The sequence below is a fragment of the Lithobates pipiens genome, unplaced genomic scaffold, assembly GCF_037356315.1.
Source record: "Lithobates pipiens isolate NorthernLeopardFrog02 unplaced genomic scaffold, aLitPip1_a1.2 Scaffold_27, whole genome shotgun sequence".
In the NCBI taxonomy this organism is placed as follows: domain Eukaryota; kingdom Metazoa; phylum Chordata; class Amphibia; order Anura; family Ranidae; genus Lithobates; species Lithobates pipiens.
Genome location: NW_027507788.1, coordinates 143,991,604 through 144,063,692, shown reverse-complemented (window position 1 = coordinate 144,063,692; position 72,089 = coordinate 143,991,604). Strand labels below are relative to the sequence as shown.

The 72,089-nt window shown below is 43.1% G+C and overlaps 1 protein-coding gene across 1 annotated transcript; it reads right to left on the bottom strand.

Moving 5' to 3' along the window:
* Nucleotides 1–34,594: 34,594 nt before the first annotated feature.
* On the bottom strand, nucleotides 34,595–68,711 carry SCNN1D (sodium channel epithelial 1 subunit delta). Its single transcript, XM_077457603.1, has 13 exons — nucleotides 68,559–68,711; nucleotides 65,503–65,822; nucleotides 58,686–58,941; nucleotides 57,431–57,618; nucleotides 54,100–54,206; nucleotides 51,234–51,397; nucleotides 50,553–50,651; nucleotides 49,449–49,566; nucleotides 48,473–48,551; nucleotides 48,077–48,134; nucleotides 44,498–44,553; nucleotides 42,879–42,954; nucleotides 34,595–41,098 (listed from the first exon to the last, which is right to left on the bottom strand). Exons 2-13 carry the CDS (start codon nucleotides 65,805–65,807, stop codon nucleotides 40,799–40,801), a joined length of 1,806 nt encoding a protein of 601 aa, XP_077313729.1. The 5' UTR covers nucleotides 65,808–65,822; nucleotides 68,559–68,711; the 3' UTR covers nucleotides 34,595–40,798.
* Nucleotides 68,712–72,089: the final 3,378 nt, after the last annotated feature.

The window sequence follows — 72,089 nt, the reverse complement described above, 5'->3', positions numbered from 1 at the left end:
GACGTGCACCACTGCTGACCGCTGCCCTATACTGCAGCAGTCCTTCAGCGGTATAGGGACTGACGTACAGTCTGCTAAACACTAATACACAACCTGCTTGGTCCACAAAAGTTCTTATAAGGACTGGTAACTTGGTATAGGGTGCTACGGTACATAGGCTTGAGTGCGGTACAGTCTGCTGTTCTGTAAGGACCGCTATCGGTCCACAATAGATAGGGTTGACGTGCACCACTGCTGACCGCTGCCCTATACTGCAGCAGTCCTTCAGCGGTATAGGGACTGACGTACAGTCTGCTAAACACTAATACACAACCTGCTTGGTCCACAAAAGTTCTTATAAGGACTGGTAACTTGGTATAGGGTGCTACGGTACATAGGCTTGAGTGCGGTACAGTCTGCTGTTCTGTAAGGACCGCTATCGGTCCACAATAGATAGGGTTGACGTGCACCACTGCTGACCGCTGCCCTATACTGCAGCAGTCCTTCAGCGGTATAGGGACTGACGTACAGTCTGCTAAACACTAATACACAACCTGCTTGGTCCACAAAAGTTCTTATAAGGACTGGTAACTTGGTATAGGGTGCTACGGTACATAGGCTTGAGTGCGGTACAGTCTGCTGTTCTGTAAGGACCGCTATCGGTCCACAATAGATAGGGTTGACGTGCACCACTGCTGACCGCTCACCTATACTGCAGCAGTCCTTCAGCGGTATAGGGACTGACGTACAGTCTGCTAATCACTAACACACAACCTGCTTGTTCCACAAAAGTTCTTATAAGGACTGGTAACTTGGTATAGGGTGCTACGGTACATAGGCTTGAGTGCGGTACAGTCTGCTGTTCTGTAAGGACCGCTATCGGTCCACAATAGATAGGGTTGACGTGCACCACTGCTGACCGCTGCCCTATACTGCAGCAGTCCTTCAGCGGTATAGGGACTGACGTACAGTCTGCTAATCACTAACACACAACCTGCTTGTTCCACAAAAGTTCTTATAAGGACTGGTAACTTGGTATAGGGTGCTACGGTACATAGGCTTGAGTGCGGTACAGTCTGCTGTTCTGTAAGGACCGCTATCGGTCCACAATAGATAGGGTTGACGTGCACCACTGCTGACCGCTGCCCTATACTGCAGCAGTCCTTCAGCGGTATAGGGACTGACGTACAGTCTGCTAAACACTAATACACAACCTGCTTGGTCCACAAAAGTTCTTATAAGGACTGGTAACTTGGTATAGGGTGCTACGGTACATAGGCTTGAGTGCGGTACAGTCTGCTGTTCTGTAAGGACCGCTATCGGTCCACAATAGATAGGGTTGACGTGCACCACTGCTGACCGCTGCCCTATACTGCAGCAGTCCTTCAGCGGTATAGGGACTGACGTACAGTCTGCTAAACACTAATACACAACCTGCTTGGTCCACAAAAGTTCTTATAAGGACTGGTAACTTGGTATAGGGTGCTACGGTACATAGGCTTGAGTGCGGTACAGTCTGCTGTTCTGTAAGGACCGCTATCGGTCCACAATAGATAGGGTTGACGTGCACCACTGCTGACCGCTCACCTATACTGCAGCAGTCCTTCAGCGGTATAGGGACTGACGTACAGTCTGCTAATCACTAACACACAACCTGCTTGTTCCACAAAAGTTCTTATAAGGACTGGTAACTTGGTATAGGGTGCTACGGTACATAGGCTTGAGTGCGGTACAGTCTGCTGTTCTGTAAGGACCGCTATCGGTCCACAATAGATAGGGTTGACGTGCACCACTGCTGACCGCTGCCCTATACTGCAGCAGTCCTTCAGCGGTATAGGGACTGACGTACAGTCTGCTAAACACTAACACACAACCTGCTTGGTCCACAAAAGTTCTTATAAGGACTGGTAACTTGGTATAGGGTGCTACGGTACATAGGCTTGAGTGCGGTACAGTCTGCTGTTCTGTAAGGACCGCTATCGGTCCACAATAGATAGGGTTGACGTGCACCACTGCTGACCGCTGCCCTATACTGCAGCAGTCCTTCAGCGGTATAGGGACTGACGTACAGTCTGCTAAACACTAATACACAACCTGCTTGGTCCACAAAAGTTCTTATAAGGACTGGTAACTTGGTATAGGGTGCTACGGTACATAGGCTTGAGTGCGGTACAGTCTGCTGTTCTGTAAGGACCGCTATCGGTCCACAATAGATAGGGTTGACGTGCACCACTGCTGACCGCTCACCTATACTGCAGCAGTCCTTCAGCGGTATAGGGACTGACGTACAGTCTGCTAATCACTAACACACAACCTGCTTGTTCCACAAAAGTTCTTATAAGGACTGGTAACTTGGTATAGGGTGCTACGGTACATAGGCTTGAGTGCGGTACAGTCTGCTGTTCTGTAAGGACCGCTATCGGTCCACAATAGATAGGGTTGACGTGCACCACTGCTGACCGCTGCCCTATACTGCAGCAGTCCTTCAGCGGTATAGGGACTGACGTACAGTCTGCTAAACACTAATACACAACCTGCTTGGTCCACAAAAGTTCTTATAAGGACTGGTAACTTGGTATAGGGTGCTACGGTACATAGGCTTGAGTGCGGTACAGTCTGCTGTTCTGTAAGGACCGCTATCGGTCCACAATAGATAGGGTTGACGTGCACCACTGCTGACCGCTGCCCTATACTGCAGCAGTCCTTCAGCGGTATAGGGACTGACGTACAGTCTGCTAAACACTAATACACAACCTGCTTGGTCCACAAAAGTTCTTATAAGGACTGGTAACTTGGTATAGGGTGCTACGGTACATAGGCTTGAGTGCGGTACAGTCTGCTGTTCTGTAAGGACCGCTATAGGTCCACAATAGATAGGGTTGACGTGCACCACTGCTGACCGCTCACCTATACTGCAGCAGTCCTTCAGCGGTATAGGGACTAAGAGTTTTGTCACAGGGTCATTTAAAAAATGACATGCAGAGGAAGAGGCAGGCCCTTCCGCAGGGGTGGTAGGGGTAGGGCAGGAGCAACAGGCTTGAGCCAAAGTGGGAAGTTGCAGAAGGTGCGTTCAATTACTTTAAAGGATGCACCAGACTTGGTTGAGTGGCTCGCTCAGCCTTACTCTTCTGCACCCTCCTCATCCTCTCGATCTGCACCCTCTTCTTCACTCTCTGCTATGTGCACCCCCAAAGACACTACCACCAACAACACGACCACCACCACCACCACCACATACCTTCCGCTTGAGTCACTGGAATTATTTTCCGATCCATATCAAGAGGACATTTCTGATGCGCAGCCACTCTTGGTATTGGATCAGGAAGAGGAGGTAGCAACAAGCGCTACTCAGCAGTCTGACGCCAGTACCCAGATCAGCCCAAGGAGGAGGTTGGTCCCCGGTGTTGCTGCCTACTCTACTTATAGCGGTGGGGAAGGTGACGTTGATGATGACGTGTCTAGTGATGTCACGTGGGTGCCCACAAGAGAGGAAGAGGAGGGGAGTTCAGAGGGAGATATGGACCAGCAGATAGGGAGGAGAAGCAGCAATGACTTACATTGCACAGCAGGGACAAAGCAGACTGCAAATGTATCAGGAGCGAGTCATCGACCATGTACGGTCACATCTGGCGCTCCCAGGACACCGGCACATGGCTCCGCAGTGTGGGCTTTTTTTAACGTGTCCGCTGCTGACAATAGCGTTGCCATCTGCAATCTTTGCAGTCAACGCGTTAGTCGCGGTAAGCCCAATACTCACCTAGGGACGACCGCCTTAAGAAGGCACATGAGCAGCCATCACCGAGCCCAGTGGGAGCAACGGAACACACAAAGCCACACTGCAGGCTCTCACCGTCCAGCCTCGTCTTCTACTTCTCCTTCTCCTCTCTCCTCACAATTGTCCTCCACTCCACCTTCCATCACGCCAAGCTCACATTTTTCTGCAAAAAGGCAGGCTTCCGTGGGCCTAATGTTTGAGCGTAAAAAAATGATGACGCCGGATAACCCTCTTGCCCAACGGTTGGCGGCTGGCTTGTCAGAACTCATAGCCCGCCAACTACTGCCATATAAACTGGTGGACTCGGAGGCCTTTCGCAAATTTGTGGCCATTGGAACACCACAATGGAAGGTCCCAGGAAGGAAGTATTTCTCAGAGAAGGGCATCCCAGAGCTATATGGCCATGTTCAGCGGCAAGTGAATGTATCTCTGGCACACAGTGTCGGTGCCAAGATACATCTGACCACAGACACGTGGTCTAGCAAACACGGGCAGGGAAGGTATATCAGTTTTACTGCCCACTGGGTGAACCTTCTGACGGCCGTCAAGCATGTAACCCGTGGCACCCGTGTAGATTTGGTTTTACCGCCACGGATTGCATGCAGGCCTGACTCTTCTTCTCCTCCTCCTACTCCATCCTCCTCCCTCTCCTCCTCAGCTGCCTCCTCCTTTTCCGCTGCTAGCGTCTCTTCCACTGCACCGCCCAAGCTCCCCAGAACCTATTCCACATGCCAGGTGAGACGTTGCCATGCCGTGCTGCGTCTGTTGTGCCTGGAAGCAAAGAGCCACACTGGCCCGGCACTCCTTTCAGCTTTGCGTTCACAGGCAGATGAGTGGCTAACACCGCTCAATTTGACAGTTGGTAAAGTGGTGTGTGACAACGGTGCCAATCTGCTTAGCGCATTGAAACAGGGCAAAATCACGCACGTGCCGTGCATGGCACACGTCTTAAACTTGGTCGTGCAGCGATTCCTTGTCAAATACCCTGGGGTCCAGGACATCTTGCGGCAGGCAAGGAAAATCTCGGCCCATTTCAGAAGATCTTACACGGCCATGGCTCGCCTTGCTGACATTCAGCGGCGACACCATCTGCCGGTCAGACGTCTTATTTGCGATTGCCCGACGCGATGGAACTCAACCTTCTATATGCTTGATAGGCTGCTCCAGCAGAAACGTGCAGTTAACGTCTACCTGTATGAACTCTGCGAAAGAAACGGTTCTGGGGAGCTGGGTTTTTTTTCACCGCGCCAGTGGCTGCTCATGCGCGACACATGCAGACTTCTGCGGCCATTTGAGGAGATCACCAAACTGGTCAGTCGCAGCCATGGCGCCATCAGTGACATGGTACCTTATGCCTTCTTTCTGGAGCGTGCATTGCGTCGTGTCATTGATCAGGCTGTGGAGGAGCAGGAGCGGGAAGATGAGGAAGTCGCAATGCTGGATGAATTCCCAGGGGGGGCTACTCTATCTGAGACAAGTCAACAACAGGAGTCTGATGAGGAGTCAGAGGAGGATGGTGCCGGGGCGGATGAGCAGGAGCAAGAAGAGCATGCTTTAAACCTTTCTGGGATCCCTGTTGTGCGAGGATGGGGAGAGGAGAATGAAGAGGACGACATTATCCTGGATGATGAGCAGGAGCCAGGCCACCACACCGCTTCCACTTTAGTGCAAATGGGGGCCTTCATGCTCCAGTGTTTTAATAGGGACCCCCGTATAAAAAGCATGAGGGTCAAGGACCAGTACTGGGTGGCAACGTACTTAGACCCCCGGTACAAACACAAAATGGCGGAAATGTTACCGCCGTCGCAGAGGGCTGTCAGAATGCAGCACTTCCAGGCCTTGCTTCGAGAAATGCTGCATTCTGCTTTTGCGTGCGCTGGCAGAGGAGCAATTCCCACTCCCAGAGAAGGATTTGCGGGTACCAATCCAACAGCGCCTGCAAGAAGAGGCCGGTTTGAAGATGTGTTGGTGACTTCGGATATGAGGTCATTCTTTCAGCCGACCCATCGACAGGTGTCATCCGGATCCAGCATCAGGGAACGCCTAGACCGTCAGGTGTCCGACTACATTGGGTTAACGGCCGATGTGGACGCTCTGAGGAGTGATGAACCCCTAGACTACTGGGTGGGCAGGCTTGACCTCTGGCCAGAGCTTGCCCAATTTGCAATCGAACTGTTGGCTTGCCCCTCATCCAGTGTCCTGTCCGAAAGGACGTTCAGCGCAGCAGGGGGGATTGTGACCGATAAGCGTACTCGCCTAGCTCACCACAGTGTTAACTACCTCACATTTCTAAAAATGAATGAGGCATGGATCTCGGAGGAATTCAACACATGTGATCAGTAGACCATGTATATGTCTATAAACAATTTTTGGAATCAAGCACACAGACCTTCTTAATTCATTTGGCTCACTTCCCTGACCCAAAAAAGCACACCGTACTATATGCCCCTACCCTCCTCTTTGAAGAGGTTGAGCGGTGTCATATTTCTACTGGGGCTGCTTATTATGAGGGGTTCCCACCATCCCTGTGCTGTGCTGACTTCCTCCTGGGTGTTCTTATTATGAGGGGCTCCCACCATCCCTGTGCTGTGCTGACTTCCTCCTGGGGGTTCTTATTATGAGGGGATCACACCATCCCTGTGCTGTGCTGACTTCCTCCTGGGGCTGCTTACGGTGCTGCTGTCAGCGCTGTATGTCACGGAGCTGCTGTCAGCGCTGTATGTCACGGAGCTGCTGTCAGCGCTGTATGTCACGGAGCTGCTGTCAGCGCTGTATGTCACGGAGCTGCTGTCAGCGCTGTATGTCACGGAGCTGCTGTCAGCGCTGTATGTCACGGAGCTGCTGTCAGCGCTGTATGTCACGGAGCTGCTGTCAGCGCTGTATGTCACGGAGCTGCTGTCAGCGCTGTATGTCACGGAGCTGCTGTCAGCGCTGTATGTCACGGAGCTGCTGTCAGCGCTGTATGTCACGGAGCTGCTGTCAGCGCTGTATGTCACGGTGCTGCTGTCAGCGCTGTATGTCACGGAGCTGCTGTCAGCGCTGTATGTCACGGAGCTGCTGTCAGCGCTGTATGTCACGGAGCTGCTGTCAGCGCTGTATGTCACGGAGCTGCTGTCAGCGCTGTATGTCACGGAGCTGCTGTCAGCGCTGTATGTCACGGTGCTGCTGTCAGCGCTGTATGTCACGGAGCTGCTGTCAGCGCTGTATGTCACGGAGCTGCTGTCAGCGCTGTATGTCACGGAGCTGCTGTCAGCGCTGTATGTCACGGAGCTGCTGTCAGCGCTGTATGTCACGGAGCTGCTGTCAGCGCTGTATGTCACGGTGCTGATGTCAGTGCTCTGTATTACGGTGCTGCTGTCAGTGCTCTGTATCTCCTGCACCCTCTTGTTTGCCTACCCTGGTCCCTGACCTTCCCTCTCCTCCATTGCCTTCATTAGCTCCATAGTCCTGAATTGTCAGAACAATTTCCCAAATAAAAAAAAAATGCTTGTAGTTATCGATCCCAAATTCACCTCATACATGTATTATGCTATTGTCCAGGTGGTGGGACTACGTGCTACCCCCTAATAATTACCCCGTGGCCGCAAATTCGACCTAAAGGTTTGCGAAATTCGCCTCCCATTGAAGTCAATGGAGCCCGCGGCGAACGGTCGTTTTCGCGAACGTTTGTGTCCGTTCGCGTTTCGCGTTCGCGAAACGTCCCGTCGGAAGTTCGTCCATCACTAGTGATAACAGTGATAATTACTGTTATAAGCAAGCACTTTTTTTTATGAATGGCATTCATTTATCCAGTGTGTACTTTTGTGAAGTTGTGATTGGCCACAGCTATCACATGGTACAGATGGGCTGTGGTTGGTCCTGTCTGTACCATGTGATCACAATCAACACAATAGTACACAATGAATGGCTATCAATGGAAGCCATTCATTGTAAAAAACTGCCTTGTAATCTGCTGTGATCGGTCACAAGTATCACATGGTACACTGATGTGTCATCTGCTGTGTCCGGTGGACACAGCGGGTGACAGATCGTTCTGCGGCGAGCCGCAATCCTGTGAGAAAGTCATATGACGTATGCCCAGGATTGCAGTGCTCCCACTCAGCCGTCATTCTATTATAGGCCAGGTGGAAATCGGTTAGAAGAGATCTAAAACCCAATCTATAGCTTTCTTTAAACTAATACTTGGTGATCCTGCCATTAAGGTCTTTGTTCAGGCACTACATCTTTTAGGATGACAATTTTCTGTCTCTTATTGAAGCTCCTACATTGTCACCCGGTTACATGCGCCCCTGTTTGAGGTTCTAAACAGCACTGCTGACACACACTGTGCAGGCATGAGAAAATGTTGTCACTTTCAGAAATCATGTGGAGTGAAATGATGACCAGCTAAAGCTTGAGCAAGAGCACATAGACAGGTTATGGCTAAAAGAGACTGGAGGAGATCAGCAGTACTGAGATAAAAAAAAGATGAAAAAAAGCGCCTTAAAAAACGCCTCCTCTGCCTACCCAATGTGAAAACCAGAGTGCTTTCACACTGGGGCACTGCGCTGGCCCGACGTTAAAAAGAGTCCTGCAAGCAGCATCTTTAGGAAGGTGAAGGAGCGGTGTATACACTGCTCCTCCACCTCCCCTGCCCATTGAAATGAATGGGCACCGCTGCCAAAGCGCCTGCAATGCAATTCGGCAGCGGCGCTACACGGGTGCATTTAACTCTTTCCTCGGCCGCTAGCGGGGGTTAATAGCGCCACTAAAACGATGATAAATCGCTGCCAAAAGTAGCGTTTCTTTACCGCTAACACTGCCCGCGGCTAAGTGTGAAAGGGCTCCAACTCTTTTCAAAATGTTTTCTCTCTTACAGTGTTTATACAGTGTTTTGCAAAAGTATTCACCCCCTTGGCTTTTTTACAGCCTTTAGTTCAATGTTTTTTTAATCTTAATTATATGTGATAGATCAGAACACAATAGTCTAAGTTAATGAAGTAAAATTAGAAAAATAAATACATAACTATTTTTCAGAAATAAAAAAAAACTGATAATTGGCATGTGCGTATGTATTCACCCCCTTTGTTATGAAGCCCATAAAAAGCTCTGGTGCAACCAATTACCTTCAGAAGTCACACAATTAGTGAAATGATGTCCACCTGTGAGCAATTTAAGTGTCACTTGATCTGTCATTACATATACACACCTTTTTGAAAGGCCCCAGAGGCTGCAACACATAAGCAAGAGGCACCACTAACCAAACACTGCTATGAAGACCAAGGAACTGTCCAAACAAGTAAGGGACAATGTTGTTGAGAAGTACAAGTCAGGGTTAGGTTATAAAAAAATATCCAAATCTTTGATGATCCCTAGGAGCACCATCAAATCTATCATAACCACAACAAAACTCACGGACCGGGCAAGGAGGGAATTAAGGAGAGAGGCAGCACAGAGACCTAGGGTAACCCTGGAGGAGCTGCAGAATTCCACAGCAGAGACTGGAGTATCTGTAAATAGGATGACAATACGCCGTATGCTCCATAGAGTTGAGCTTTATGGCAGAGTGGCCAGAAGAAAGCCATTTTTTTCCTCAAAAAACAAAAGGGCATCAAAGAAACCGTTATGTCTGGTGCAAACCCAATACATCACATCACCCAAAGAACACTATCCCCACAGTGAAACATGGCGGTGGCAGCATCATGCTGGGGGGATCTTTTTCAGCAGTCGGGACTGGGAAACTGGTCAGGGTTGAGGGAAAGATGGATGGTGTTAAATACAGGGATATATAAAATAAAGAGTCCTGCGCAAATCGTGCCACTTTAAAAAACAAAAATATGTATATATATATATATATATAAATATATAAAAAAAATGTGAAACAGTCAATGTATAAATGGGAATAAAAAAAATATAAATCCCCAAAATCCCACACCAATGAGTGAGGATAAACTGTGAAAAAAAGAGAAGAGACGGGACCAAATGTTCCAAAGTTCACAAATCCAGGCTCTCAGAACTCTCACCTTAAGATGAAATGTGTAAGCAAATCAAAACATAGCCCCAGAAACTTCTCCTTTGCTTCTCTGTATACGGCCACTAAGGAATTGCAGGTAAAGAATGTAATATACACTTCCGCCACTAGATGGCCAATCCCAGCTCTTAGGTATTGCACTTCAGATAAAGCTTCTATTCCGTAGTATATGGCTCGGAAAAAAACACAAAGGAGAGGGGGAAGGGGAGAGAGAGAGGGGACTCCAATCGTGTAGTGGTTCAAAATAAGCAGATAAATTTTTTTTAAAAAATAATCAAGACTCTCACATTTCAAACATTAAAAAATACAGAGAGAGGAAGATGGAGATCTGGCGTCTTCCGCCAGTCTTACGCTACTTCCTGTTTGTCATACGGCCACTCCCTACGCATTACGTCATACCACGTGACCACGTGGGGAATCCCCATGAAGAAGTCACGTGGTATGACGTAACGCGTAGGGAGTGGCCGTAGGACAAACCAGAAGTAGCGTAAGACTGGCGGAAGACGCCAGATCTCCATCTTCCTCTCTCTGTATTTTTTAATGTTTGAAATGTGAGAGTCTTGATTATTTTTTAATAAATTTATCTGCTTATTTTGAACCACTACACGATTGGAGTCCCCTCTCTCTCTCCCCTTCCCCCTCTCCTTTGTGTTTTTTTCCGAGCCATATACTACGGAATAGAAGCTTTATCTGAAGTGCAATACCTAAGAGCTGGGATTGGCCATCTAGTGGCGGAAGTGTATATTACATTCTTTACCTGCAATTCCTTAGTGGCCGTATACAGAGAAGCAAAGGAGAAGTTTCTGGGGCTATGTTTTGATTTGCTTACACATTTCATCTTAAGGTGAGAGTTCTGAGAGCCTGGATTTGTGAACTTTGGAACATTTGGTCCCGTCTCTTCTCTTTTTTTCACAGTTTATCCTCACTCATTGGTGTGGGATTTTGGGGATTTATATTTTTTTTATTCCCATTTATACATTGACTGTTTCACATTTTTTTTATATATTTATATATATATATATATATACATATTTTTGTTTTTTAAAGTGGCACGATTTGCGCAGGACTCTTTATTTTATTTATTCGATGTGATAGTTTGTGTTCACTATTCTGTCCCGCTGCATTTTTCTGCATTACCAAGTAGCACTTGCACTTTTGTATCACTTTATTGTTTACTTTATATTTTCTTTTTTTTGGTATATTTTCCATTTTTGGGCTATACACGTATTTAGATATATTTTCACTTTTAGCACTTAGTGGCGCGAGGGCCCATTTTTATATTTTGTAAATACAGGGATATTCTTGAGCAAAACCTGTACCATTCTGTGTGTGATTTGAGGCTAGGACGGAGGTTCACCTTCCAGCAGGACAATGACCCCAAACACACTGCTAAAGCAACACTTGAGTGGTTTAAGGAGAAACCTGTAAATGTGTTGGAATGGCCTAGCCAAAGCCCAGACCTCAATCCAATAGAAAATCTGTGGTCAGACTTAAAGATTGTTCTTCACAACCACAAACTATCCAACTTGAAGGAGCTGGAGCAGTTTAGTAAGGAACAATGGGCAAAAATCCCAGTGGTAAGATGTGGCAAGCTCATAGCGACTTATTCAAAGCGACTTGGAGCTGTGATATCCTCAAAGGTGGCTCTACAAAATATTGACTTAAGGGGGGTGAATAGTTATGCACATTGACTTTTTATGTTATTTTTTCCTATTTGTTGCTTGCTTCACAATAAAATAAAATAAATCTTCAAAGTGTTGGGCATGTTCTGTAAATTAAATGATGCAAATCCTCAAACAATCCATGTTAATTCCAGATTGTGAGGCAACGAAACCCAAAAAATTCCAAGGGGGGTGAATACTTTTGCAAGGCACTGTAAAGTATACACAGAAATTCTCATGAATGCGCTGATGGGAGGACTACTTTATGAGTATTTGTGGTTGTCTTACAACTGCACATGTGCATTTGAAGGTGTTCTACACTTGCACAACTCAGTGTGCATATAGAAACACCACTAGTGAAAGGAGCCACCACAGCAAAGCAAGTACCAGTCGGAAAAATAAAAATCTGCTCCTGTGTCCACAAGTGACTAAAAGCAACATTCATTTAAGAAAAAGATGTATTATATGCGCTGAGCTTATACTGCACCCCGCTTCCAGTGACTAATCTGCAAATCTCTATATTTATTAACCTATAACAAAAATATGGCAGAATAAGCTATTTAAAATATGAAATTTACGTCAGAAATTATATATTGATGAATATTATAATAATACTTTATACCTAAGCATTCCTTATATGTACACAATCATTTTTCCTTTAAATAATTCTTTGCCATCCAGATCTTGCAGATATTTTCGTTTTAATTGTCCATGTCAGTTTTGTCTGGTCATATCTGGTACCTGGTCACATCTAATACATACAATATTCCAGTTACAGTCCTAACTTGTATCTGTTCATCTGGAGAAGGATCATTAAGTGCAGACTTGTTTTCTGATTAGTTCTGCTTAGTACAGGGAGTACAGGGAACATATGTATTCTTGATATAACTGAATGATATACGGGCTCTCATCACTTAATGAGCAGGTGCTATTCCACCGACCAGGTCATTAAATGAATTGGTCGTTAAAGGAGGAGCCACAAGTAATCAATATTTTAAGCATTCTTAACTACTGTACTGTTTTGTGAAAAAAAGGTCTAAAACACAAAACTCCAGCTCAATAACGTTGTTTTAATTTGCATAAGTAGAGAAAACAAATTACCATGTACAATACCATGATGTACAGCGTGTCGTTCGGATGGGGAGAGCTGGTCATAAATCCGAGCGGTCGTTAACCACTACAGATCCGCGCTATTGCCAAATGACGGCATCAGCGCGGACCTACATTTCCGGGACTACGTCTATTGACGTCGTCCCGGATACGAGCGGCCTGCGCGCCCCCTGAGGGGCGCGCGCGGCGCGCTCTGTGATCGGCGAGTCCGTGAGACTCGCCTGATCACCGATCCGTGCAAGGGGTCGATCCCGACCCCTTATCACGTGATCAGCTGTCAGCCAATGACAGCTGATCATGTGATAGAACGGAGCCGGTAATCGGCTATTATTCCTCCTCGCGCTGACAGCGCGAGGAGAGAAAAAAAAAGCCGATCACCGGCGGCCGTGATCGGGACATCAGTCCCGATCACGGCCAGCAATACAGCTGACCACCTGCCCCCTGCCAGTGCCCACCTGCCCACCGCCGTGCCATCCTGAATAAAAGTAAGTGCCCCCCATCAGTGCCCCCCATCAGTGCCCATAGTGCCCACAGTGCCACCTACAGTGCCACCCACAATGCCACCCACAGTGCCATCCGGCAGTGCCACCAACAGTGCCACCCACAGTGCCCACAATCTGCCTCAAAGGTGCTGCGACCCAGTGCCGCCCATCAGTGCCCAGCAGTGCCGCCCATCAGTGCCCAGCAGTGCCGCCCATCAGTGCCCAGCAGTGCCGCCCAGCAGTGCCACCTATCAGAGCCACCTATCAGTGCCACCTATCAGTGCCCATCAGTCCCATCTATCAGTGGTACCTATCAGTGCCCATCCGTGCCACCCATCCGTGCCACTTATCCGTGCCACCCATCCATGCCATCTTATCTGTGCCCATCTTTGCCCATCAGTGCCGCCTTATCTGTGCCCATCGGTGCCGCCTTATCTGTGCCTATTAGTGCCGCCTTAACTATGCCTATCAGTGCCCACCAGTGCAGCCCATCAGTGCCCACCAATGCAGCCCATCAGTGCCCACCAATGCAGCCCATCAGTGCCCACCAATGCAGCCATCAGTGCCGCCTAATCAGCGCACTTCAATGAAGGAGAAAAATGACCCGTTTGCAAAATTTTATAACAAACTATTAAAACATGATTTTTTTTTTTTTTTTTTTGCATCTTTTTTTGTTTGTTTAGCAAAAAATAAAACTCCGAGCTGTAACTAAATACCACCAAAAGAAAGCTCTATTTGTGGGAAAAAAATGATAAAAATTTCATTTGGGTACAGTGTTGTATGCCCGCGCAATTGTCATTCAAAGTGCATCAGCGCTGAAAGCTGAAAATTGGTCTGGGACTGAGGGGGGTTTAAGTGCCCAGTAAGCAAGTGGTTAAACAGGTAAGTTGTTAAATGAGGAGTATCTGTACTGTATTTTCAAATGGGACGCTTGTTACTAATAATAAGGAGATAGAAAAGAGAGATACATTTTGCATCAGGCCAAATAAGAGTTTTCCGTAGCTATTTCCTGACACATCATAGCCTGGATCTTCTATATTGCCAGCGATAACCATTTGTTGGCCATAGACTAAGAAGCATCTGGTCAACACAAGAATTGAGGTAGACTTTGCTGTGTAGCTTTCCCAGATTGAAGCACTCAGGTATGCTTGACTGGTAACACCTTGTAGGGCCACGTACACAAATGTGAGACAGATTGTTAAGGCCAGACTCCGCCCGTGACTGGGATACATCAGAATTACAACTACTCTTTCCAGCAGGTTCATCTATACCTCAGGATCCTGCAATGACCTTCCAGAAAGTTCATATATATAAGAGGGTCAGTAACCCAGGCCATATCTATGGCTCCACAGTTCCACATTAGAAGGGAAACACCTTAATTTGAGAGGTCTAATGTGAGACCAAAAGCTTTACTCCTTTACAGTGTCACCCTCCGTACAGTCAGTCCAACTACTACTTTCCAACTGAGCCCTTTAGCATCCCATTACAGGCAAAGATTATCCATTCAGGTTTAGGTTGTATTTTAACAGCTTTACTTCAAAACAAATTGCCAGTAAACAATCCTGTTATCATAAGCAGGCATTTCCAAAATGGCTTACAGAGGTCCTTCAGTTCCAAAGGGGAGTTTTCCCCCCTGCAGCCCCCAATCCAACTCAATATTAAATTGACATCTTTTCCTGTTTTTTTTTGTTCCAGCACCCCTCTGCCATTCTCATCTAGGTGTTAAAGACATGCTTGTTCAGTTTCCTTTATTATAGATATCACATATTCCAGGAGGGCAGTGTCTTTCTGACCCATAAAACACATTGACAGTTTTTTCGGATAACCTATTAAATTAATTTGGATTTTTCCTATTCCTGACAAGGTTCTCCTGTTTCCTCCAAAAGAAGAAGCCACTGTGATGGCACAAGTGTCCTGTACTTGGCTTCCCTCACCCCTGGAGGACTCACATTCTGCTCTCTAAAATAGAATGACCTTATGGACCTCTCTCCAAGACTACATCCTTGCTGACTTCTCTGCTCTCCCATGAATGACTTTTGATGCAGAACATGATATTTATATATCACATCTACACCTAAATGGCTGCCAAATTTTGTGAGAATACTGTACCTTTTATAGGCGTAATCAGATGCTCCACTATCGGCTTTAGGTGAGGACTAAATTAACAGCGGTGTCAGGACTACTTCTGACTTTGGATCCACTTCTACTTCTACTGGGTATTCGAGACAGCCTTACCACCTATTAACACATTAAACTATTCCCCTTCTATGCTTGATGACAAACATTCCTTAAGTGAAAATGTAATGGACTTGAAATTATACTGTTGAAATTAGAAATTAAAATCTTTGGTCTGCAACCGCTTTACCACCACGGTGCCTCGTCCTCACCCTGTACAGGTTGAGAACCATGAGGAGTATAAAGTATAGTCCATTGTTGACTCCTGTAGGTTCCATGGGCGCATACAATACCTGGTGCATTGGAAAGGGTACGGTCCGGATGAACGCTCTTGGGTCTTATATTTGGACGTACATGCCCCTGTCCTCCTCTGTGATTTCCATAGACGTTTCTCCCCAAGCATGGTGGTCCTCCGAGGGGTCGTTGAGGAGGGGGTACTGTCAGGGCTGGGCTCAGCTCTGGATGATGGGATTGGCACTGGAGAGGGTGCAGGGGGTGTCGATTTTCAGCACTGCAGAAAAATTTCACACAACAATAAACGCCTTTCTATATCAACCCTCCGTATAATTGTTCTTTTACAAAGGTGGCAGTGATAATGTCCCACTGACCGGCACAGAAGCCGGCATTTGTCTGTAATAGAAATAACATTAATAAACTGCAAATAAAATCTAAGCAATTTATACAACTTTCTCAGTGTGCACATATGTAGACTAAGGGTCCTTTCACACGGAGCGGATCAGTGCTGATCCGCCCCGTGGATATCCGCTTGCTCAGCGGGGATCGCCGGAGTGATCTCCACTGAGCAGGAAGATGACAGGTCCGTCTCTGCACACTACACAGGGATGGACCTGTCACAGCACCGCTCTCCCCTATAGGAGATCGGGTGACAACGGACCGCAGTGTCCGTCGTCACCCGATCCGATCCGATGACGGATGGAAAAATAGCTTTTTCCTCCGTCACACTTTTTCGGATCGAGTATATTCCAGTACATATCCCATAGTTTGTAGGTGAACATAGCCTTTAACCGTTTTATGCTGATGCCGCATACACAGGATCGGAATTCTCGTCGGAAAAAGCTCTGATGATTTTCCTGACGGAATTCCGACGGAATTCCGCTCAAGCTGTCTTGCCTACACACGGTCACACCAAATTCCGATCGTTTAGAACGCGGTGACATACAACACGTACGACGAGACTAGAAAAAGGAAGTTCAATAGCCAGTAGCCAATAGCTTCCGTCTCATAGTTGAATCTGAGCATGCGTGATTTTTGGCGTGTCGGAATTGCATGCACACGATCAGAATTTCCGATAGACAGTTTTTCCATCGGGAAAATTGAGAACATGATATCAATTTTTGGCTAGCGGAAATTCAGACAGCTAAATTCCGATGGAGCATACACATGGTCGCATTTTCCGATGAAAAGCTCTCATCTGTCTTTTTCTGGCCGGAATTCCGATTGCGTGTACGTGGCATAAGCCTATTTCTGACATTTGTTGCTTGCAAGATCAAATCTGTGTTTTTGGCTAGAAAATTACTTATAATCCCCAAATATTATATATATATATTTTTAGAAGAGAATCGAGAGAATAAAATGGCGATCATTGCAATATTTTATGTCACACTGTATTTGTGCAGGTGTCTTTCAAATTTTTGGGGAAAAAAAACACTTTCATGAATTAAAAAAAAAACTAAACAGTAAAGTTAGCCCAAATTTTTCATATAATCTTCAAGATGATGTTACGTCGAGTAAATAGATATCCAACATGTCATGCTTTGAAATTGCGCACACTCGTGGAATGGCAACAAACTACAGTAGCTAAATATCTCCATAGGCGGCTCTTTAATAAAATAAAAAAATGGTTACCAGGTTAGAGTTAAAAAGGAGGTCTAGTGCTAGAATTATTGCCTTTGCTCTGACAATCGAGGCGATACCTCCCATGTGTGACTTGAACAACGTTTACATATGCAGGCAAGACTTACATGTGCGTTTTTTTCGCTGCGGGAGCTCGCAGGGACGGGGGCGCTTTAAAAAAATTTATTATTTATTTTTATTTTTTACATTGGTAGTTTAAAAAAAAAAGATTTTGATCACTATTATTGCTGTCACAAGGAATGTAAAAAGGTGTTGACAGGTACTCTTTATGGAGGGATGGGGGGTCTAAAAGACACCAAATTCCTATTTGCACTTCAAAGTATTCAGATCGCCAAAAACTGCAATTCTGAATACTGTCATTTTTTTTGTAAACAGCGCCATTGGCAGCCGAGTAAACCGGAAGTGACATCATGCTTCCTTCCAGTCTTACTCTAGCCGGCGGAAGTGCAGGATTGTGTCTTGGGTCTCCCGGTGGGAAGGGAGGCCCGGGAATAGCGGCGGAAGGTGGCAGGAGGGGCAGATGTCCCCTCTTGCTTCTCCAGGATAACAGCCGAGCAGCTTTTAGATTTAGATTGGTTGTTATCCCTGAAGAGCCGACTGCCCGCTGTAAAAAACAGTACTGGTATGATACATGCAGCAGGATGCATCATTCCGGTATAACCCCTTAAAGCCGAGGGGCTTAGTGGGTAGAGTTAAAGAGGAAGTAAAGTCTTCCTCTTTAAAGTGGTTGTAAACCCTTTACAACCACTTTTTACTACTGGCAAGCCTATAATTAGGCTTACCTGTAGCTACACTGTAGCTACACTGGATATCTCCTGCAATCAGGGGCGGATCCAGAGTCTAGTCTCGGGAGGGGCACTGCCAGAAAATACGTTTTTTTTTTGCGGGCAATTTATCGGGGACATGGCTGGTGCTAGCGTTTCAATCATGACGGCACCATGGTTAATATGGTGTCAGGATGTTGGAAGCGCATTATTTTTATTATTACATTGTTATATAGAATGTTATATAAAATGAAATGGTTCAACTCACCATAATGCAGAATCAGTGAGAGCCCAGAGTGTGTCACCTGTCACCAGTTGCAGATCGTCACTTGCCATGCCACACGTTGCGGACTGTCACTTGCCACGCCACCTGCCACCAGATGCGGATTGTCACTTGCCACGTCACCTGCCACACGTTGCAGATTGTCACTTGCCACCAGATACGGATTTCCATGTCACCTGCCACACATTGCGGACTGTCACTTGCCACGTTACCTGTCACACGTTGCAGATTGTCACTTGGCACGTCACCTGCCACACGTTGCAGATTGTCACTTGCCACACCATCTGCCACCAGATACAGATTTCCACGTCACCTGCCACATGTTGCGGACTGTCACTTGCCACGTCACCTGCCACATGTTGCAGATTGTCACTTGCCATGTCACCTGCCACACTTTGCAGATTGTCACTTGCCACGTCATCTGCCACCAGATACGGATTGCCACTTGCCATGTCACCTGCCACACATTGCAGACTGCCACATCATCTGCCACATGTTGCAGATTGTCACTTTCCACGTCATCTGCCACCAGATACGGATTTCCACATCACCTGCCACACATTGCGGACTGTCACTTGCCACGTTACCTGCCACATGTTGCAGATTGCCACGTCACCTGCTACACGTTGCGGATTGTCACTTGCCACGTCACCTGCCACCAGATACAGATTGCCACTTGCCATGTCACCTGTCATTTGTTGCCAATTGTCACTTGCCACGTCACTTCCCTGCTGTCGGGGCGGAGGGAGTGATTGTGATGAGTATGGACAAGATGGAGGGATGAGGTGATGCAGGTAGGAGGGGCCAGCACACTCAACAAACTCAGGGGCGGACGCATAAAGGGAAGATTGCTGGCGCTCTGCCTCTGTCACACAGTGCCCCTATAGTGTCATATTTTGCTCCCCATCACAGAATGCTCCGGAAGTGATGTTGCAGCCAGAAATTTAGCACTGCGCATGCACGATGCGTTCCAAACACTTGCGCCATGCGTTTCAAATGATTTGCAACAATGCAGACCAGTGAAACAGTCAGATAATGTCAGAGAAGTGAGGGGAGGTAATCCCCTCCCTGAGCCACAGTTACCTGCTCTCTCTTCGCCGCTCTGTCTAAAGTTAATGTCACGATTACCTCCCCTCACTTCCGTGACATTATCTGACGGTTTCACTGACCTACATTGTCGGAAACCCTCTGAAACGCATGTGCAAGCATTTGGAACGCATCGCGCATGCGCAGTGCTAAATTTCTGGCCGCAACGTCACTTCGGGAGCATTCTATGATGGGGAGCAAAATATGACACTACACCGCTCCTCCAGGCAGCTCCTGTCACGTGACGTCGGCTCTGAGTCTGAGACTCCGAGTCTGACGTGAGTCACGTGACTGTCTCAATGACATCACTCGTTGCTAGACGCCAGGCGGGCAGGCGCTAGCAACGAGTGCAGGGTTGCCAAGCCAACGGCTCAGCTCCACCCACCTCCTAGCTCCTCCTGGTCCAGTCCCGCTGTGTAATACACCAGAGTCTCTCTCTCTCTCTGCGCCGCTGATCGCTGATGAGACAGAGAGAGAGACTTGGGCATAGCAGCGCTGCAGCCTGCAAGTCAGTCGGTGACAGTGTGATATTTTCGGGGGGGGCAATTGTCCTGTTGCCCCCCCCCTGGATCCGCCCCTGCCTGCAATTTAGGCGATATCCCTGTATTTGCATGTGCCGAAGTCATCAGCAACATGTGCACTTAAGTAAACTACTGCCGCGTACACACGGTCGAACTGTTTGACGTACTTAGTCCGTTGAAACACATTTCAGCAGACAATCCGCTCGTGTGTGGGCTTCAGCTGACTTTTTCAGCGTGCAGTCCGGAGTACTAAGAATTTCGGATTTTCCAAAAATCTGTCCGTCGTACTTTGGTTTCAGCGGACAATACGGTCGTCAGTATGCTAGTTCGATGGACTAAGAATGGCGCATGCCCAGAAAGGATTTACACGGCGGAAGGGTGCTTTGCTGTGTCTTGGACTTCCTATTTCTAGTCCCGTCGTACGTGCTGTACACGTCATCGCGCAAGCTTTCGACGGACTGTTTGTGTATCCGTGTGTGGTCAAGTCCGTTCAGTGGAAACTACGACGGATTGTCCGTCGGATTGTATGACGGACTAAGTACGCCATACAATCCGCTCGTGTGTACCCGGCATAAAGCAACAGCATGTACATGCCGTTGCTTCAGTTACACTGTGCTGTTACTGGCGGCTCCCGCGTGCATGCATCGCGGCTCCGGTCAGTCACAGCACCCGGAAGTAACCCCCTGGGAGAGATGTCGGCCACCGGAGCGGTGAACAAGAACCACTACGGGGGCTTCGATCTCAGGTAAGTAAGTGATAATGAGCTAGTATGCTATGCATTTGTTTTTTAGTTTACAACCACTTTAATTGTACCTACAGGTAAGCCTATGATGCGGCTTACCTGTTGGTACTGTAAATATCTCCTAAACCTGCACCATTTAGGAGATATTTACAATATACGCTGCTGCCAATGCCATCAGTGCATGCGCACTGAAGAAACAGCCCACTCATGCCATTTCTAAAGGGTCTGTGCAGTGACCGGTGGCTCCCGCACACATGCGCAGGAGAGACGCCATAACGGCTCCAGCCAATCATAGCGCCGGAACCAGCAAACTCGGAAGTAACTCCGGGAAAGATGTCGGCCCTGTCTGCAGTGTGCGGGAGGCACTGCAGGACTTTGTTCTGAGGTAAGTATTTCATAATGAGCTAGTATGCAATGCATACTAGCCCATTATGCCTTTGTCTTGCAGGGTTTTTTTTTTGGAGGTTTACAACCTCTTTAAGTTTTGCTAACTTTATCACCCAGTCCATATAGTTCTCATAGTAACCATTCTTTATATTATTCAGTTTATTATTTTAACAGTGTGTGAACTAGTCTAGGTCTAAAGATGTCCTTGTAATAAAAGCTTTCATGAGATTTATTGCAGCTTGGGCTCCGTAAACGATTTTCTTTATCTTTATCAAACTCTGGTTTTTACCCATTTTATGAGCTGCAAGGAAACAATGACAAAATGTTTAGACAAAGATGGAGACGTGAGTAAACACAAAAGTAAAGAGTAGATACCGAAATAGCAAGTACATATGTTTATGATATACCACTCCAAACATGTTCAAGGTGGAACTGGATATAGATAAGGCAAAAGTTCATAAGTGCATTGACTCTGATGATTAAATAATATAAAAGCTCCCTCCTTATATAACCGCCATCGCTATCTTCAGGTAATTAGGCAAACAACACTTACATATGTTATCTCTCCTTTGTTGTCATAGTTTCCATTCTCAGTGGATATGATCACCCTGTGCTCCACTCATTTTCAAATATATCATCATCTGAGTCTGACTTCTACTTCCTGGTTTCCATGGATGGCCCACCAATGATGTTGTTCAGGATCTCGCATATGCACCATACTAGACCTGCCGTGGCTTCTTATTACTAAATAAAAAGCATCATGGGATTCAGCGCATACACCATACCAGATCTGGAGCAATCTGTTATTCTTCAGTAAAAAGCTTAGCCAGATTAAGAACATGGGCCATACAAGAACTGAAGAGGCTTTTTAACTCAAATGGCACATGCTCCAGATTTGGTGCAGCTTTCTATAAATAATAATAATAATAATAGATTAATAAAAACCAAGCCCCACCAAATCTTGAATGGCACATGTGCCGGATTTGGTGCAGCTCTCTAATGAAAAAAGCCAAGCCAAATCTTAGACAGAATCTACCGCAGCTTTCTATTGAAGAGTAAGGAAGAGCTCCGGCGTGTTCGCATACTCCATGTGCAGAGCCCGCCAGGAAGTCGGCACAGCTGCAGAGATCGGGCAATATCTCACTGCCTGTGATTAGCGCAGCACTGTGCCGACTTCCTGGCGGGCTCTGCACGTGGGGTAGGTGAACACACCTGAGCTCATCCCTATTGAAGAGTAACAAGCTGCAATGGATCTTGTTGTAATTGAACTTGTTGCACATGTGTGGGATCAAGTGAGGTTTCCCTGAGGTAATGGTGATGTGGCCTTCTCATAGGGCATCTGTGAGGCCAGGGCTACATCACTAGTGTGTCAGAGAAATCTTCAAGTAGTAACAAACATTATATAAGTAATAAAAATATTTAATTTATATTAAGGACTATAAGGTGATTTAATGTCAGCATGCAGAGATGCATGTTCCTGTTTTTTTTTTGCTTTTGGGGAGACTTCACTGTCTGCTTTTGGAGGGGTAAGGTTTGCTTTAACCACTTGCTTACTGGGCACTTAAACCCTCCTCCTGCCCAGACCAATGTTCAGCTTTCAGCACTGATGCAATTTGAATGACAATTGCGCGGCCATATAACACTGTACCCAAATGAAATTTTTATAATTTTTTTTCCCACAAATAGAGCTTTCTTTTGGTGGTATTTAATTACAGCTGGGAGTTTTATTTTTTTCTAAACAAACAAAAAAAAATGCAAAATAAAGAAAAATAAAAAATCATGTTTCATTGTTTGTTATAAAATTTTGTAAAACAGGTCATTTTTCTCCTTTATTGAAATGCGCTAAACAGAAGGCACTGGTGGGCACTGATAGGCTGCACTGGTGGGCACTGATAGGCTGCACTGGTGGGCACTGATAGGCACAGTTAAGGCGGCACTAATAGGCACAGATAAGGTGGCACCGATAGGCACAGATAAGGCAGTACTGATGGGCACAGATAAGGCGGCACTGATGGGCAAAGATGGGCACAGATAAGATGGCACTGATGGGTGGCACGGATGGGTGGCACTAAGGGGCACTGATAGATGGGACTGATGGACACTGATAGGTGGCTCTGATAGGTGGCTCTGATAGGTGGCACTGCTGGGCACTGGTAGATGACACTGATGGGCATGGATATGTGGCACTGAGGTGCAGCACTGTTGTTGAGGCAGATTGTGGGCACTGATAGGTGGCACTGTGGGTACTGATGGGTGGCACTGTGGGCACTGATGGGTGGCACTGTGGGCACTGATGGGTGGCACTGATGGGGGGCACTTTTTTATTATTTAGGTGGCACTGGCAGGGGGCAGGTGGACACTGATAAGCTGGCCGTGATCGGGACTGATCACTGCGCGGCCCCCCCACCCCAAAGCACCTTGTCCCCATGTTGATGAGGACAAGGGTCTCTTCCCGACAACCCTGGCCATTGGTTGTCGGGGTCTGCGGGCGGGGGGCTTATCGGAATCCGGGAGCCCCCTTTAATAAGGGGGCCCCCGGATACCGGCCCCCCACCCTATGTGAATGAGTATGGGGTACAATGTACCCCTACCCATTCACCTGTGGAAAAAAGTAAAAATAAAACACAACACACAAGGGTTAAAATAGTTTATTGCACAGCTCCGGGGGTCTCCTGTCTTCGGGGGTCTTCTCGCCGGACTCCTCCGCTATCTTCTGCTAGCTCTTTTGCTAGCGGAGGAGCCCGGCTTTCTTCTTCGCCGCCGCCCTCTTCTTCCGACTTCCCCAAGGCACCCCCCCATGTTGAGGGCACGCGGCCTGGTACGGCTCAGGAAGGGGGGGGCGCTCGCTCGTCCCCCCTTTCCTGGCCGGCCGGACAAGGGTCTGATGGGAACCTGGGGGGACCCCCACGCCGATCTTTTCGGCGTTGGAGTTCCCCTTTAAGTCCATACCAGGTGACGGGGCCAGCGACGCCTCCTTCGCTGGCCACGTCTACCTGGAGACGCGCTCAAAATGAGCGGACTTTTCTCTGCGCGGGAAAAGTCCGCTCATTTCGAAAGTACGGCGGACTGGCATACCAACGGCCGGATTGTCCGCCGAAATGCGAGTCCGGCGGGAAGATTGGAGTGCAAAAATAATTTCTAAGTCCGCCGTACTTTCGGGTAAAAAAAGTCCACTGGAGGCTACACACAGGGGGATTGTCCGGCGGACTTGAGTTTGCCAGACTTTTCCACCCGATTGTTTGATCGTGTGTACGCGGCATAATTCAGAAAAGGAGATCTTGATTTTGGACATCGGAATTTGTACAGACGATCAGAATTTCCGATCGGAACTTTTTCTGACCAGAAAATTGAGAACCTGCTCTCAGTCTTTTGTGGGCGGGAATTCGGCCAGCAAAAGTCCGATGGAGCATACACACAATCACATTTTCCAACCAAAAGCTCTCATCGGTCTTTTGCTGGCCGAATTTCCGATCGTGTGTACGAGGCATTAGAGTCAGGTTTATGATTTACCAATTATAGCAAGCAGGTGCAAATGCTCATCATTTTCATATGTAGGTTGAAACATAGTCATTAACTAAAATAGAAACAGCTGTGTAGGAGGCTATAAAATGGGTGAGCGACAGCCAAACTGCTTCATAGATGAAGTTGTGGAGGGCAGTTTCATGTCACAGGTCATATACCAAGGTATGGCAACAAGACACAAGGAATACTGCATCAGCAGCGTTTCTCCCAGGCAAAGATTTCAAAGCAGACTTGGGTTTCAAGATGTGCTGTTCAAGCTGTTTTAAAGAAGCACAAAGAAACATGCAACATTGAGGACCTTAGACACAGTGGTTGGCCAAGAAAATGTAATCAGCAGATAAAAGATACATCATGCTTACTTCCTTTACTTCCCTTTGACATAGGAAGATGTCCAGCATTGCCATCAGCAAAGATCAGGCATAAACCAGTGGTACCCAGGTACACCCAACTACTGTCTGGAGAAGTCAGGCCAGAAATAGTCTTCATGGAAGAAATGCCATACCTCCGTAGTGGAAACAAGGCTAAGCGACTCAACTATGCATGAAAGCATTGGAACTGGGGTGCAGAAAAATGGCAGCAGGTTCTCTGGACTGATTTGAAATATTTGCAGGCAACATCAAAGTGTGTTGGTGTTCCTTGCAAGTTTGAGGCTGCATTTCTGCAAGTGGAGTTGAAGATTTGGTTAGGATTAATGGTGTCCTCAATGCTGATGTAGCGCACTCCCTCAGTAGCTGCATTTGGAATGGGATCCAATCACCCTGCACAGCCATACACACCAAATTTTAACTAAGGTGTTAACTAGCTGTGTACGTGTCATAGTGGACGCTTGCAGATGAGTCCATAAAAGGGGGAGGGGCCTAGGCTCAGTGTGGGAGTTAGGAGTTGGAGTTTGAGGAGTAAACATCTCTGTTTCTTCTCTGTGATTATTCGTATTGTCTATAGTGTGATTCACAGATTTACTAGATTTCTGCGAACTGTTGATTTTCTAATCTGATGTTGACTCGATGTGATCTCCTGGTGTAATACTGGGTCTGCCGTGTGCAATGACTTATATTGGCATGGGGCGGGGCCACCCGATGACGTAGTTAGAGGACATGCCCCTTGTGATGTCATCACCCCATAATGCCCCAGGTGATGACATCACAAGGTGCGTGTCCTCTAACTACATCTTTGGGTGGCCCTGCCCAATGCCAATATAAGTTATTACACACGGCATACCTTGCATTACACTGAGAGACTGCGTCGAGTCAACATTGGAAGAAGAACAGAGGGAGAAGACCCAGCAGAAGAGCAGAAGATAGCGGGGAGAGAGGAGAAGGACCTGAGAGGGGAGAAGACCCAGCAAAAGAGGAGAAGACCCATCAAAAGAGAAGAAGATAGCAGAGAAGGACCAGAGAAGACCCAGCAAAAGAGCAGAAGATAGCGGAGAAGGACCAGAGAGTGGAGAAGACCCAGCAAAGAGCAGAAGATAGTGGAGAAAGAGGAGAAGAGCCGGAGCTGCTTTAATAAAATACTTTAAAAACCCGTGTAGTGTGTTTATTTATGACACTTTTTTTATTTAGGTAAATGGATAGGGGTACGATGTACCCCATACTCCTTCACCTAAGGTGGGGGGCCATGATCTGGGGGGCCCCTTCTTAAAGGGAGCTTTCAGATCACGATGAGTCCAGGCCCGCAGACCCCGACAACCACCGGGCAAGGGTTGTTGGGAAGAGGCCCTTGTCCTCATCAACATGGGGACAAGGTGCTTTGGGGTGGAGGGGGGCAGGGGCCCCTCTCTGCCCCAAAGCACCCACCCTATGTATAGGGCATGTAGCCTGGTATGGTCTGCTCATCCCCCCCTTTCCTGACTTGCCTTAGGCATGCTCAGATAAGGGTCTTGTATGGCTCTTGGGGGGAACCTCACGCAAAATATTGACGGGGTGCCCCTTTAAGATTATCAGCACACAAGTCGCACCCCAAGTTGGATCATCTTGATCCGACATCTGGTGAGACTTCTATTCAAATCAATGGGCTCCAATAGGGAACCATTGATTTTTGAATAGAGACAGAGAAACGCGGCTCAAAGTTAGCGTGGCTAAGAGGGTATTGACGCCAATGCAAAACGCAAAAAAATAGTGTTTTAACGTCGCTTTTTCCTGGCGTCGGTACTAGCTTGTAGCTCGTTTTTTTTTTAAATGTCTGTGGGCATGTAGCCTAATAATGACAGTTCTAGTTTCCCTAGATTTTGGGACCTATGTCAACTGGGACTTTTATACACTTTAGGGACATCTTGTATTCTCATCATAGGTGTGTACAGCCTATTGTATTATCATGTGCAGCCCAAAGCTTTTATATATATATATATATATATATATATATATATATATATATATATATATATATATATATACTTACACACTCTTATAATGATAATTGTTGAGTATTTTTTTCATTTTTCTTATTTTTTATGCAACCCAATTTGCAGCTTATGATTATAGAATAAATGTGGTCACTAAATAGGAAATTCTGAACACAAATCAGAGATTGCTTTCAGCCCAGACAGCTCAGCAGGAAAAATAGATGAACTGGGGCTTTTTTTTTTGGTTGTTTTTCAGTTGATCTATATTTTACAAATACCTTTTGAATTTGAATTGAGAAGATGTAGCCTGGCTGAAGAATTTTGTCTGATCACTTTAGAGAAAGTCCATCAGTATAATCTCTGTTGTAGGATGGGCTTCTCTTTAGAATTGAATCCACCCAGAATTAATTTTGGTCTTTTTATGAAATGTAAATGTAAATTCTTTGTGGATTTAACTGGGCTTCTGACAATGAAAGGGGACCCATTAAATGGGAGGAATTACACATTCTAGTACATATATTTGGAATGTGTTGGGTTTTTAAAACAATATAAATTACTTTCTTCTTTACTTGTCCTATTGTTATATTCTCTGTACCTTTTCTCACCAATATTTTCTTCTCCAGGTGTCTCAGACAAAGAATTGTGACTACAATCAAGCCATGAACATCTTCCAGAAGATGAAGGCTGAAGATAAAATCCACAGCCATTTCTTCTTCAATAGGGGAAAATTGGATGCTATCCATGATGAACTCTGCAACAAGTTTATTGAAGTCACCGGAATGTACAAAGAATATGCTGACAAGTACGTTTCTGTTAAATCCATTGGGACACACTGTTTCTGGGAAATGGTATTCACGCACATTGTTTTTGTTTTCCATTCTTTAACATCTAGGTCTGACAAGTTCTTATATGAGATTGTCAGTCCCATTTAGCTTTAGCAATATGAACATGTGGAAACCCAGCAAATAGTTTACCCATTTTACATAATTAAAAGGGGTCCATATGTTAGTTTATTCTAACTTTTATCAAAATAAAAAAAATGCTTTATTATGTCTTCTAAAACCAATCCTAACCTCCATATTTCTTTACAGGTGGCTTCGGGAAAACAACTGGGACTGGGCACAGATTTTGGTATGATTTCAACTTCCTGAATTCAGGCCAAATTCCACCACAATGTTTTTACCAACAGGAGGGACGGACCATCTTCCCATTAAACAAAAACATGATGGTCTTTGATTTTGCCAGCATGACCAATATGCGCCCTCAGTGGGCAGAAAAGTAAGTCTGGGTTACTATTTCTATTCTGTTTTTTTTATGTGATTAAAGTTGTCCATACACTAGGAGATTGTCATCAGGAGCTGGCTGAAATACTCTCCATGTGTGGCACTGTCTCCACCTTCTTACCCAGCATTCTTTGATTGAAAATGACAGAGACAGGTGGCACTAATACGTGGCACTGATACATGGCACTGATGAAATGTGACACTGACAGATGGTACTGGGGACAGATGACACTGATAGGTGGCACTGGGGACATATGGCACTGATGGGTGGCACTGGGGACAGATGGCACTGATAGGTGGCACTGGGGACAGGTGGGCATGTGTGTGTGTGTGTTTCACTGTGTATGTGTGTGTGTGTTTCACTGTGTGAGTGCTAACTTACTTCTCACTGACGCTGCAGCTGCAGCACGGAAGCTCTCCCTTCCGAGGGAGAGCCGGCGATGAGAGATGATCTCATATGTTTACATATGAGATCACCTCTCATTGGACACGCCGATCAAGTGCTAAATGGCCGCCGTGATTGGCCATTTAGCATGATCTGTGATCTGTGTAGCCGTCTTTTGGCTATAGCGCGGGTGTGAAGTGGTTAAACTCCTAAGTAAACAGGTCTGTGTACTTGGGAACTATAGTATAGCCATACCAATAATTTGGTATGGCTCGCATCATTGGTAACAGTGGGAATGTGCACATGGTTGTGTTCGAAACCATGTGTTTGCCCCATGGTTTTACAAACCACTGTCTGCACACGTCACTACTGCATTTCTATTGGAATATATGCATGTGTGTCATTGATTCTTTTGAATAAATACAAGTGTCTGATTGGCTGATTATGAAGTCAGCAGCCTCTTTTGTTATCGATGTGTTTAGTAAAAATAAAAGCCCCTTGGCTACCTAGGCAGGATTGATACTGAGCTCAAGGTGATACCAGCATCTGTTTGTGTTACTCGGAGAGATAAATGGGCGCACTTTCCTGGCATTATATAAGAGGGCTTTTTGTGCTTTTAAGCGCAGAGAAATTATATGCTTATAGGGAGAAACTTAAATTTTCCCTGACACGACCTCTGATGCTAGTTTATTCCAAGCATCAATTACCCTTTTAGTAAAATAATACTTTCTAAGAACTTTCCTCTTTGAACTTTCCTCCATTTAGTTGGAAATCATGTCCTGTGTTCTTGATTTTAGTTTCATATTGAAAAAACAGCTTTCCTGAACCCTATTCACCCCCTTGATGTATTTAAATGTTTCAGTCATGTCTCCCCTTTCCCTTCTTTCCTTCAGACTGTACATATTAAGTTCCTGAAGTTGCTCTTGATATGTTTTATCTCCCAAACCTTTTATCATTTTTGTTGCACATCTTTGGACTCTATTTTATCAATACCTTTGTGTAAGTGATCCCTCTAATGATGCATCCTAGAATTCCACCTGTCTTTCCCACTGCCTGGCCACAGTTTGCTCCTTTTGCAATCATCTGAAATAAGTACCCCCAAACCTTTTTCTTCTATAGTATGGGCCAACACTGTACCCCCAATGTTGTATTCTCTCAAGGGATTTTTTTTTCCCTAGGTGCATTATTTTACCTTTAGAAACATTGAACTGCAGTTTCCACTCTGTTTTGCCACGGTTGAAAAGGTGGTCACACCAAATATCGATTTGATTTTCAATTTCCCTTCTGTTCATTTACTTTCCATTTTGTTAATTGATAAAAATAAACTAACACTTCTATTTTTGAAAGCATTCTTTTAATTTACAGCATTTTTTTTACACCTGCCAAAAAAAAAAAAAATATATATATATATATATATATATATATATATATATATATATATACATACAGTGCGAAAGTATTCGGCCCCCTTGAACTTTTCAACCTTTTGCCACATTTCAGGCTTCAAACATAAAGAACCCTGAGAAGAATCCAATCGAGAATCTGTGGAAAGAGCTGAAAACTGCTGTTCACAAACGCTCTCCATCCAACCTCACTGAGCTCGAGCTGTTTTGCAAGGAAGAATGGGCAAGAATTTCAGTCTCTCGATGTGCAAAACTGATAGAGACGTACCCCAAGCGACTTGCAGCTGTAATAGCAGCAAAAGGTGGCAAGAGGGCCGAATAATTTTGCACGCACCACTTTTCAGTTTTTTATTTTCTAAAAAAGTTTCAATAATCCAATAGATTTCGTTCCACTTCACAATTGTGTCCCACTTGTTGGTGATTCTTCACAAAAAATTAAAATTTTATATCTTTATGTTTGAAGCCTGAAATGTGGCAAAAGGTTGAAAAGTTCAAGGGGGCTGAATACTTTCGCAAGGCACTGTATATATATATATATATATATATATATATATATATATATATATATATATATATATATATATATAGATATAGATATAGATATATATATATATATATATATATATATATATATATATATATATATATATAGATATAGATATAGATATATATATAGATATATATATATATATATATAAAACACTGAGCAAAATTATAAACGCAACACTTTTGTGTTTGCCCCTATTTATCATGAGCTGAACTTAAAGATCTACAATTTTTTATATGTACACAAAAGATCTATTTCTCTCAAAAATTGTTCACAAATCTGTCTAAATCTGTATTAGTGTGCACTTCTCCTTTGCTGAGATAATACATCCACCTCACAGGTGTAGCATATCCAGATGCTGATTAGACAGCATGATTATTGCACAGGTGTACCTTAGGCTGGCCACAATAAAAGGCCACTCTAAAATGTGCAGCTTTATCACACAGCACGATGCCACAGATATCGCAAGTTTTGAGGGAGCGTGCAATTGGCAAGCTGACTGCAACAATGTCTACCAGAGCTGTTGCCCTTGAATTGAATGTTCATTTCTCTACCATAAGCCGTCTCCAAAGGCGTTTTAGAGAATTTGGCAGTACATTCAACCGGCTTCACAATCGCAGCCCACGTGTAACCACACCAGCTCAGGACCTCCATATCCAGCATCTTCACTTTCAAGATCGTCTCAGACCAGCCACCCGGACAGCTTCTGCAACAATCTGTTTGCATAACCAAAGAATTTCTGCACAAACTGTCAGAAATCGTCTCAGGCAACGTGTGCACGCTTGCCGTCCTCATCGGAGACTCGACCTAACTGCAGTTTGATGTTGTAACTGACTTGAGTGAGCAAATGCTCACATTCAATGGTGTCTGGCACTTTGGAAAGGTGTTCTCTTTTTTTTTCTTTTTTTTTCTTACTATTTATTTAGTGGTATGCGACATACAATGCGTTAACTTCACAGTATATGCGATACAAACAGTTTAGGATATCTATTTAGGATATCTAGAAACAGTAACTAATAGTATCTGTATTAGAAGTAATTACTCCAAAGGTAATTACACTGAAGCAAATTTGTAGATGTGCAGGGTTCCCAGATACCTAGGAAGCAGAAGGCTAGGGCTTCGCGTTGACAAGTAATATAATCCCTTGTAGTTCGATATGGATTATCTCTGGTCAACCTTGGAGAGTTCCGGTATAAATATGTAGGGGAAGAATAATGCGGAGTGTCCAACTGGGGTCAAATCATAACAATTTTTGAATTAGAAAGGAGCAAATGAATATAGGGGGAAGATGAGGAAATAAAAAGAAAAAAAAGAGAGGAAAAAAGGGAGAGAGAAAGTGAGAAAAAGAAATGAAGGAGAAGGGAGAGAAAGTAGCTGATCTAGTGGGAGAGGTAGATGAGGGAGGAAGGGGGTATTTGAGTAAGGGGGGGGCGAGATCCCACCCAGGGGACAGGGGCCACCCGCTGCTCATTAAGCCATCTAAAGGCCAAGGCTTGTAGCAAGAACTTCGGGCAATCCCTAGTGCTGGACTATGATTTGCAGAGGTATTCCTTTGAGAAGCAATAGAGGGTCCAGTGAAACCACCTGGTCTTATGCTCTACAGATGTATCCCGGATTGTGGCAGTCAGGTCTTCCATCCATTCAATATCATTAACCCTTGTGAACCATTGGGCAACTTTGGGGGGAGATTGCTGCCTCCATTGGCTTGGAATACATGCTCTAGCAGCGTTAAGGAGGTGTTTAAGTAGAGATTTGTTTTAGTGCTTTCTGGACATGGGAGTGAGGTTTAGGAGTACCGCAGCAGGGTCATTGGTTAGAGAAATGTCTGTGAATTTGTGAATGAGTCGGGGGACTGGTTGCCAGAAGGTTTGAAGTCTGGGGCATTCCCAGAAAATGTGAAGAATGGTGCCAGGGTGTTGCTCGCAATGCCAACAGGGGTCTGGTTGATTGAGAAATATTTTGGTCAATACGTATGGAGTTCGGTACCAGCTTGTGGTCAGTTTGTAGGAAATGTCCTGGTATTTGCTACATAGTGATGACTTATGTGCAAAGAAGAGTATATGCTCTTTTTGTTACGCAGTGGAGAGGTGTTTTCTTCACAGATGATTCCCGGTTTTTCACTGTAGAGGGCAGATGGCAGACAGAGTGTATGGCGTTGTGTAGGTGAGCGGTTTTCTGATGTAAACGTTGTGGATCGAGTGGCCCATGGTGGTGGTGGGGTTATGGTATGGGCAGGTGTATGCTATGGACAACGAACACAGGTGCATTTTATTGATGGCATTTTGAATGCACAGAGATACCATGACGAGATCCTAAGGCCCATTGTTGTGCCATTCATTCATGGCCATCACCTCATTTTGCAGCATGATAATGCATGGCCCCATGATACAAGGATCTGTACACAATTCCTGAAAGAATAAAACATCCCAGTTCTTGCATGGCCAGCATACTCACTGGACATTTCACCCATTGAGCATGTTTGGGATGCTCTGGATTGGCATATACGACAGTGTGTTCCAGTTCCTGCCAATATCCAGCAACTTCGCACAGCCATTGAAGAGGAATGGACCAACATTCCACAGGCCACAATCAACAACCTGATCAACTCTATGCAAAGTAGATGTGCTGCACTGTGTGAGGCAAATTATGGTCAAACCAGATACGGACTGGTTTTCGGATCCCTCGGATACCCTCCAATACAGTAGAAGTGGGTTTTTATTGGGGCCAGCCTAAGGCACACCTGTGCAATAATCATGCTGCTTAGCAGCATCTTGATATGCAACACCTGTGAGGTGGATGGATTATCTCAGCAAATTATACACATGTAACGCCCTCTTGTGTACATAGTTTTGTAGTATAGATAGAGGCTTGTTAGACTACTAGGCTACTAGCACACTGATCTTCTCAATGATTAGCTATGCAGGGGGGGTGTCATAGCATAAGTTTAACCATTAGATTACAGGCAGGCTGTGCTTCCATATAGCATGCAAATAAGAAAACTGACCTTGCTAGGATGGATGTGCTTCCATGCTCTGGCATGGTCATTTTTAAATAGGAAAGTAGGGGGATTGGCAAGATCGCCAGGTATTTCACACAAAGGAAGCAATACAAAGAGAACAGGATACTTTTTCATACAAGTACATGATAATACAGACACATATTAGGAATAAAAATTATTGAGGTAACATACTGTACACTTTAATGTAGACACCTCCCTCCTTGCCTTATGCTTGCCTCTCATGCATTCCTCTGCACCACTTTTCAGCTAGAGGTCGACCGATATGGGTTTTTCTCTGGCCGATGCCAATGCCAATGCCAATATTTAGAAATCAGGGCGGCCGATGACTGATATATGATGCCGATTTTTTTGGCCAATTTTTTCATTTTTTGGTAGGTGGCACTGGCAGGTGGCACTGATTGGCACTGATTGGTACTGGTAGGTGGCACTGATTGCCACTGGTTGACACTGACAGATGGTACTGATGGACACTGGCAGGTGCCACTGGTTGGCACTGGTCTGTCTCCAATGATTGATCTGCTTAAGAAAGGGGTGGGGCCACATACACGTAGCGGCCTGCCCAGATCCCATCCCATAGGCTTGTGTTTGATAGCTGCTGGGTCCCGCCCACCCCCGTCTCCAACGCTGAATTTTGACAGCTCGCCTCTCTCTCTGCATTCAGTTACATATGTCAGTTTCACACACTCAAGTGTTGCTCTGCCAATGGAGTGTGGGGAAGGGAGGAGGAACACTTCTGGGTGGACAGGGTATGGTGCTGACCATGTGTTAATTGGCTGAATTTGCATAATAATCGACCAAAGCCGATTTCTTAAAAAAGGCCAAATATCGGCCGATATATCAGTCAACCTTTATTTTCAGCCATAGGGAGTAAAAAGTAAGCCCTGTAAAATCTAAAGCCAGCCATAGACAGAGCGATTTTCCCATGGTTGCAGAAAAGAAAATCTCTCAATTCCCACATCAACACAGTCAGTTACCTGGGTTTTCAGTAGGTGATTAGAGTAGATGAGGAAGAGCCACTGTTGGATGGACCTCATTTGTAGGAAATGGGTTTAGTTTCTTGAAACCATTTCAAAATTATTCCCAGTAAATTTATACTATTTTATTTTGCTTTGTTTGGACATTTCTATTTCTATTAAGTGAATATTGTATTCTATTTTGGCGTTTAGTGAGTGCAGATGTCATATGGAAAGGAGTCCAGGGAGAGGGCCAAGTGTGAAAAATCATAACACTGAGAATAGACGGTGTGAAGTCATTTTTATATTTTTATTTTTTTAAACAACAGTAAAAAAAGAGGTAAGATTTCAAACCACTTATTAATATAACCCTTAGTGACATAATCTACCAAAGTTTCTGTAAATATTGCAATTCTTTACATGGTATATACAAAGAAAAATATTACACTAACAATCAATGTGATTATATTCTAAATAGAGCCATATAATGCCAGGTTTTGTGCAATTCTGTCATTTTATTTTTATGCACTGATGAACATCTGTTACATGTCATAAAAAGCATAAGTGAATATGTTTCCCTTAGCAACCAATCAGATTTCAGATGTAATTTGTCCGGGATCTAAGTTAGATAATGACTTTGAACTACATTAGATTCAGGTCTAGTTTGGAAAATTACTAAACACTAAATTGGCTGCTATGAGCAACACAGACACATGCCCTGCCTCCATTTTTGGGGTCAGTCCACCCCCATCTGATATTTCTTTTATATTTCTGCCAGCAAAAGTGGGCTTTAATGGCAGTGATTCTGTGAGGGAATATTGTCACTTCAAGATATAAAAGGAAGCTGGAAGATGATTTAACCCATCGCTGTCTTTCCCTATGCAAAATATCTGTTTTATATGGACTGACCCTTTAAATGAATTTCATTATGTTCACATTACTGCGTGGAATAGGCCAATTGTATGATTTCTGATACAAAAACTTTATAAAAAGTAGTAGCTTCAAAAATTAGAAGCAAATAGTACATATACAACTGTAAAAGTACGTTCTTGATGCAAGTACTAAATGAATACATACAAACATACATACAAGGATAGTATAATGTCTGCTTTTTCTATGTGAAAATCTAGGACAATTAGCCTGAGAAAGCCTATAAGGAAAAACCTGGGTCAGGTTTGTATTTACAATGTTGGTGTTAATGTCTTCCAATGGAAGTACAATAAATTTATTTTAGTTACCCAGTCCTACTTTATTGGGTTCTATCCTCTGTTTTTAATGTTCCTTTAGTCAGGCACCTTTCTCAGTGAACAGGGGGAAGCCTATTGGTATGAAGAGTTGATGCAAACATTTTTTTTCTTTTTTTTAAACTAGTAATGGAAATGAAGAGAGAAAGATGTTTTTGAAGTCAAGCCTGGGTAACAACCATACAGACATACAAACAATAAAAGAGAGCGTGAAGCCATCCTAGGACAGGAAGCGTGTCATTCAGAGGAAGAGCAGGTGCTAATAAAAGAAAAAAAGCATGAAAAGAGAAAACAAATGCAACCACCATGTCGAAGATCTGGTACATTGTAATATATTAAATTTTTGTTTTTGTTTGCGTTTGAATGGAAATAAAAGCTTTCTGTGCTTGCTAGTCTGACAAAGACAATGGAACTTTGCCCTGAATGTATTTTTCTTGGGGCCACTTTACTGTTGATGATGCAGTGTTATACATTGTAACTATGTGCTACTTTATATCTTTAAAAAGGTTTTAATTAAAGTAATACCAAAGGCATTGTGTTTTTATTTTTTTAGCATGGTGCCTTATATATGCAATGTAGTTGGACAATGAAGGAGAATAAACAAACCAATGAGACCGTTCCTGTATTCCTCTATTTTGTATTCACATTATAAGGTTAAACTGATGGCAAAGATCCTGTTCCCTTAAAGCATGTAATACAGCACAGTACTTGTGCTGTGTAATTTGGCCTATTCTATCACCTAAAAAACCTGGCTGCTCCTGCCTGGCTATGCCCTCCCCCTTTTAAACTGACCACAGTTTATTGTGGCTGCTGAGCCCTTTACACCATGGTCAGGTTATGTGCCTCCATCATCCGCAGACCTTCTCTATCCTGCTCTGCCCCCCCCCCCCCCTTCACCTGCCTGTCTGCTCGTGTCAGTTCTGCCCTCCTCCCCTCCTGCTACTATTATAACTACCATAAAATCCTCCCATCCCCTTTGTAAGGCCGCATACACACGGGCGGACTGTCTGACGGACTTGGTCCGCTGAAACGTGTTTCAGCAGACAATCCGCTCGTGTGTGGGCTTCAGCTGACTTTTTCAGCGGACAGTCTGGCAGACTAAGTCTTTCGGAATTTCCGTAATATTGTCCGTCCAAACTTGGTTTCAGCGGACAGTCCGCTCGTGAGTAGGCTAGTTCGACGGACTAAGTATGGCGCATGCTCAGAAAGGATTTACACGGCCGAAGGTTGCATTGCAGTGTATTGGACGTCGTATTTCTAGTTCCGTCGTACGTGCCGTACACGTCATCGCGCGAGCTTTCAGCGGACTGTCTGTTCGTCGTGTGTGGTCAAGTCCGTTCATTCAAAAGTAGGACGGACTGTCTGTCGGATTGTCTGACGGACTTAGTTGGACGGATAGTCCGCCCGTGTGTACGCGGCCTAACATAACGATAAATGTCCCTGTGCCTGGGTTATATAAAAAATATGCCAATCTTTACCTATATCAGAGAGTCTCCCAACGCTCACGCGAATCCTCAGCTTTCTTTCCTCTCTCCTCCCCTCCACCCTGGCTGACGTCAGTGGCAGTGCTCAGCCTCGCCTGCTGGAGCTGTCAGCCTGCAGAGGAGAGAGCCAAGGAGTCACATGCACGCTGGGAGACACTCTGATATAGGTACAGATCGGCATATTTTTGTGACAGAACACAGACCCAGGGACACATCATTATGTTACAGAGGGGATGGGAGTTTTTTTTATATTGGCTAAACAACAACTTTAAAGTTACATTTTTTTATCATATTATCATTTATTTAAAAATAAATAGTTCTATGTGTGTGCAGTGCAATGTGTGGGGCACCTGACTAATAGGTGTCTATTAGGTCCATGAATCTTTAACAAGCATGTGCTTAGAGTGCAGAGCACTGCACCCGAACCCTCCCACTTTTGATTTTAGAGAATCAAAAGTTGCCATTGCGTCAATTCCAGCTTTTTGTCCTGGCCAATTAGTAAACTGAAGACTTGGAACACAGAGGCCCCCAGGTATTAGGGAGATAAAGACCTGGAGGGGTTTGTTTGCGATTCCCCCCCCCCCCCAAAAAAAAATGTCATCACCAGCCACCACTGGGGTTTACCCTCCCTCTCCTAGTGTGAGTGCCGCTGTACAAAAGGTAAAAGTTCAATTTAATTACTTTATGCATATATAACTGGATTATACTTTTATTTATATCTCACTGGAGCTCAGGTTTAAAATGTATCATGTGTCAAAGCTAAGTAACACCAAAAAGCACACGATTGACTCTGTAATTTACGAAGCTAAATATACTGTATAAGTATAAATATTAAACAGTAAAAAAAGTAAAAATTTTAATAATTTTCCCTCCTATAATGCCCATTATATCTTTACAGATAACATACATGGTCCTCTATATGGGTCAGTTCCATATTTACATAAACTGATTTCTTCAGTGCATTTATCAGATAAGATACAATTACATTTCTGAGGCCAATAAAATCAATGTCCACATGGTTGATGGGTTTCTTAAAAGCATGTGTTCATTATTATCCTGGAAAACATTCTAGAACAAAGAGCCAGTTAACATTTAACTCAGTAAAAATACACCCAAAAATGTGGCTGAGCTTGTGCAGATATATCTAGTAACTAGCTAGTTCTGGTTTCTGATGGGAAAGGGATTGCTAAAGGAGTGGTAATGGTTACGATTACTTTATAGTATTGAAAAAATGCCAAGGACATAATAAGACAAAGAGTACCTTCCGATAAAGATATTGTGATAGCCCTATGTATGTAGAAGGTTGACTGTACCAAGGGAACAACACATTGCTGATCTTTGTACACAGTGACAGCACAAAATTTCCTTATGCCACAGCAAGCTCCTCGGTTTTTTTTTCTTTCCACCCACTGGGTAGAACAAAACAAAAAAACTCACTATGTGTACCAGGCTTTAGTGCATTTAACTTTTCTAAACCAAGTAGTAAGGAGATCTGAGGGTGAGGGTAGTAAGGGGCTCAGGGAGTCCCTCAAAATCAAGAAGGGAGGGGCTCAAAGGATCCCCCCTAAAACAAAGGAAGGAGGGACTCAGATTTTCCTCCTACAACTAAGCATTTTGGGGCTCGGTTGATCCTCCTTAAAGCTAAGAAGGGAGGAACTCATAGGGTTCCCTTAAAACTAAGAAGTTTGGGGCTCGTGGGTCTCTTTTAATCTAAGAAGGGTGAGGCTCAAAGGGTCCCCCTAAAATGGTCCAAAAGTATCCCCAGGAGAGAAGATTGATTAGCACCTTAAATTAAACTTGTGCTGAGAAAATTTGTAGGTAGTAATATGCCCATGACAGTTGGAACCTCATACAAGATTCTATCCAACCCCAAAGCTGGTCCAGTTATAAGCCGCAGTGTAAGTATCTTGTCTAGGTAATATCAGATTCTCATGAGGCAGATAATGCTCAGTGCCCAGTTAAACTGAAGATAGGTTCATCTTAAGCTCTAACAAGCAGGGTCCTCTGATTCCTCCTGTATTGAAATGTATTGTAACTGTACTGTCTGCCATAATGTTGTAAAGCGCTATACAAACTGTTAACGCAAAATCAAATAGATGGTGCTGCGCTCCCTTAGACCAATAAGCTAAATAAATTAATCCATATAAAGTGCTAACAAATAGATAAATGTACATAAAATATCAGTGAATAGACTCTGATTAACGTGACCAATCGTGATCAGTGATTAAGGTGACTAGTGCAAGCAAGAATTCCAATATAAAATAAATATATATATGTGCAAAAAATAAAATCGCATCAACCAAAACAAGGTCGCATAAAAACACACGGTGATGGTGATGAATACAGATAAGTAAAATATCTCACAGAGTGTATGTAAAATATCAAAACAAAACTCGATAATAGTGAATCACTCAGTGCAATTCGAAATAAATAAGTCTCTTAAACTGAGAAATAAATTAAAGGTGACATAAGATCCATAAAGTGCTTCTCGTAGTAACAGGTGCAACAAAACGCAAAAGGTGCACACTCTAGTGTGTCTTCAGTGTCCCGCACCTAACAGTTAGGGTGGCCCCTTACCTTACTGCTGTAAGGTAAACAGCATATGGAGACCAGGGTCTCAGATGGTAAAAGCGTTGTGCCCTTAATTCCAAATGGGAGGTCTTATCCCCACATCAAGGTGTCACAATGGCAGGATCTCACAGAGAGGGAAACAGGAGGGCTCCAAATAGTGAAGTATGTATACACTCTTTATTAATAAAAATCAATCAAAGTGGAGAGGTACTCACAAACAATCAGTTAAACAAGCGCAAGATATACAGCTGAGTATTCCATTCGTTTCTCAGACGTGACTTCCGGTATCCACAAACGCTTCCTATTCCGACGCGTGTCGTCATGTGTCACATGACTTCACCAGAGTCTATTCACTGATATTTTATGTACATTTATCTATTTGTTAGCACTTTATATGGATTAATTAATTTAGCTTATTGGTCTAAGGGAGCGCAGCACCATCTATTTGATTTTGCATTATACTTTTCAGTGGTAGGGTCTATACCTCTGTCGGTGTTCTGCTGCAACCCTAATTTGGTTTTAGGTAGAGTTTATTTACTATAACGCAGGGATATCTTTACTGTCATTTAAGCTATACAAACTGTTGTCGCCATAAAAATCCTGTGAAATAATAATAAGCTGGAGAACAACAGCATTCATTCCAAAGCCATTGTGTAGGCTACAGTAAGAAACCTATGACCTGCAAAGAGATCACACTATCAGAGAAATGTGAATGATTGCGCATTGTGAGAGGCAATTAATTGTTTTTCCTGAAATGTAAAAAGGCTTCTGACTCCATCTCAACATTCCCTGCACTCCTTTTTTCTACAGTTCTCCTGATGTATTTATGAGGATAAACATAAATGTGAGGCCGGATAGTGGCATAAAACCTGCAGGAGTGTGCATTTTGATAAGTCTTGTTACTCTCCTTGTTTTCTATAGTTGAATAGAACAGCAGAGGTGAGTGGATTGCAAGTCTGTGTGCATTATTTTGCACATCTTCTGTCCAGTAAAATATTTTTCATACATGTTTATTGAGCTTTTTACTATCCTAATCTGCTTTTTTTTGGCATGCTTTTGTGCACATATTACCACTGCCATTTTTAGGACTAGTATTTTTACTATATCTTGAAATGTGTATCATCATTAAACATATTATCACTGTCATTATTATGACTATTATTTTTACTGTGTATTGAAATGCATATCACCATCCTTTATAACTCTTCTGGTTTGGTGCCACTGTCGCCGATCACTAGATAGCTAGGCAGTTCTTGCTTTTCTTGTGGTGAGTTGGGTAAAGTTCTCTCATTAAAATCTGTTAATCCATCCATCCTGATGACATACGGACTCTCATTATTATTGGATACCTGATTCTTTTTATATTTGGCATATTTCATGATGATCACCATAGCTACAACATCGAAAACCAGCTCGGCTATCTCCGCCACCGAAAGCACTGATGAGCCAAAATAAAAACTCCATTGGTTTCCCATGGTAGACAGCAAATCATGGCTCTGCAAAGGGATAAGAGTGTGTAGGGTTTATCAACTTGCTCAGATGAAATAAAAAAAAACAAGAACATGGGCATTGTTTATGTATATCTCTCAAAGACTGGCCACAAATGTGCAAATCTCTTAATGAGACATTTATTTTATAGCCAATTTGGCTCATATAGAAAGTCTCTGAAAGATCTAACAAATTCCAGAGAGTCTGCTGCTTTGTGGGAAACCTGTATATGACCCAATTGTCTGCTATGCTTGGTAACATTGCATTGTCTACAAATAATAGCCCATGTATGGCTGTTCTAAGTAATTGATCTCAATTGATAACCATGTTGGCAAAAGTGCCTGTACAAAGTGCACTTCATACTTGGATTGATGCCTCATACTGTATTTGGGAACTGTTATTTCAGTCTGTTTTTTGGATATGTAAGTTCCAGAGCTGTCATATTCTCCCTCCGCTAACTGATGACACAACAAATATGTGTATATTAGGTGTCCTGATGCTTTGAGGTATGGGTAGAGGTGGAGGAGGTGGATCTGCACAGACAGTAATTAGACAATCATAAAAGAGGGCTATGACCTGCAAGAATGGTTGGGCTGTGCTAAGCAACTGACCCCTCCTGAAGAAGTCAAATTTGCTAGCAAGTTCAAAGAGGGATTGCACAAATTATAAAAAAAATTACAGAAAGGAAAAACGCTGCATATCTTGTAACAAGATAGCTTTAAGTACTCAAGCTCAATGAGCAGGTGATATTTAATCCTATTTTGAATATTACAAGGATTCCAGCCATTTGTAGCAGGGTAATACGTTTCAAATAGTTGGAGCTTCCAGAATGAAGACTCTGGTTCCAATAGATTTAGGGTGGATTCACTGGACAGACATTATCCTCTTCACTGCTGATTGTAGGAATCTGTAGCAAACACAAATGCCATAGGCCATGACGGGTTGGAAGACCTCTCAGATATGGTGGATTGGGAAATATCTGGCCATCCTTGCCTCCTCTCCTCTACACAGAAATTTGAAGGATCACAAAGGAGATAATCCAAAAGGTTGCAGGATTTACCTGAAGGGTAAGTAGCACCTCTAATTGTCTAAAGCAGCCTTTTTCAACCAGGCTGCCCTGGCACCCTAGGGTGCCTTGAGGTTTCTTCAGGGGTGCCTTTTGAAAAATGCCTTAAAATTACCCCAAAATTGTATACAAGCCGGTGGGTGGACAAAACCTACCTTTTAGTTACACAAAGCCACAGGTTTTTACTTTACACCATTACAACCTTCTAGCTGCCAATAACCAATGACCTAATCAGTTGCTAAGGAAGATGTCAGTTGCCTGAATATCATCCTTGTTTTACCCTCCCTTGCCCCTTTCCATCAACTTTGGGGTCTCATTAGCTAAGTGATGGAGAAAAACCTGGGGAGAAGAGAAACATTAGAATACTAGTCAGTATTAGTTTTCAAAAGTTTGCTTTGGAAGAATACATCACCTCTAAGGTTGGGTCTCCTATGTGTATTGATGATGCTGCATTATGTAAAACTATTAGAATAGTTTTACATTTTAGAATGGGGCGCCTCAAGACTGTCTACAGCCTCAAGATTGTCCATAATTTTAAAGGGTGCCTTGACTGAAAATATGTTGAGAAACACTGGTCTACAGCACATACTATCACCCTATAGTACATTAGAAACTGACCATGAATCTCAACTAATGGTCGAAATCTGCTTGTTTGTTTTTAACCATTAATGTCAGGCTAACTAATACAATAGCTTGTAAAAAAAAAAAATCTGTCCACTTACATTGAGTGCTGGCGTTTCATCAAAAGATCGGAGATTCAGCTCTTGGAAGTACACATTAATCTTTGATATTTCACTCCTAGAGTGGGGCAAAATCAGGTTAATTAACCATAATACTACAGTTAGACGTAAATGAATAAGAAAATTATCCAACTATTGTTGCAAGTATTCTCGCTGCAATAAATGATCAGCCTTGCGTTATGAACCCCCAATAGTCTCAATAGTAAGGTTCTCCAGTCTTCCTGGTATCCAGAGAACATGACATATCCTTACTAGTAATATTTTCCAGTTTCCCAGGTAAGATTTTCTAGTCTTCCCGGTATCTGGAAAACATGAGTCAATAATGATCATGACATATATCCCCATTAGTAATGTTTTCTAGTCCTTCAGGTATCCAGAAAACATGACATATCCTTACTAGTAATATTTTCCAGTTTTCCAGGTAAGGATTTCTAGTCTTCCTGGTATCTGGAAAACATGAGTCAAAAATAATCATGACAAGTATATCCTCACTAGTAAAGTATTCCTGGTATCTGGAAAACATCACCTGTATCAGGCCGCGTACACACGCGGGGACTGTTCGCCCAACTTTGTCCGCTGAACAGTGTTTCGGCAAACAGTCCGCTCGTGTGTGGGCTTTCAGCGGACAGTTTCAGCGAACAGTCCGCTGAACAAGGTTTTTCGGAAATTCCCAAAAACTGTCCGCTGAAACAAAGTTTCAGCGAACAGTCCCCTCGTGTGTAGGCTTGTTCGGCAAACTAAGTTCCGCGCATGCTCAGAAAGGATTTACACGCCGAAAGTTATAATGCAGTGTATAGGACGTCGTATTTTTCGTCCCGTCGTACGTGCCGTTCACGTCATCGCGCACGGTTTCAGCAAACTGTTCGTCCGTCGTGTGTGGCCATGTCCGTCCATGCTAATTTTGAGCGGACTGTTTGCCGAAACTGTTTGACGGACAAAGTTGGGCGAACAGTCCCCGCGTGTGTACGCGGCCTCACACTAGTAATATTTTCCAGTCTTTCAGGTATCTGGAAAAAATGACACTCATCACAATAGAAATCACCAAAACATAACTGCCGTTTACTCTAATAGACATCCCTCCTTTGCAGGCCAAAAGTATGCAGACTCTCCATCTCTAGGGAGGGAGCAAAAATTAAGCGAAATGGATTTTGGAGGTGAGGTTGCAATACCATAGGAGAAGCCAAGTTTAAACTTAGTGGTTATATCACTGACAAGTTCTCGCCAGCAACAGATTTGTTAGTGTTACTTGACCCTTATTGGTACCAGACTGCTGCTTTGAGTTACACTGTTTTATTTCATGATGGAAAGGGAACGATCTTTAATAACATATGTGTATAACAAACAGCAGCTAGTGTACCAGTATTTTTTTTTATTGCAAAATACCGTATCTAAAAAATATTTATTCAAAAGTGCCATGTATTTTATGAAACAACTTAAAAATTGCTTATAAGTCAGGTTTTACATCCTTACACATCAAGCTCAAGTGCAATGTATTGTTGGCATTGCAAACGTTTTGGCATCCATGACAGTCCCAAGGGAGATCAGGGTTAAGCTATGATACATTTTGTCCCACCAACTTAGTGATTTTATATATTTCCTACCTGTTACTAGTGCGGTTGTATCCATATTCAGAGAATAATTCTTGTAGGATCCATCCCTGTAACAGTGAGCAGGGTAAAGGCATTAGGGATATGAGGACTGAAATAAACTGGATGTAATCTTTTTTTGGTTCCTTTAAGTTTGGATATCTGGCATGCAACATTTAGTCATCTCAGTTTTTATATATACACAGATACAATAGATTAGCTGGTAAAAAAATAATCTTATAAATACATGATATGTTTTAAAAAGATTTCTTGTATAGTTTCTAATTCTATTTGTATGTGAGGGCAGCCATGGACCTAATCTGCTTCTGTATTAGCAGGGCAGCACAATGGTTTTGCCTTAAAGCTCATTACCATAATGTAAATCTATAGCTCAACTGAGCCCTTAAAAACAATGCACTTCATATGTGGCTGTTATCTAACAGTTGCTGGGAGCGCTGGCTGTAATATGATGCATAGGAGTTGGTTTACTAAAAATGGAGAGTGCAAAATCTGGTGCCGCTGTGCATGGTAGCAAATAAGCTTCTAACTTCAGCTTGTTCAATTAACCTCTGGCAAAAAAGAACTGGAAGCTGATGGTTTCTATGCAGAGCTTCACCGAATTTTCCAATTTCCAGTTTTAGTAAATCAATCCAACAGCATATATTATGCAAACTTCTGATACAGCTATTATTCTCTAAGGGCTTGATATGAACATGCATGAGGACTTCAAAAAAGTAAATATGGCCATGGGTATTAGGAAGTGTCTCCGTCTTAAAGTCTGTATTGTTATTTCAAATGTTGATAAGGGGGCTTGGGTAACTGGGTGTGTTTGAAAATATACTTTAACGCTGGAGACTTCGCTGGCCCCGCCGCCTGGTATGGACTTAAAGGGGACCCCCAACGCCGAAAAAAAACGGCGTGGGGGTCCCCCCCAAGTCCACAACAGACCCTTGTCCGAGCACGCTACCCGGCCGGCCAGGAAAGGGGGGCGAGCGAGCGCCCCCCTCCTGAGCCATACCAGGCAGCGTGCCCTCAACATGGGGGGGTGCCTTGGGGAAGGGGGGGCCGCGCGGCCCCCCCCCACCCCAAAGCACCTTGTCCCCATGTTGATGAGGACAAGGGCCTCTTCCCGACAACCCTGGCCGTTGGTTGTCGGGGTCTACGGGCGGGGAGCTTATCGGAATAAGGGGGTCCCCCGGATACCGGCCCCCCACCCTATATGAATGAGTATGGGGTACAATGTACCCCTACCCATTCACCTGTGGAAAAAAAGTACAAAAAAAAAACACAACACAGGGAAAAAATATTTTATTGCACAGCTCCGGGGGTCTTCCGTCTTCGGGGGTCTTCTCGCCGGACACCTCCGCTATCTTCTTGTAGCTCTTTTACTAGCGGAGGAGTCCGGCTTTCTTCCTCCCCGCCGCCGGCCTCTTCTCCCGACTTCGGGGGTCTTGTCCCCCTCTTCGGTTCTTCTGCCGGGCCACCGCGCCTTCTTATAGCTCTTTTGCAGGCGGTGGCCCGGTCTTCTGCTGCTGCCGCTGCCGCCGCCCGTTCTTCTTCTTCTTCTTCTTCTTCTTCTTCTTCTTCTTCTCCAGGAGATGTTGACACGACGCTCTCTCCGGCCACAATGCCAGGGACGCGCTCCGCTGCCACTTATATAGGGACAATGGGGCGGTGTCACATGGGTTGATGTCACATGGGTTGGTCACATGTGACATCAACCCATGTGACACCGCCCCATTGTCCCTATATAAGTGGCAGCGGAGCGCGTCCCTGGCATTGTGGCCGGAGAGAGCGTCGTGTCAACATCTCCTGGAGAAGAAGAAGAAGAAGAAGAACGGGCGGCGGCGGCGGTGGCGGCAGCAGCAGAAGACCGGGCCACCGCCTGCAAAAGAGCTATAAGAAGGCGCGGTGGCCCGGCAGAAGAACCGAAGAGGGGGACAAGACCCCCGAAGTCGGGAGAAGAGGCCGGCGGCGGGGAGGAAGAAAGCCGGACTCCTCCGCTAGTAAAAGAGCTACAAGAAGATAGCGGAGGTGTCCGGCGAGAAGACCCCCGAAGACGGAAGACCCCCGGAGCTGTGCAATAAAATATTTTTTCCCTGTGTTGTGTTTTTTTTTTGTACTTTTTTTCCACAGGTGAATGGGTAGGGGTACATTGTACCCCATACTCATTCACATAGGGTGGGGGGCCGGTATCCGGGGGCCCCCTTATTAAAGGGGGCTCCCGGATTCCGATAAGCCCCCCGCCCGCAGACCCCGACAACCAACGGCCAGGGTTGTCGGGAAGAGGCCCTTGTCCTCATCGACATGGGGACAAGGTGCATTGGGGTGGGGGGGCCGCACGCCCCCCCCTCCCCCAAGGCACCCCCCCATGTTGAGGGCACGCCGCCTGGTACGGCTCAGGAGGGGGGGGGCCGCCCGCTCGTCCCCACCCCCTTTCCTGGCCGGCCGGGTAGCGTGCTCGGATAAGGGTCTGGTGTGGATCTGGGGGGGACCCCCACGCCGTTTTTTCGGCGTAGGGGGTTCCCCTTGGAATCCATACCAGACCTAAGGGCCTGGTATGCTCTCGGAGGGGGAACCCACGCCAAATTTTTTTCAGAAATTTGCCGTGGAGTTCCCCTTTCAGAGCTAATAATTCTGTCAAAGTCGCCTCCGTATAGACGGAGATCCGACTTGGAGGCGATCTCCATTGAAATCAATGGGTACCGGTCGCCTACAAGTCGGATAGAAGTAGTACAGGAACCTTTTCTGAAGTCGGAGCGACTTCAGTAGTGTGCATTAAGACGGCTCTCATTCACTTACATTGCTTTTTAAATGTTGTCCGACCTGAGGCGACTTGGGGCGACCTGAAGTCGGATCAGGAGTTGCCCCTGTGTGAATGGGCTCTAAAGGTACACTCCAATCAAGATGAAAATGTTACATTTAATCCCACTGAAGAGCGTGACACATCCTACCTGCTAGATAGCTTTCATTTTATCCAAACATTTAGTTGCTGATATGCTTATTTTTTAAATAGCCCTGAATCTAGGCCAATAAAACTTAGACCTGTGTGTTCACTGGTTCCAGCAGTGGGTTAACCTTGATTAACCTGCAGAGTTCAGCATTGCTGCAGAGTTTGCTGAAGAGCATAAGCAGTTGACTGGCTGATTTCTGGTGCTGATAGAAGTTAAGCTGGCTGTACGTTCATCAAAATGTGTCTGGTTTAGTAGGGATCAGATGAGTTTTTAATAGTCTGTGTCCATCTCCACTAAACAGAAGTAGATTGCTTGTTGAAGGATCATGTTGGAAAGTTTTTATTGAAAAATGCGTGTTTGGCCAGCTTTTCTCTTTTAGGTTATGAGTGGTTGTTTGAATGAGGCCCAAACCTGAACAAAGAAGATTACAACAGTGCAGCCAACCTATCAACCATCTACAATAGAAGATTATGTAATGCTGTCGTTAAAAGTCTAACACCAAGGAAAAGACTGGACAGCAAAACAGAAAGTGATATTTCCAGTATGATCAATAATTTGCTGAATTGTCCTCGCATATCAGAGTTGAAGAGCTACAGAGCACATGTGATGCTTGCCAGTTATTTAGATGAACACCATTTACCTTAGACACAGGTGATGGCCATCTAGCAAACCCTGCTGACAGATCGTACATCGTCTCACTGTTAAATTATAAGAATACAAGTCATTAGTGGGAATATCATTTCATGTTTTTAGAAGATTTTAAGACTGTACATAATATATAGATGGTTGAATACATTCTCACCCATTGTGTTCTGGCAGTTAGTATTTATGTAATCCTGACCTGTACCCTCAACCCATGATCTGTAACCCTAACTGCTACATTCTTTTATTATAAAGTGGCATAGGTCATCCACCTTTGTGTCCGAAAAACCCCTGCAGAGGGGTCATACTACTAAATGACATTGGCCATTGGCATACTTGCTTCTGGCCTTACAAACGTAGAAAGATAGAAAGATACAGAGGGCAGGTTACTTACGTGCACTGTTTAGGGCACTTCTGGAAACACGTATGTTGGTGAGCTATCAGTTGTTCATGGAGTCGAAAAAAGCAATGTCCTGCAACACAATATATGTTCAGTGAGAAGAAGTCTTCCTGTGACCTGGATCTTTTTATAGCAAAAGTGTGTATTCTATAGGTCAAACCCCCTGGAGCATCTATTGAGCTATTTTTTTTCTTCTGTGATAAATTATAAAACACCCTAAGGAAATCAAATATCATCATGTCAGATGCAATTAAATATAGTACATCGCTGCCCATACACGGCTCCTACTGAATTGTCTGAAATTTGAGCTGTGGGTGGTCCTTTTGGTACCAACTGGCTCAATAAAAGTACATTTTTCAATCAACTTTTGTCAAAGGAGCTGGGTAGAAAATTGTTGGCCAAACAAAGGCTACATCCAATCAGATTCAGACACCTTTCAGATATCCAGCAGCTGCAGGTTCCGCTGGCTGCTGAATACAAAATCCAGCAGGAAAGATTCCTTAATCCAATATTTTTAGCATGGATGGAGGAATCTGTTAGGTTTCTCCTGTATCTTTTTTAGTGGTATTTGCTCCCACTTCCTTAATCTCCTAACTGGCTGGAGCCTCCTGGGATCACATCACTTGTCCAGGAGGCTGCAGGATCAGCTGTGTCTCACATATGCGCAATAGGGAGCCAACTGTGAGACATCAGGAAGTGAAAGCTCCTAAAACTAAGATGGCGGTGCTGAAAATCATCAGAAGATCAGAAGAAAGGCAAAGATTCGACTGCAAGGAGGACTCTTTGGGCTGGTAAGTATCTTAAATTTGTCAGAAGAAACTTTTAAAGACTAGTTCATTCATTTTTTTACCCCATGAGATGAATAGATGAGTTTCACCAGCTCTTTTCCTATGTGCTCTACAAACCAAGCTCATAGGAACTCATTGTCTGTAAATATGGATTTGTGCTTATGTCTTTACAAAGAGCCTACCCCATCCTGGATACTTGTTGTAGTTGCAATATTCACTTCCAGGAGCCAAAGGGTACAAATAGTAGCTGCATCCACACTGTTCTATCATTCTGTACTGAAAGCAAGATTGAAGACAAGCCTAAAATCACACAAAAAAAACATAAATGTAGTTATTTAGCATCACAAAGAAGTGATACGAATATATTTTCGTTTTTAGAGAGGTTTGTACTGTATTCCTTACCTACGGCTTTCCCTTTTGACATCTCTATTACTTTGACCTCCCTTTCCCCCCTTATTCCTCTGAACCTCCTTACTATACCCTTTCCTTTCCCCATCCTTCCTTTACCCTCTACGTATCCAGCACAGATTATTCTCCAAATTTTTCTTTTACTGTAACAGAATTAAATAGAACTCTCCCTCTTTTTGCCCTCCCTCCAGCTTTGCTCTTTTTGTCCCTTCCTTCCCTTTTTCATTTGTTTCCTCCTTGCTTTTTTCTTTCTCATTTCTCTTTCTCCCCTTCCTTTACTGTTCCCCATCATTCCCTTTGCCCTTTCCTTCCTTCCTTCTTCCCTTTGTACCTCCCTTATTTTTCTTCTTTCCTCTGTATCTCCCTTATTTTTTACTCCTTCCTTTTGGTCCAGCCTTCCCTTTTCCCTTTGCCCGTTCCTCCGTCTATACCCTTTTCCATCCCTCCTTCTTTAGCCTTTCCCCTTGTCTCTCCCCCCCTTTTCCCTTATTTTCCTCTTGGCTCATTCTTTCCCTGTTCTCTTTCTGCTCCCAACCCTTTGGTCAATGGCCCTGTCCTCGCTCATTTTTATTCCCTATGACCTTCCATTTCTTCCTTTTTTTCTTCTTGACCAAGTACCTACTAGCTTCCTTTTCTTTCTCCTCTTCCTTTTCCCTTTTTTCCTTCCCTCTACCGTCAACTTGATCCTCCCTCCTTACACTTTTCATTTTTCCTCCCTCTTTCCCTTTGCCTGCTTTTTTCCTGTTGTCCATCCCGCCCATCTTACTTTCTCCCTTTCCTTCCAGCTCAAAATCCCTTACACTATGACATCATTTCACCATTAGGGTTGAAAAGTTATGTAAATGTGCAGAATGATTGCACTGCAGAGCAGAGCTTACCTGTAATGTATACGATGAATTGTACAGAAGACTGAACTCTAATTCACTCCCATTAAATGTACAGTCACCATATGGCTTCCCCAGGCGATTCACTTGATCCTAGTATAAAGAATAAAGCTCTTTTAATGTTTTTTAATTTTTTTTATTCCCCCTCCCTTACTAGTTCAGTAAGTAGTAGTACAGTTTCCATATGGAAATAAATGTCAAGAACAAGAACTGCTGAGGAAAACTGCAGAGAGATCACAAGACTCTCTGCAGCTCCGTTAATACGCATTATTTCATTCATGCCTGTTTTCTGGGCTGAAAGCTATTCGTAGTGAATCATGTAATCAAGGTGTATGCTGATTCCAATCACAGTGGATACAAATGACTAATGTAATAATAATAATGGAAGTGGATGAGCACACAAACACAGGTAAATATAAAAACAGAGGAACTTGCACACAAGTTGTGAAAAAGGTAAATAACATCAATGTGCATGCTACTGATTTTAGGGCTATTTTAAATAAATGTTGGGAAGTAGGAGTACAATAAAGACTCAAAAGAATGCTTGTGGCAATGTCTAAAAATGGCCATGCATGTTACAGATTGATAATAATCTCTATAAAATCTCATTTAGATTAACAGTTTACTATGTCATGTAAGTGTACAACATGCTTTTCATGGTTAGTAATCACTTACCTGTCTAACGCTTATTGAGGTCTCAGTCCCTGGCCATATGTCAAATCCCTGATGCTCCACTAGTGGGGACTGGGTAGGATTGTGAATCATCAAGGTGGTTCCAGCTGATGTTGATAAAAGTGGCATATTATCATGCTGATCTACTTTAACTATCAAGCTAATCCCTGGAAGACAAAACAAAATAAAATAAAAAGTATTAAGAAATAAAGTAAGTTTTACTTTAAATAGTTTCTCTATTTAATGTGTGCACCCTACAGCTCAAACACGTGTCTCTCTCTCTCTCTCTCATATATATATATATATATATATATATATATATATATATATATATACAGAGCTTTTTTTTCTTGGAGAATAGGTGCAGGAACTCCCCCATCTGAGTCACCCATTGTCTCTGTCCCCTACCCACCTCTGACCACCGTCCCTTGATTCCACCCCCTACCCACCTACCAGTACTGCCCCTTTTAGAGAAAACAACCAATAACCCCACACAACAATAGACTCCCCCAGCAACAATGGACTCCACCCAAAAACAATAGATTCCCTGCAGCAACAGTGAACCACCCACAACAATATATCTCACCCAGTAACAAAATATCCACCCAAGCAACATTAGACCCCCCCCCCCCCCAGCAGCAACAACAGATATCCCAGCAGTCAGCATCAATAGATCCTCCAGCAGACAGTAAAAATAGACCTCTCCCTCAACAGTAGATCCCTTCCAGCAACATAAGACCCCCCCAGCAACAATAGGCCCACACACAAAATTAGATCCCCACCAGTGACAATAGATCCCCCAGCAGCCAACATCAATAAACCCTCCAGCATACCCCACACTCCATGCTATTACATACATTCAGTGCTGGAGGTGCCGGAACTGCGTTCTCCCACGTTCCTGCTGAAAAAAAGCCCTGTATATATATATATATACGGTATATATATATATATATATATATATGATCCGGACACATTGATCTCCCTGCCGACACAGTGAAAGAAAAGTGCATAAATACTTATTTTATGGCAGAGCCAATAAGAGAGAGATCTTTCCCATCTTCCTGCCATCACACAGAGCGATAACGCTAATGTGCATAGGGTGTGCATGTAGCATACAGAACAGACTCAAGTTACGGCAAACTGCCATCATACAGACTGCATGGATGCCAACTGTCCATGATTTCCCAGGACAGTCCCACATCTTGGACTTCAGTTCTGATGATGCTTAGTCCTGGGCCATGTTCCATTCCAGGATCACAATGTCACCCTTATTTGAATTAGTGTGCATGCACAGTAAATCAATAAAGCATCCAATGTGATGATCAGGGGCCACAAATTGGCATTTCTCTCATAATTAGAAGCCGGGTCTGGCTGGCACCATCCAGTAACTGGGAGGGCCTGAGGACAACTGTGGGTGGAGTTACCTGTGTTGCGCAGATGGGACTGAAATATTTTTAAAGTAGTTGTAGTAGTTGTTAAGTCAGTTATTCCACTTCCTGCCAATGTTTTTTTTTTTTTATTCTGCAGCTATATATACATTTTCAAATCACAGATGTGAAGTTATGTGACCACCCACCACTCTCCTTCCCCGATCTATGACCACAGTGGGAGTTTCCCCTCTGATGTCAGCCAGGAGTTCACGTGACTGCACATCGGCATTGTGAAAAAAGTTATTTAGCTGCAGAATTTAAAAAAAAAAAACACACATACTGTGTAGTACATCTTGTTATTACAGAGGGGCTGGCAGGAACTGGAATCACTAACTTTACTGCCAGATGAAATAGCAGCGGGAGGGTGGAAGGGGGTGGAGGAGCTTACATACAGACTCCTGAGCGGACAGGCAGGGAGGAAGGGGGAGGGTGGGATGACAGAGGCACGTAAACTGATCAGCAGCCATGATTACCATGGTCAGCACACTAAGGGGGATACAAGAACAGACAGGATCAACCAGGTATATTGCGACAAATGACACCAACCACATAAGCACTATGAAGGTTTAACATGCTTTAAAAAGACATGTTTTTTTTTTTTTACAGGGTTATGAGACTGTCATTGAGACTTCTCATAGCAACTTCTGCTGACCTTTCTTTTTCTGAAACCCACAGCCCTGGTGAACGGGGAGCTATTCCCTGCCAAACATGCTGACTTTTGTTTTACCTCCAGAGCCCAGAGTGCTGCCGTATACGGCATTGCAAGAGACTGATACCAGTTCGAATTTAGAGAGGTTGTTCAGTGCCTTTTTAAAAAATGAAAAGTCTGCAGCTATAAATACTGTACAATATACTGTAGCTGGTGACATTTTATAAAAGAACACCTGTACTGGGATCCAGAGCTGTCCTCACCCAGGCCAGTTCTCTGCCAGTTTTCAGGTCCCCGGCGCCCTAATGTTGAGTGCGGGAAGCCAGCTATGACTCATTGCGACTTCACAGCTGGCTCCCCACTGCACATGCAGGGATTGTCCCGCAGCCTTCAGGAACCTGGGACATATCCCAAGTGGTTGAGGGCAGGGAGGGAGGGGGCGAATTTCCACTGGGATTGACTGGACGATTCCAGTGGAAGTGGGGAGAGGGTACCTGTCAAAACTAGGATCCCCCCCCCCCGAGGTACCCGCTGCCCCCTAAAAAAAATAATGTTGTCATTACTTCCAGGGGGAAGGAGGAAGAAAAGCGTAACTTACTTTTTTCAGTAAAATTTCACTTTAAGTACATACACTAATTGAATAAATACAGAGCTGCATTAATCAGTTTCTTATCCAATGTCTTTCATATGTACCTACATCTAAAAAATGGTACCAAGACTAGAGCTGCCATTTAACCCACTCTGATAAACTGGGTACATTAACCTGACCACAGTAACATCTAATATTTACCATATTTTTTTTCAGGTATGATTGTTGCCCCAGGCGTATCACTATTTTCATTTGCATTAATAGTATAACAGGTGCCGTATGTTGGATGATGGAATTGTGTGTAATTTCTGTTGGGAAGATATGTAAATGTAAGAAACAGATATCACATACAGCTTCATATACACAGTTCACTTCAAGAACCTGTACAAACATATATTGAGTCCATATATATATATATATATATATATATATATATATATATATATTACCAAAAGTATTGGTATGCCTGCCTTTACACGCACATGAACTATAATGGCATGCTAGTTTTCGTCCGTAGGGATCAATATTGAGTTGGCCCACCCTTTGCAGCTATAACAGCTTCAATTCTTCTGGGAAGGCTGTCCACAAGGTTTAGGAGTGTGTCTATGGGAATGATTGACCATTCTTCCAGAAGTGCATTTGTGAGGTCAGGCACTGATGTGGATGAGAAGGCCTGGCTTGCATCTCCGCTTTAAGTCATCCCAAAGGTGTTCTATCGGGCTGAGGTCAGGACTCTGTGTAGGCTAGTCAATTTCTACCACCCCAAGTCTTTATGGACATTGTTTGTACACTGGTGCGCAGTCATGTTGGAACAAGAAGGGGCCATCCCCAAACTTTTCCCACAAAGATAGGATCCTACCTTTTTGAAAACAACTCCACTCCATAATCCCCCCCTCCACCAAATGATTTGGACCAGCGCACAAAAGCAAGGTCCATAAAGACATGGATGAGCGAGTTTGCTGTAGAGTAACTTGACTGGCCTTCACAGAGTCCTGCCCTCAACCTAATAGAACACCTTTGGGATGAATTATGCCACGTACACACGACCGGAATTTTTGACAGCAAAGGTCCGATGGAACGAGTCCGTCGGACAATTCGATCGTGTGTGGGCTCCATTGGACCTTTGCTTGCAAAAAATCCGGCGGACTTTAGAAATAGAACATGTTTTAAATTTTTCCACCGGAACTCCGCCGGACCAAGAAATCTGTTTGTGTGTATGCTAGTCCGACGGACAAAAACCAACGGTAGGGCAGCTATTGGCTACTGGCAATGAACTTCCTTATTCTAGTCCAGTCGTACGTCATCACGTTCGAATCTGTCGGACTTTGGTGTGATTGTGTGTGGCCAAGTCCATTCATTCGGAAAGTCTGTTGGAACTCCGCCGAAAGTCCGTCTGAAAGACCATCGGACCTAGTCCCTCGAAAAGTCCGGTCGTGTGTACGCGGCATTAGAGTGGAGATTGAGAGCCAGTCCTCCTCATCCAACATCAAATGCTCTTCTGAAAAAATGGTCAAACATTCCCATGGACACACTCCTAAACCTTGTGGACAGCGTTCCCAGAAGAATTTAAGCTGTTATAGCTGCAAAGGGTGGGCCAACTCAATGGTGAACCCTACGGAGTAAGACTGGGACGCCATTATATTTCATGTGCATGTAGAGGCAGGCGTCCCAATACTTTTGGTAATATAGTGTATAGATATATAGATCATAGGTGTGCATAGCCTACTGCATTAGGGTGTGCGCCTCAAAGCAACTGCAAATGGTAGGTGTGGCCAAATTGTATTTACAGTGGGAGGGGGGCTTAAAGGGACATGATTGAATAAAAAAAAAAAGCCTCTCAGCATGGTCCCACCCAATCCAAAGACTTGTTGGGAGGTTAGCGCATGGGGTGATTAGGGTGTGCACGGCTATGATTTATATATATATATATATATATATATATATATATATATATATATATATATATATATATATATATATATATATGAATAATAGAGTAAATAATAAAATAATAGTTATTTTTAAGATGTTCAAGTAATTATCCATTACCAGATTTTCATTATAATAAATTATTTGATTCCCAGTTTACCCCGAGGACCCACTATAATTTCAAATCTCTGGTCTCATTCACACTAGTGTTAAACCTGAGTTTATATGCATTCTGATGATCTTTTTAAAGTATATAAATGCAGGAAATTATTTTTTAATGCTACAATTCAGATTTAGTATTTACTTGCATTAGATGCGTTCAGTTTAGCTACAGTTCAAAAAAACTGAAAAAATTTTGCGCATCCACATTTGAGCTACTAACCTCCTGAGCTCTCTGCCTTTGGTACACTCCTAATTACAATAGTAGTAAGAAGAGCTGGCAACACTGTAATCCTTGAAGTGTCGTTTATTGGTACATCAGAGTGACAGTAAAACAATAAAGCTGACGCGTTTCGGCAAAAGCCTTAGTCGTAGCTGGTTTGAAACAGATATGACAATGAATATAAATATACTCATATACACATATGCAAACTCCATTGGCCCATTAGGTTAGTGTCACAGAAAATTTGCATATTTAATTGATACCACCAATTATTCAAGTGGTTAGTGTCTACACCTGTTTTTAGCCAACATGAGAAGGGGGAGAGAAAAAAAGGGCAATATAAAAAGTTGATTTGTTGAGCCAAAAAGAAATGTGTAGAAAACATTCTGCATAAAATATTGAGACTTTATGATGCTGCCATAAATTGAATCCCTCTCTTTCTGATCCTAAGGTCTCAATATTTTATGCAGAATGTTTTCTACACATTTCTTTTTGGCTCAACAAATCAACTTTTTATATTGCCCTTTTTTTTCTCTCCCCCTTCTCATGTTGGCTAAAACAGGTGTAGACACTAACCACTTGAATAATTGGTGGTATCAATTAAATATGCTAATTTTCTGTGACACTAACCTAATGGGCCAATGGAGTTTGCATATGTGTATATGAGTATATTTATATTCTTTGTCATGTCTGTTTCAAACCAGCTACGACTAAGGCTTTTGCCAAAACGCATCAGCTTTATTGTTTTACTGTCACTCTGATGTACCAATAAACGACACTTCAAGGATTACAGTGTTGCCGCCTCTTCTTACTACTATTGCATTGGAGTGTGTTGGGACACATTGAGCCTTGGCACCTGTGAGTGGACCTGGTGTATGGATTGAGTTGTCCCTGCAGAGAGCGCTGTTACTTTTCCACACTCTTAATTACATTGTTTCCAGAAAACTTTGAGAATTAGGGAACATATCCTCCCTATGTTGTGGACAAGATGAGGGGGGGGGGGGGTGTTCTGTAGTCTTTTCCTAGGGTGACAATGCTTCTTCTTTGTAGATAAGCATTGTTGCCCTAAAATAGAAAGTGTGTTACTGACAGGATCAGCGGGTATAAATAAATGGAAGAAAATGAATGCAATCATCACATATAGGGACTGGTAAACGGTAATATATTACATTTGTGTTATTGGGTTTAGATTTGCTTTAAATAAGAAGCTTAGAAACTAACCTGTCACAAATATGTCCGTTGAATTCACATGTCAAAATAAATCTATCCAGGTATTCTTGATCGGAAATTGGCAATACTGATGGGATTTTGGACATGATATTAATAAAATGGAACTTGTACCACTCACGCAATGCATCCACTCCAGACCAGAAGTATCGGTAGTAGCAATCACCACCAGAGGAATTGCACTTTTATGGCAAAAAAATGAAATAAATAATTTGCTTAATGTTATGAGTAAACTGTATAAAGACTCTAATAGGGGTATATTTCTAGAGCATTAAATGCAACGTTCACCAATATTCACTGCAGGTGAATCTTCCTGGTGCATGTGTTTTAAAGCCCAACTCTAGGAGACTTTGAAATGGTCTCTTGCAGTGAGGCTGCACCCATACTGCAAGGGTTACCTGCTCACTTTGCCTAGAAAAGAGGAGAAATGCTTTTCATTACCTAATCCTCCCCCCCTCCGCAGGCATGAAGTGCTCCCCAGCTCTCTGGTAGTGGACTGTCCCTCTGTGTCATCATGACCAATGCTATGGACCTTGAATCAGTCTTGACAGCGTCAGAACCTTAGGCCGCAGCATGGTGGAGGGACGCTGCAACGACTGGTCTAGTAGTGTGGAGATAAGAGGAGGGGGTAAGTCTATATCCCCTAGACTTAAACAAGCAATTGAGCCTTGTAGTGTAGATGCAGTCTTACTACAAGGGATATTTTTTAAGTTTTCCAGAGTTGGGCTTTAAAGCAGAGCGTCACCCAACAAGCTCCGCTTGTATGCCTCCTCCCCCCCTCTTCTGCCACATTTGGCACCTTTTAGGGAGTGGGTACCTGGTTTTGACAGGTACCTGCTCCCACTTTTGCCTGAGTTTGCCATGGTGAACTCAGCTGGAAGTGGGAGCAGGTACCTGTCAGTTTGGCCCCCTTTCTCCTTCCTCCGTAGGCCCATTCACAGAACGCAGCTTACTTTGCACGTGCGCAGTAGGGAGTCGGCTGTGAAACCTCAAGGCTTCACTGCCGTTTTCCCTTAGTGGAGAAGGTGGCGGTAGCAGCATCCGAGAGGCTTCACTGAAAAACCGGCTCGGGTGAAGACACCGTTGGACAGGTAAGTATCCTAATATTAAAAGTCAGCATCTACAGTATTTGAAGCAGCCTTGAGCTACTGTTTAAATTGCAGTGATTGATTACCTGCAGTGAATGTATAGAAAATGTCACATACATTGCGTTATAAATTTAACCTAAAAATATCAAGCTGATTCTTACAAGCTTAAAACCCAATTTGTTCCTCTTCCCGTCGGCCATTTGATTCTGATCCGCTTCCAGTTTTACCAGTTTTATTGAACGGTCTAATTGAAAACTTTCATTTACTTGGCTTGTTACATTGTTTGTGATATCTTCCAGATGCACAACATCCTCATTCTGGTTTACTGATAGGGAATCATTATATCCATAAAGAGTAAGCAATGTTTCCTGGGCCAACTGATCCAACTGGTTGAGATATTCATTAACCTGGTCAAACCTAAAGGTAGACAGATATCACATGCAAGTTCAACAATAGTCATCATTCCAATGTGAAAGAGGCAGGCAGCTACAGACACATAGATATTGTTTATATGTTTTTACATACATACTGTACATTTATACATGCATGCAGATACCTATATTCAATAAAACATAACGTTTAGGAGCTATATTAACAACCGTCGATTCACTAGGCCCATATTAGGGGTTGTTATGTTCTTATACGTTCTTATTGTTGTGTTCATTAGCCCATTCTTAATGTACAAATGTATGTTGTTGGACTTTTTTGCCCTGTTTGTTGTACTCAATAAAAACCTTTAAATGAAAAAAAAAAACATAACATTTATGTTAAAGCTGAACTCTTATCAAATTTTTTTCCCATGCAGTTGGGTTGTGTCCGCACTCATGAGTTAACTGCTTGTTTATGACTAGGTGTCCGGAAAGCGGTTCAGCTGCCCCCCTGTGGTCCAGCAGTCTTATGGAGTGGACAGTTCTGTACGTCATCATGCCCATAGAACAGCTCTGGGCATGAAGACTTCAGGAACAGTCCACCGCTGAACATGGGGGAGTGCTATTTTCCAGAGAATTGAAAAGTCGGTGAGTATAGGCTCTGTGTTCACCCCTAGACAAAATGAGCAGATAACCCATGCACAGTCCCACTGCATGGTAATAAAATGTTTTGGCCGCAGTTGAGCTTTAAAGGGCCAATCCTCTTAAAATAATGTTTCTAATTATTAGTATAGAGTATTAATAGAGTATGGTGCAAAAGATACCTGATGTGGCTGCAGCACAGCCCTGGGATCTGAAGAACAAATTCTGGTGTAAGGTAGAACAGAATTAAAGCAATACTCCAGCCAAAAATAAAAAGATAAAAAAATAGCCCATCATAAAATAAAATAACAAATCCAGCTTTTATTGCAATACTCACGATCAATCCAGCGAATTTCCACATGGTACAGCTGTTAGATTTCCTCAGGCATTATTCAACCTACGGTACTTCTGCTAAGCCCAGGCCATCCTGGCCACGTCTCAGCTTGTGACTGGACAGTGTAAGAAGAAGCAGCTCAGAGAGGAACTTAATCCTCTGCTTTCTCCTCCTATCAGCAAGTTTATTTTCAGCATGTGAACTAATTGGCTTGCAAGAGGCTGGCACCAGGTCAGATTCAGGTGATTACAAGGCTTGCATTAACAAAAAAATAATGATGTATTAATTTAAAAAAATAATAAAAAGGAAGCTGTGTTACTATACTACTCAGTGGACATAAACAGGAGGGTCTATCATTTTTTTTAACAGTTGGTGGGAGGTCTGTAATGGATATTGCGCTGGGCACATATTATTTTGGTACTGATGTATTCATTTCAATTTCATTGAACTGTTCATCTCTAAATTATTAACTTTGAATGTGTTTTATTAAAATTGCAGAAACATTATGTATGGTATAACACAATTCAAAAGTTGCTTTTTTTAAACAATCAAAGGTGCTTTATTGGTAACACACAGGGTAATATACAGTATACAGAGTGACATAAAACAAAGCAGGATGCTTCGACAATAGATAAAGTAAACAAGTAACTACAGCATGAGAAGCAGTGTACAGATCTGACAGATGGTCATAAAATAAAAATAAATAAATAAAAATAATCCGATCCAAAACTCAATTCCCAGGGAATCCAGATAGTTGTGCAAGCAAGGGAAGGCTAAGAAAACAGGGTAAGTCAAGGAGTGAGGGAACTCGAAGGATGAGTAAGCCCCCTCCAACCCAACACTCCAGCCCCCCCCAACCCAACACTCCAGCCCCCCCCAACCCGACACTCCAGCCCCCAAACACAATACAATACTGTATATATTAAATTGAGAGCCTCAGGAGGAGGTCCAAGGAGCCCACACATTATCATTCTTCCACTTACATCCTCTATTCATGTACGTAATTCTATACATGGGTAGGGCCACATCTATCAGTTCTTCCCAGGAAAAGAGCCATTTCAGGAAAATCTCCTTTTTGGCATAAAATAGTAGACAGGAAATTAATAATTTAGAATGGTGTGAGCGCTGGGCATCTTCATGAACCTCCAGCAAGGTCAACTCCGGCAACACCGGAAGGGATAATTGCAACCGAAGATTGATTTCATTGAACACCGCTGACCAATAGAATGAAATAATTGCAAAGCTCCCAACTGTCCCTGATTTTGAGGGACTGTTCCTCATTGAGAACAATGTCCTTCTGTCCCGCTTTCCTCCTCTTTTGTCCCTCATTTTGGTCTGATCTATATAGTTGTATATAAAATACACTACTTATCTATCAGAAAGTGTTTCCGAGTGCTAAACCTTTCATCCAAGTTCTAATTTGCTGCAATTGTATGTTCCAAAAGCTAAAATAAAGGATTGGTAGTGGTTAAAAAAAATCCCTTGCAGATTTTTTTTTTGTAAAATTCTCCTTTTTTGGCAGGGGGTGTGTCCTATCCCTACATACTTTTGCTAATAGGTGTCCCTCATTATCATGTCTCAAAGTTGGGAGGTATGTAATTGGACAATCCCAAAACATGAAAAAATGTTCCTACATGCCTTCTGCATCTTGGGCAGGTAGGGTCTTTAACCCCCCTGGCGGTATTCCCGTGTCTGGCTTGGGGTAGAGATTTTATACCAAAAGCGTTAACCCCTAGCCAGACTCGGGACTGCATCGCTGAATGCAGGGAGAGGTTACTTACCTTGTCCCCTGGATCCAGTGATGTCCCCCCCCCCCCGCTGTATGAGTGAGCCGTGCTCTGCTCGATCTATCACAAGGCCAATCTCCGTTCCCTGCGAGCGCTGCGACACACAGGGACAGAGAACGGCTCCAAATTCAAAAAGTAAAACACACACATTACATAAAGTATAATGTAATCTTACAGATTACATTGCTATATGTAATTATTTCACATCCCCTTTGTCCCTAGTGGTCTGCCCAGTGTCCTGCATGCAGTTTTATAATATAAAAACTGTTCTTTCTGCCTGGAAACTTGAGATTGTCCATAGCAACCAAAACTGTCCCTTTACATCAAAAATGGTTTTAGACCAGCTAGAAAACAGCGATAATAAATTAGAATCACTCACAGAATTGAGCGATAGCGATTTGTGGGGAGATTCGTCATCAAATGCTGAAAAGTAATGACAGTGACAATTCTGCAACTGAGCAAATTTCAGTGTTTTTGATTTGATTACATTGTTGAATCATTTTTATTACTGTTATATTATTATTTGGTATAATTATTTATAATTATTTATTATAATTTATGATTTCATTTTTCAAACGTTATCATACCCGGGATGTCTGCTAGACTCTGGTTTCGACAGATTTAAATGAGTTATTCCTAAGAATTACAGGACTACAATATAAAACGCCAAATTTTCATGCAAAATAATTGTACCGCTTTCAGCACCTAAAATCTGAAATAATCGTACCGCCAGGGAGGTTAACCGTAAAAAATTCAATGTCATTTCTGGGGTGTATAATACATTTTATGTAAGAATTTCACCTGAATGAGCTTATCCCTGGAGGAAATGACTAGTTTGGGACCATGATCAAGGCAATCTTTCCAATTCTCCCTAACCAGTGATGATATATCAGTGTGAATTTAAAAGTTTTTAATGAGACAATTTCAGTTTGTCTATGTAGGTAGAATGGCATTGCACAGTTGCATCTGATAAACAACATGGATGAGCAAATTAAAGGCAGAGGTGAGTAGCATATGCCCATGTTGGATCAGTCAGCAATTACCGGTTGAAATAAAAGGAAGAAGTGCAATATATTACATTTTTGTTTTGCTGCTTTAACCGCTTGCCGACCAGTCGCCGCAGTTGTACTGAGGCAACATGGCTCTATGCACAAATCGCTGTTATGTTACGTTGCTTCCTCTTTTTGGCCACTGGGGGCACCCGTGCATGCCCCTTGCTCGCCCACAGAGCCGATTCGAGTGCCCAGTGGTCACGATCACCGCCGGGCTACCGCAATCGCTCGGGGCACACCGAGAACCGGGATTTGTGTGTGTAAACACACAGTTTCCGGTTCTCTGAGTATGAACAGCGATCTGTCATCTCCCCTACACAGTCCCCACGCCCCTTCAGTTAGAACACACACTAGGGAACACAACTAACTCCTTGATCGCCCCCTAGTGTTAACGCCTTTCCTGCCAGTGACATTTTTACAGTAATCAATGCATTTTTATAGCACTGATCGCTGTATAAATGCCAATGGTCACAAAAATGTGTCAAGATTATCCAACGTGTCCACCATAATGTCGCAGTCCCGATAAAAAATGCAGATTGCTGCCATTTCTACAAAAAAATGAATTAATAATTAAAATACCATAAAACTATCCCCAATTTTGTATTTTGTAGACGCTATAACTTTTGCACAAACCAATCATTAAATGCTTATTGTGTATTTTTATTTTTAATCAAAAATATGTAGAAGAATACATATGGGGGATAATTATAGCAAAAAGTAAAAACAATTTAGTTTTTTTCAAAATTGACGCTCTTTTTTTGTTTATAACGCAAAAAATAAAAACTGCAGAGGTGATCAAATAACACCAAAAGAAAGGTGGGAAAATTTGTGGGAAAAAAGAGATGTCAATTTTGTTTAGGTGTAACTTCGCTTGACCACACAATTGTCAGTTAAAGCGACGCAGTGCCGAATCTCAAAAAGTGCTCTGGAAGGGGGTAAAATCTTCTGGGGTAGTTAAGTTTGTCAGAAATGCTTTACCTGTTAGGTAGAGATAGTTTATCCGGTTTATTAACTCCTATTTATCTTTACAATAGGGGATGGGGCATTGGGAGGCAATAAGGGGAATGAGCAAGAGGAAAGAGTACAGTAAGTGGAAAGGGGAGTAATGGGGTGAAGAGTGCGGCCGTGGGTAAAAGGAGTGAAAAGATTTGAAGGAGAAAACAGAAGATGAGGGAGAAATGAGAGAGGAAAATGGGGCAAAAGAAGGAGAAAGAGAATAAAAGGTGATTATGGTCTTGTCTCTGGTGTATATCAGGTTCAAACACAGCAGATTATGGTGAGGTACGTCTAGCTGGGTATAACTGAACCACAAGGTTCAGACCTTACACACATTAATAGGGAGAATTGTGTTTATTAGGATTTTGATTCTAATCCAGAGACGTGCAGTCAGGGGAAGCAGAGCCTCACCTGCCATGAACATAAAAAGAAAAAATGATTGAGCATCAAGGGTTGTAGCTTGGCCACCTGGGGTCACAGAGACCTCAAATTTGGGGGGTATGTAGCTGAAGTCCTACCCCACCACTGGGCAAAATTGGGGTTCCTGCCACCTGTAGTCCCAGAGATAAGGGGCTTCCCATGCAGTCTGTCAGAAGCTACATACAGAGCGGCCAGTTTAAATACAAGCTAGCACACTCTATTTGCAGCAGACTGAGAGGATGAGCTCACAATGTCAGAAGCACTGTGTTTAATGGACAGCTTGGAGCCTTGGACCAATGTTAAAGCACCATTGGTCCAAGATGTCCAATAACAATGCTGCAGTGGAGGCTTTCCTCTCACTGCAGTGTCATAGAAGGGGGCATGTGTCTAAAAGCAGACTGAGAGGATCAGCTCACAATGCCTCTGGCTTCTTGTCAGAAGCACTGAGTTTAATGGACCATATCGCTGTTGCCGTCCGGTCCGCTAAGCGGCGGAGGACCCCGCAGAGACCACTTTTATCTTGTAGCCGACCACTGGCCGAACATGAGGATACTGGTATTATGGCAGCTAGCTGCTGCCATAACAACAATATAAGTCCTCAAAGTAAGATTTATATCGGCAGTTGGCAAGTGGTTAAAAACAATATATAATAATTATTTGTATATTACTTATTTATCATAATTAACCACTTGCCACCCAGGCCAATTCTAACACATAATTTTTTTTTGCGAGAAAATTACTCAAAACCCCCAAACATTATATATATATATAATATATATATATATATATATATATATATATATATATATATATATATATATATCTATATCTAACACTACCGTTAGCCCGTTTTTTTTGTTTTGTATAATGTGAAAATTATACGCCGAGTAAATAGATATGGATAATAGATATGGAATGGCGCCAAACTTCGGTACTTAAAAATCTCCATAGGCAACGCTTTTACATTTTTTATAGGCTACATGTTTTGTTTAGAGTTACAGAGGAGGTCGAGTGCTAGAATTATTGCTCTCGCTCTAACATTTGCGGCATATGTAACCTGTGTGTATCTGGCTCTGATACTAGCCAGCGCCTCACCAGCCACTGACCTCATCGCACATTCTTGCTCTAATCCAGAGGTGTTGTGCTCAAAGGCATGTCTACCATATGTGGAGAATAGTTCCCTCATGTTGGCAGCCACAAAACCATAGAGTAGAGTAATTAGGTCATCTCTAAACTGGTAAATATTCACACAGGAGTACAGCATACACATTTAATGAGCTAATATGCAAATCATGTTCTCCCAGTTCATGATTTCCAGCTATGAGAGCAGATTTTACTATGCATAATTCATTCTGTTTGTAATAACTAAAATAAAATACCTGTAGGGGTTTAGATTGCAAATGGTCACGGCAGGAAAATTGCTTTTCTTGGTCTGTAAATTTATGGCCAGTTTGGTGGGATAGGACCAATACTGGGTAAAGGTGTCTCCAAACTGAAAATACATTGTTGCGAAAGCACTAATGTAAAGAAGGACCCAAAAGCCTGTTTTCATTTTATTCCTCCTAGAGCAGTTCAGCCTGATGGTGCCATGAATGGTGGTGTTGTCACAGAAGAATTCAAACAGCTCTGTGAAGGATTCATAAAAATCAAACCATCCTTCTTCAGTCTTCTCTGTTTCCTCCATATTCAGGAATAGGTTCTGTTTATTAAAGAGAATATGTTAAAATCCACTGCATGGGTTATATAACTGTATTTATTATTTTACTGAAATCTTTATTATATATATATATATATATATATATATATATATACATCCTGCTACTGAGATAACTCACTGCAAGTGCACTTGAAATTGCACTGAAAGTGCACTTAGAATTAAAGTCGCTTTAGATCCAAATAAAAAACAGCATTTTAGCTTGCACATGATTGGATGATAAAATCAGCAGAGCTTCCACTCATTTCAGATCTACCCCTTAGATTTAGAGCGACTGCACTTCCAAGTGCACTTGCAGTGCAAAGTGGATTTGCCTTTCATAAATAACCCCCATTGTGTTCACATACGACAACAATTTTATAGCCTGCACATTCAGTTTTTGTTGTCTAAAAATTTGGAATCGACTGTTGAAAGCACCATACTAATGATCAGAAAATCGTCAGATCGTTTGTCCGATATAATTTTACTTCTGATGTTCTGATTGTGGGTACTGGCCTTTAGAGGAAAGCCATGTGGGCATCAGCTATCTCAAAGTAAGCAATAATGAGGCTGGAAAAAAATCTATCCTAGCCCATGAATTTTTCCGTTCAGGCAAAGGGACCTTCCCGAGTCTTCTAGGTTTCTGCAACCAAAGTTGGTTAGACAGACATGTAACCTTTATCCTCATCCCAATACCTAGACCTAACCCTCAAAAGTTCAGCCACAATCCAGAAGTGCAACTATCAAACTAATAATTAGGCTAAAAAAAGAAGGTTGTCATGTCATATGAACACCTTTTATACTATCTCTGTGAAAATCGAATGCACCAAATTTGTGCCATAATATATCAAAGATGAAGGTTGGGTCACCTATGTACAGTGTTTGCAAGATTATTGCCCCAAAACAACACAATACAGTTTAAGGCAAAATTGTAGTAGACTTTATTTATAATCCATCCATCATGTAAAGGGACTCACACATTTCAGTTCCAAACTCTGGGCCTTAGTTATATGACTAATTTCCAGAGTGTTTGAATTTGAAACACATAAATATTTTTACATTATGAATTCTTTTAGGTCTTGATGTACTACAAATAAAGTCTATTACTACAATTGTATCTTATATTGTGTCAGTGCTGGACTGAGGACTCCTACTTTCTTCATGGCAATCTACGGTATGTATAGCATATGCCCTGGCATAGACCATTCAGCATTATCCTGTAGACATTAAATAATAGGATTACAGCACAGCAGACTTTTCTTTTACTTATTGCCCCAAAACACTGGTACAGAACCATCTCCAGTAAAAGTAAATTACTGTCCACTTTAGTTTCATTAAACCATTAAAGACATCTCACTAGAACCAGGGCACATATATGTGTGTGTATATATATATATATATATATATACAGTATAATGAATATATTTTAAGAAAAAAAAACATATTATGTACATTCTCCTATAGTCTTTCCTTTTTGTCACTGTTTTATGATATTTGTTTGTTCTTTCCTATCTCTCTGATCCATCTGATATATTACATGCAATATTTTTTCATATTAGTTGCACACCTTATAATTACATCTACAAAACAATGCTTATGTAATAAATAACCTTATTTTTATCATGAGATGCACCTGGAGCATAATTGTTTGCATATTTAATTATTGAGCAGAACATTTCAGAGTGCAATTATAGGGCCAGAGTACAATTATTGCACCTTTATCCTCAACCCAACTCCAAGCCCTATCCCTATATCCTATATCATATATATATATATATATATATATATCTATATATATATATATATATATATATATATATATATATATATATATATATATATATATATATATATATATATATATATATATATATATATATATATATATATATATATATATATGATATCCTATATCAGCCATAATTGGCAGGGCCCATATGTACATCAATATGGTATAGATATGACATTAATACCTTGTAGCAAAATTACTTTTTTTTAAATCAGTGTTACATTTTCAGATAGTATTTGCAATCACTACATCGCTGTTTTATTTAAAGTATATTGCTTTCTATCTATCTGATCCATCTGATATATTTATTTAAATATTTTCTAATAGTATTTGCACACCATATAACCCCATGTACAAAATAATCCTTATGGAACAAATAACCTACATTTTATTCTGTGAGGCTCCTTTTGGAATCATTGTTTGGGATATTTAATTATTGAGCAGCACATTTCAGGACTAGTAACAGCAATACACATATAGGGGGTTATTTACGAAAGGAAAATCCACTTTGCACTGCAAGTGCACTTGGAAGTACAATCGCTCTAAATCTAAAGGGTAGATCTGAAATGAGTGGAAGCTCTGCTGATTTTATCATCCAATCATGTGCAAGCTAAAGTGCTGTTTTTTATTTGAATGTCCCCCACGGATCTAAAGCGACTTTAATTCCAGGTGCACTTTCAGTGAAATTTCAAGTGCACTTGCAGTGCAAAGTGGATTTTGCTTTAGTAAATAACCCCCATAAGCTAATTTAATGTACCCCCATAAGCTTATTCAATGTATGTAAAGCATATATCAAACCAGTCTCTGTGACTTTTTATAGGACATAATATTGAGTAATGTATTTATCTTTAAAAAAGTAATACTAATACTATGACTTAATATCTTCTTATCTTTATAAACAAACTAATTATTCCATATAATGAATGTATATTTAGGTAACAGTATCATCTTACCCGCAGCTGTACCTCCTTTGGGTGCTGGCTCTATGAAGCTCAGGGAGATTGTCAAGCATTACCAGTCTGATCTGCTTTATAAAGGCTGGAGGAAGAATGCTTCATAGAGGAAGTTGGATAGACTTCCTTATACTGGACTGATGCACCCTTTCTGACTGCATTACCATATGAACACACATGACAATAAAAATCAAAGCCATATTTAAAGAATATAGAAAAGGCACAAATGAATGCAGGTCTGCAATCATTAAAGTGACAATAAATTACTGTATATGCCTAGTCTCCAAAAACAATCCATACACACAAACCTGGACTTGTGATGTATTTCTCATGAAATTGTTTCTTCCTGTGTTTTTCTTCCTCCTTGCAATGTCCTTTGTGAGCTCCCAAACCTCTCCTTTTCTTCTTCACTTCCATTTGCTTGGAAAAAGCAGAGCATGTTAGTTGCGGGTTATATCCACTGCTCTAATCACACAACAAATCTCATAGTCCAAGGGTCTCCAGTCTTCTAGTTTACTGTGCTTCAGACTTTAGGGGGCCTGGACGGTGCCCAACTGGAGTAAACAATGCCCGATCTTTTATTTTTAGTGGGGGGAAAATAGCTGGTGTCAGTGGAAGGAATAGTGCCCTATTTTTGTTGTTATTGCAAGGAACAGTGCCCCACTGTTGGTGTCAGTGGCAGGAATTATGCACCATTGTTGGTGTCAGTGGCAGGAATAATGGCTCAAGGGCCAGATAAAGGCAAGGAAAGGGCCGCACTTTGGAGACCACTGCTATAGTCCCTAGTTACTAGTACATCTTGGAAATTAGCAAAATAGTATGGCTACGTTCCTACATACAGTGGGACCATGGAAAACAAATATAGGCTCCCTTTTTTCATACAAATAGAGCTTTCTTTTGGTGGTATTTGATCCCCTCTGTGTTTTTTATTTTTTGTGCTATAAATGAAAATGATGGTGCAAATCATAAAAAATTGATCACACTTGATGTACTGGTGGTCTGCCTCATTTCTTGCATCCCTAACAAGCCAGAAAAGTAGAAATAGCCCCCAATGACCCTTTTTTGAAAGTAGACATTCCAAGGTATTTAGTCAGATGCATGGTGAGGTTTTTTATGTTGTAATTTTTTCCCACAATTCTTTGTAAAATTACGATTTTTTTTCCCCATAAAATTGTCATTTTAATAGGTTATTTCTCTCACATGGCATGTGTATACGACAAATGACATGCCAAAATACATTCTGCTACTCCTCCTGAGTATTACGATACCATGTGTGTGGGACTTTTTCACAGCCTAGCCACATAGAGAGGCCAAACATGCAGAGAGCAACGTCACATGTTCTAGGAGCATAAATTACACATCTAACTTGCACTTTTGAAGGCCCTGGAGCACCAGGACAATGACATGTGACACTAATGTGGCACTGATGACAGATGGCACTGATACGTGCCACTGATGTGGCACTGATGACAGATGGCACTAATAAGTGGCACTGATGACATGTGACACTGATTACAGATGACATTAATATATGCCACTGATAACACGTGACACTGATGTGGCACTGATGGCACTAATACGTGGCACTGATGACAGATAGCACTAATACGTGGCACCGAGGACACATGACATTGATATAGCACTGTTGACAGATGGCACTGATACGTGGCACTGATGACATGTGACATTGATAACAGATGGCACGTGACACTGACAGGTGGCACTGATGACAAATGACACTGATATGTGGCACTGATGACACGTGACACTGATAACAGGTGGCACTGGGGACAGGTGGCACTGGAGACAAGTGTCACTGGAGACAGGTGGCACTGGAGACAGGTGGCACTGGTAAGTGGCACTGGGGACAGATGGCACTGATAGGTGGCACTGGGGACAGTTGGCACTGATGGGTGGCACTGGGGACAGATGGCACTGACAGGTGGCACTGGGGACAGGTGAGCATGTGGGTTTTGTGTTAGTGTGGCACTGTGTTAGTGTGTGCACTCACGCTGCAGCTGCAGGTCGCTCTCCCTCCTCACACGTGATCTCTGTGTGAGGAGGGAGTGTCGGCAATGAGAGATGATCCTATATGTTTACATATGAGATCATCTATCATTGGACACTCAGATCGAGTGCTAAATGGACGCTGTGATTGGCCATTTAGAATGATCTGTGATTGGCTGTGTCCAAGGGACACGGCCAACAAAGATTTCCCCCGATGCATGCCCGTGGCTGCGCGCAGGGAAGGAAGTAAACACGAGGACATCCAGGGATGCCCCTCCCAGCAATTGAGCACCACGCTGTCTTTCGGCTATAGCGCGGGCACGTAGTGGTTAAACACAATGAACACACTGTACATTACTGGTGGCTATGGAGGGGCCTGGGAAGGCGTCTGCTGCATCCTTAACAATTGATGAGTCACAAATTACCGGCACAAAAAAAAAACAGCGCGGGGTCCCCTTCGAGTCTAGTATGGATTCGGAGGGGACCCCCCCACACCAAAATCTAAAAACCCCTACTCATTCACCCCAAAAAGCAGTGAAATGTGTTTATTAATAAAGAAAAATGTCCCGTCATAGATCCAACATGTCGTCTTTCTCCGGAAGTTTCTTCTCCCTCCGATGCAGTCTTCTCTCCAAGCCCTACCCACTAAAAACAAAAAAAAATTAGATCTTCTTCTAAGGCTGTCTTCCTCCATTGTGTTGTTGCTCACTGTCTGGCATTTCTTATATAGCCATGTGACGTGGCCATTCGATGATGTCACATGTCACCATAAGGGTGGGTTCTCCAGGTGACATCACCGAATGGCCACGCCCCATGGCTATATAAGACAAGCCAGACAGCGGGCGACAACACAATGGAAGAAGACAGCCTTTTATTTTTAGTGGGTAATCGGCAGTGAGGAAGAAGACAACTCGGGGAGAAGAAATTACCAGAGGAAGAAGACATCGGTACCAGAGAAAGAAGACACGTTAAAGCTATGATGGGGGGGACATTTTTCTTTTTTTAATAAAGGACTTTTCAAAAAACGGATCTTGTTTTTTTAACATTTCACTGCTTTTTGGGGTGAATGGGTAGGGGTAAAATGTACCCCATACTCATTCACATAGGGGGGCAGGATTCAGGGGCCCCCTTAAAGGGTTCTTCCAGATTCTGGTAAGCCCCCTGCCCGAAGACCTCCACAACCACCAGCCAGGGTTGCTAGGAAACGTGTCAGCAATTTAGGCAGTGCAGCAACCCTTCTGCGTGGTGCCCCCCTTTTTAGGGCCCGGTCCCAGTATCCCACACTATTCCTCCAACTGATACCAATGATGAGGCACCATTCCTCCCACTGACACAATTAAGGGGTCACTAGTCCTCACTTCCCTAGTCAAGTTTTGTATGACTTGCTCCTAGGCTCCCCAAGTATATTATATGCCCATTTCAGTCATTTGAGAGTGAGAAATCTACCACCATTGTTCCCTGCATATGACCGGAGTGCATGCAGCGTTCTTTTAATCTTTCTCCAAAATAGAATGAAGACTTGGA

Excerpts from the sequence above, each read along its gene's own strand:
- SCNN1D (XM_077457603.1), bottom strand. The coding sequence starts at position 65,807 with ATGGAGGAAACAGAGAAGACTGAAGAAGGATGGTTTGATTTTTATGAA. Across the intron at positions 54,207-57,430 it reads AACGGACATATTTGTGACAG|AAATTACACACAATTCCATC; the intron begins GTTAGTTTCTAA and ends TCTTCCCAACAG. Across the intron at positions 41,099-42,878 it reads ATGAAACGCCAGCACTCAAT|AGCCATGATTTGCTGTCTAC; the intron begins GTAAGTGGACAG and ends ATCCCTTTGCAG.